The 72,089-nt window shown below is 40.3% G+C and overlaps 1 non-coding gene across 1 annotated transcript; it reads right to left on the bottom strand.

The window, feature by feature from the left end:
• Positions 1-54,543: 54,543 nt before the first annotated feature.
• Positions 54,544-54,616, bottom strand: TRNAK-UUU (transfer RNA lysine (anticodon UUU)). The gene has a single exon. It is a non-coding gene; the product is annotated as a tRNA-Lys (tRNA).
• Between the last annotated feature and the right edge of the window lie 17,473 nt (positions 54,617-72,089).

Genomic DNA, 72,089 nt, shown 5'->3' with positions numbered 1-72,089 from the left:
TCTAATATACTTTTCCGAAGGCTCTCCCCGTATGTAAACAAAATAATAGGTGACTACCAATGTGGCTTTAGAGAGGGAAAATCGACCTCAGACCACATACATACAATTAGACAGATATGCGCAAAGACAAAAGAATTTGGAATAATACATATCACCTTTATATAGATTTTAAATCTGCGTATGATACCATACGAAGGAACGAGCTGATTGAAGCCATGAGGGAATTCAACATCCCACAGAAATTAGTAAATCTAGTAGAAGAGACTCTAAAAAAAGTGCGATGTAGAGTACAAATAAGAAATCAGCTATCTCAAGAATTCGAAACAAAACAAGGATTGCGTCAAGGAGATGCCCTGTCATGTATGCTATTCAATATTGCACTAGAAAAGGCTGTCAGAGAATCAGGCATAGACACTAGAGGAACTATAATAAACAAGTCAGTGCAAATGATGGCATATGCAGATGATGTGGTTATAATAGCTAGAACAACAAGAGCATTGCGTGAAGCTGTAGCTAATCTCCTTACAGCAGCACAAAAAATGGGGCTTGCAGTAAATGCTGCTAAAACAAAATATATGGAAATAACCAAGGTGCATACTAGTACTACACATCTTGAAGTTAACGGGCTCTCCTTCGAGAGAGTACAGGAATTTAAATATCTTGGTGTGTATATAACAGAAAAAGGAGATTCTCTGACAGAGATTCAACACAGAATAAGTATGGCAAATAGAAGTTACTTTGGACTTGGAAAACATATGAAGTCCCGGTATATCAGAAGGAAAACAAAAGTTAAGCTATACAAAACGTTAATAAGACCTATTTTAATGTATGGATGTGAATCATGGATTATAACTAAGAATGCTGAGACAATGATCGGAAGTTTTGAAAGGAAGATCCTGCGCAGGATCTATGGTCCTATATGTGAAAACGGATTTTGGAGAAGATACAATAATGAACTATATCAACTCTACCAAGATATAGATATTGTGAAGGAAATTAAACTAATACGGTTAAGGTGGCTAGGACATATATACCGAATGCCAGATAACTCGATGTGCAAAAATATAACGTTTATGCATATGGAGGGCAGGAGAAAAGTAGGAAGACCACCTTTAAGGTGGGTTGATTCGGTAGAAGAGGACCTAAGTATGCTGGGAGTTAGGAGTTGGAGAAGGAAGGCGCTGGATAGAGATGGATGGCGGAAGATTCTGAAGGAGGCCAAGGCCTGTGATGGGCTGTAGTGCCAGAAAAGAAGAAGAAGAAGATAACGGAGTGCTATATAAGCGCAATACAGGCAGAAAGCTTCTGGTAATTCCCGATAACATGATACATGATGTGCTAACAGAGGTTCATGACTCACCGTACACCGGAGGACACTTAGGTCAAACTAAATGTTTGCAGAAGGTCAATGAAAGATATTACTGGAGAACATCGCGAAATGACGTAATACATTACGTACGCTCGTGCCAGATATGTCAAGAGAAAAACGCACCATCAGGAATGAAACAGGGTTATCTTCACCCTCTTCCGATGGGTAATATTTGTGAATCTTGGAGTTCAGATGTATTCGGACCAATAACGCCATCCAATGGTTACAAGTATATTTTGTTTGCTGTAGATTCACTCTCATCTTGGGTGGTTGCTCAACCTCTCAGAAGCTTATCTGCAAAGAAAATCGCTACCTTCTTTGTCCAGAACATTTTTACAGTATATGGTCCAGTGTCCACTATTCTTACAGACCGTGGTTCTGTTTACCAAGCTGCCTTGGTGGAAAATATCTTGAACGAACTTAAAATCAAACATCTGAATACCAGCGGCTATCACCCTCAGTGTAATGGAAAAGCAGAACGCGTAAATAGGAGCATTGCTAATATGCTCAGTAAATATACCGCTAAACATCAGAAAGACTGGGCGTCTTATCTGAATCTTGCAGTATATGCTTACAACTGTAGTCCCTTGGAAGGATTATCAGGTTTATCTCCCTACGAAATCATGTATGGTCGTAAACCAAATTTTCCACTAGAAATAGGATTGAATTCAAATCCTGTAGACTCATTCTCTGAAAATTTTCGGAAACATGCACGAACCATTCGTGATATAGCTAAAGAACTGCACAGTAAACGGCACCAGAACTCAAAACATCGGTACGACAATAACCGTCAAGAACCATCATTTGTTGTAGGTGACCTTGTTATGGTTTACATGCCTGCAAAACAAAAAGGACTTTCCGACAAGTTACGACGTAAATATGATGGTCCATTTTCAATTACAAATGTCAGAGGAAAGAATGTTTATGATGTGGAACGAGTGAAGGGAAAGAAAACACTACGTGTGAACATTTCTCGCTTAAAGCAATACTGGCCACGATCAGGTCTTTCACAGTAAAGCAAGTTATTTTATGCACCAAGGTTAATCGGGACGCCGATTAAAAACGTATTTAAATATAGTAGACGCATATATTATATAAAAAGGGTTTAGTTTCGAACATGGTTCTTTTGATTACCAGGCAAGTAGTTGCTACTTTTCATCGCATTCAGGAGAAATTCATTTCAAGGGCAATATATATATATTTGTTATTTCGCTTAGGAGAAACAACAGCAGTATCTGGTTTTCAATTATTTTTCCTCCTCTGTTTATAGTGGATATTCTATGGCTATCGCCACACAGGGAAGAAAGAAGGAATGAGCGATCTCAACTGTCTAGACAAACAACATATGCATGCAACTCGATTTCTGACAACTTCCTCGTGCCGTGGCGATAGGCTCTTATCCCAGGCTCCGCGTGTTATCTATCAACCGAGTTGCGGTCTGCTTCTTATCTTATCTCTACAAGAAAAACCTAAACAAGTCGACTTCCCTATCTAATTCTCTTATTAAACTTCCAGAATAAAATAGCACACGATTGTTTCTTAAACTTGTTTTATTCGGTTATAGTAGCCCAAATTACAGATATACATATCTACTATAACATGCCATATGCATTATAGACACAAAAATAAATGTTTTTTTTTCAGTTGCCATAATTAAAAGACTTTCTTAGGAAGGTAGGAAAACAGTTCTATTTTTGTGCCTTACGCTACGCGTATATACGCTTCGCCTTCATAAGACACGAAAGCACGCCAGTTGGCTAATCATCGCGCTTACGCTGTTTTAGCATATTTTTTTTTCTTTCTATCTACCCATTATTGTTACTATTATTTTAACTCTTTTAATATATATTTATCTATGTCTAACGGTTACCTGGGAAAAATCGTAATAGAAGGATTGGAATTAGTAATTACTCCTGCTGGGCCCCAATTTCAATCCATCATTCAAGGAATAGCTTCGCAGCTAAACGTTTCTCCATCGAGAGTTCTTGAACCAGTTAAAGAAGAAACAATTAACAAATATCTTTCAGTGTTATTTAAAACTCAGTCGGCCGACAAATTTTTCACGGATTGCACTGAAATTGCCCGTAATTTTATACGCATTCATATGAAAGCTGGTATTTATAGGAATTTTCCGATTAGCATCGGCGATAAAAGTAACACGGAAGTATTGCAACTTTTGCAACAGTTGGATACCCTCTTAGCTACAGAGGCGCCAAAAGAACGTTCCCCCTTGGAGTAACTACTGCTCTCGGAACTTACTTAAGCATTCATGAAGTAAAAATGTGAAAGGCAATTTTAACAGAGATTATAGATATGTAATAGTTTTATTGCGTCAACAAAGAAAGCGTCGTCTACGTTAGTAGGCCTATCTCTATATTATATTCTTACCTGTAGATAAACAACATTTCTTTTTAGGGGGTACACAAGTTTTATCACGTTTTAATTTAACTTGGTCTTAATGATGCAGTATGGCAATTAATGATGACCATTGGTTATTTCGATTGAGCACAGAAATTTTCGAAATTCTAAGTGTTGGAAATATTAGACTCCGTGTCTGAGCAAGTAGTTTTCTCGGAGCTATTGTTATTTGTAAAGTTTGTCAACGCTTGCGCGGTTACAGTAGAGAGAAAGAACGCCTTTCTTGAGGATTCCCTTTTATGTATTCAAACGTTCATTTTTAGATGTTACCAGCTCTATCACTTGGAATTCCATTTTCATTGTGAGTTTAACGTTTCCTTCCAAACATTGGATTTATATGCTTACTAACATGAGTTCTGATACCGTTCCCATTCACATTGACGAGAGCAGTCAAGATTCTATTTCTAGCCTTTCGACTGTTCTTGTTCATGCTTTTCCTGATGACAGGTCCATCTCGGATGACTCAATGGATAATATATCAATTCTTGTGAATGACGATGAATTTGCCCGGGGCATACTTCCAGAAGTTCCCAATTTACCTTTACATTTGTATTCACCAACCATGATGGATATTCAAGACGCTTTTATGCCAATAGGCCATGATGAGGAAATCGAATTATTAATTTTTACCTTTATGCATATCGATTTCGTACAGGCCTTTGTAACAGTGGAAAATGTGCACATAGATGAGGGCATTGATATCCTGCCCGCAGTCCTACCACGGGACTCTGCGGCTTTTCTTTATGTTGTCCATGACATTATTACATTCCTACGTGAGGGTCTACGTAGACTGGTGACTTCCGAGTCACGGACAACCTGGCTCGAAGAGAGAGCTATAGAGCTACGGAATTACATTGGGTCCATTGTTCAGGTGGCAGGAGATCTATGGACTCTTCATACCTGCCTCGATACTACAAATGGGTCATTGCATTACTGGCCTGTCTACCTTGAAGCTAGGGTAGGCTTATACGAACCGTAGTTCATTTATTGTGTATATACATATGAGTATTTGTGCAGCTACTTATGTTCGCGGTCTTATTCGACCTTGCTAAAGTACTCATATTATCTCTACCTATATATATTTTTTTCTCATTATTATTTTTATTATTTTTTTATTATTATTATATTGTTATTATTATTGGCAAAGTTATTACTGTAGGTGTTCAATCTTTGCCACTGTTGTAATGTCTCGAAACAATATTATCATATATTCTTCTGAGTATTATTATTATTATTATTATTAATAATACTATTAGTTATTGTTGTTTAGTTTTGCAACCGAGTGTCGTTTAACGTTCATTTACAACCCATAGCATTTTCAACATGCTTTCCTTCAACCCTACAATGTCTGGCTATTGTCCAGGTCACAACTTATGTTACGTGTTTTAATTGCTTCGGGTCGAAGCAATAATTCCCAGGGGAGATATATAAGTGTATAGTATGGGCACTTATGCTATCTCTAGTTTCAGATATTCAAGATGCTTTTGGTATACCTAATTTTATTTTTGGATGATGTTTGGACCATACCAACCATTAGGCTCATGCCTGGAGCTTACTGGCGCCAACTACCCAAGGTCATCCTCTATGAAGGAAGCGTCCCCCTTACCTACATGGAGTCTCTACCCGACCAAGATATTGTTGACTATTCTATGATGAACTTCGCTAAAAAGGATAAGGTAAATTACGTGGAAACAAAAATATTTCATTCCTTGGACAAAATGGTAAGTGAATTTCAACACTTATTTAGTGTTCATCTGAATAATACATATGTTGAATTTCCTCCACCTCCTGAGGAGTATTCCAGGGCTAAACGTGGACTTGGACTAAATTTCATTGGAAACTTTGCTAACTGGTGCTGCGGTATTTTGAGTGAGAACCAATTCCATGAACTTTTGGTGAATGAACACACTCTTAACGCTGAAATACATAAGGTCACGTCTAGTCTCAAAAATGAACATCAGAAAGTACACTTATTAAAAACGCAAATTCGTAATTTAATTCAACAGACAAACGACACGCTGATTACTGTTGAAACTCAAGTAAATTTACTAAAAACTAGTTTTGGAAATAAATTGACAGAATTGGCCAAAATCACCAATAGGACGACTCAAAACTTAAATATAATGGCTTTAAGATCTCTATTATTGCATCAGCTCTTGTTAAGCTCTATGATTAATTCCGAGATACGAGAATTAAGAACGTCATGTTTCGCAAACAAAATTCCGTTATATCTAATCAGACCTCAAACATTAAAACGAGACCTGAAACAATTAAAATTCACCTTAGCAGTAAAGGGATATCAGTTAGCTATACCTACTACTAATCTAATGAAATACTATACAGTGCCATTAGCACATTGCTTGTTTTCACCTAAACAAGTAGTAGTCACATTAAAAATTCCGATCACGAAAATAGGTGAAAACCCTATCCTAGAAGAATTTCTTACGGTTCCATTTCGTTGGCTAAATAGCACTTGCAACATTATCCATCCGCCATTATACTCGGCAACAAGTCCAACTTCGGTTCGACTCCTGTCAGGGACCTTTTTGGCCACCTGCGACCCACACAATTCGCCAATGTGTTACTTACCTCGATTCGGTCACGATGCCACTTTAGGTACTTCTTGTGCACAAAAGATCCGCCAAGGAGCGACTATTAGTGAGTTAGCTGGCCATTGCATGTATCAATGTTACGAAGGAAGATACGTAATCGTGACGGAAGTATCGCAGGATCATTACGTAATCACCAACCCACCGCCCAAGATTAAAGGAGAATGCAACGGCAATGACATCATAATCGACACTTACAAAACTGAACCCGGAGCTTTGGAAGTCACTCTGCCATGTAATTGCTCATTGTCAATTACAGACGAAACTCATATTCCTAGAACTTTCCCCTGCTCTAGTGAAACGAGCGACGAGCTGCATAGTTATCATATTCTGCCAGCCTCGTGGGGCAAAATACCGACGATGAAAATAGATGTATTATTTTCTGGTAGTAAGGCAGCCGAGTTTAACCATTTCAACGACTGCCTAGACGCAAAGTGGCCCACAAAAATACCATTTCTAAAGATAACAACTCAAACAGAACCGCCTGAGGAAAATAATGAATTAATTGACGATTTAGACACTGACATCTATAAGGGAAACCTTTCCAAAATTTCGTTTAGTCTAATTTGGAATGTAGCACTCATTCTAATCACAGCATGGTTGATATACAAATATCGCTTATTGGCCACACAATTGCTTTTAAACAAGTCCAAGCCTCAGAAGCACTGGAACCCTCACAGGAAGTATTCCATACAATCATTGATTACTCAATAGTTATAATGATTTTAATATTAGTTCTTGTGTTTTTAATTTGGATAATCAAGAGATATAAGGAAAGTTGTTGCCAACACAAACCTAATCAGAAAGCCCCAACTGCTTCTACAAGTGTACTATTTCATAATGACAAGGTGCAACTGACACCCAAACCCCCCAAAACACCACGACCTCTACCACGTACGTTCACACCAGCGCATAACCCGATACACATGAGCATGACAGCATGACTAGCCGTGCTGACAATCTTAGTACATTCAATTATACCAATTAATGGCTTATCAATGAAAACCTTTGTCACCCCGGGAATTTATGACAGAAATAGATCCCCCTATCTTATATACAACTTCTGTTCCTCTGCTGTACCGTTTACAGTACAATGCAGCCTTTACTGAGATTGTTGATTGGGAAAATTTACCCTTTTCTTTAGGAAATACCACGATTGCTACTGATCCTGCATTACAAGGGTGGAGTTATTTCTTAGCTTCCAAAACTCACATTCGCTCACTTTTCCTGAAAGATCCAGATATCAACAGAATCCAAACCAGAATACGGCAATTCCCTGCCGGTGACTGGATAGATATTAAGGAGCTTGCACTAAACATTCATCCCCAAATGCTAACTATGTTAATTTCCGCTTGTCAGAATAGGAAGATTCATCCTGCTCTGTTACCATTTCACATTCTGTTACAACATATTCAAGCTCTCACCAGTAAATTACGGAATTACGGAATTATAACTATACTCTAGCCATACCTTCTGATAACCTCGGACAGTATTACAACACACCTATACTCGAATGCACTATTGGGCCCACATATGCCCTCATTGCATTGAAAATACCGCTAATCCAACGACGTTCCAGAATTAGGATATTTGATCTAAAACCCCTGCCCTTCCAGCATAACGATCAAATATGTCAAGTGCAAATAGTAAAGGATACAGTTATTTTCGATGAAATCGATCAAACCTATTTCGATCATTTATGTACCTTAACCACAGACACGTTATGCTTCATCTCTCCGATTAGGAATGTAGTTACTAGTTTTTTTTCCAACTCTACTTATACATCTTCCGAAATATCTGGCTGCTATGAGAATGGCAATTCCCATGGTCAAAACATTTGTGACCTCCAATTTGGTACACAACGATCCCCAAACAGCCAACCCCCTGCCCCCTGTGAAAAATACAGAATACATTCCTACCGGGTATTCTCACTAATCTACAATTATATCCTGCATTACTCTGGCAACATAACAAAGACACTTATTGATTTTGTGATTTATTAAGGTGTGTTGGATTCCGAATAATGTTGTACCAGGATTGGGGAGAAAAATTCCCTTCCAGATCCAGACTTCGGAAAATGATTTTGCAATTTTCAGTATCTACAGCAGTTGTGATATTTTGAGAAGTCTTGTATTAATGGTGCCTAATATGTTTGGATGTGTTTCTATGAAGTTTGAACTGCTTAATCTTTTGTTTCCCAAGTCTACCTTTTGGTAATAGTGATTCATGTGGTAGAGAGAGGAGGGAGTGGATATTTGATTTTTTTTACTTAGCGTTGCTTTTCTGCCACGTCTAGCTAATCGCGACAATGAGTAATGACGTGAAATGACATACCATTGATGAAAATACACTCAGAAACAGTGCTGCAACCACAGGGGGGTAGGGGGCATTGTGCCCTCCTCAACCTTGGATGGAAGTCCATTCTAGGCGGGCAAACATTGAAGTAAAAAACCAAGACTAACAGAATCTAAGAATAGCAGGACAAATGGATACTCAAGATGGAATTAGTTTTCACTTGCTTCTTGCATTTCTCTTCCAGACGGCTAAGAACACTTGCAGGGGGCACAGGGGGCCTCGACTTCAAATTTTATACAAATAAAAATACATTTTGTAAAATTTTCTTGATCGCTTTGCTCGCAATGTCTGCTATTCTTAGAGTCAAAGTTCAGAGCCATAGCTATGGGGCAGCGGGAATCCGCCCAGGGAGCCAAATGATTTAAATTTAAAAACAAATGTTAAGGAGAATGCCATGGTGCCCTGTGAAGTTATTTGTGCCAGATTAAATCAAAATTGTTTTCAGTTTGCAAAATTTTGAATCTAAAAATTTTCTTGGTCGCTTCGATCCCAATATGATTCTTTCCTGTAATGCATTCTAAATTACCCGAGAGAGAGAAGTGAGTCCAAATATGTACTTCAGACTGTTGCTGCTACAGTTTTGTCTTAAATGCACGAACAATTCTTTTGAGGAAAAGGAGCGTGCACATTTGAGAGACAATTTGTATCATTTTTACTGTTGATTTGTATTGAGGTGGATGAATTGATTATGTAATGTATTTAAATAATATATATATACTTTGAAAACATACACATATTAGCGTTAACATGTTGCATATGAATTTTCTTATTTTACGTCACTCCATGTTGACTATGTGTAAAATATTTTCTTTCTTGGATATATCATCTTTTTATTTGTGTTAAAAGTCCATTTCTAGCATGATTTGAGGAAAATATCCTGAAAAAACCACTATGACTTGTACTACATTCATTATTTTTAGTATTATAAGCTCTGCTAACCTTTTCTTTACAAGTTTTCCAAAAAAATTTGACAAATTTAGAAGTTTGTAATTGTAAGTTTCTTCATCTGGCTTATACATACATATATGTATGTATGTGTGTGTATGTGTGTATATATAATCTTGTGTAGTAGTAGTTGTGCATTTGTGTTTTATCTTGTGTAGTGGTTGTTATGTGTTTGTGTGTCTTGTGCAGTAGTTGTGCTGTGTAGTGTTTTTGGGTTTGTCTTGTGTAGTAGTTGTAGTGCCTAGTGTGTTTGTGTTTATTTTGTGTAGTAGTTATGCTGTATAATGTGTTTCTGTTTGTCTTGTGTAGTATCGGTGGTGTGTATGTATGTGTCTTGTGTTGTAGTTGTGCTGTCTAGTATGTATGTGTAGTAGTTGTGCTGTCTAGTATGTTGGTTTTGTCTTGCGTAGTAGTTGTGCTGTCTAATTTGTTTGTGTTTGTCTTGTGTAGTAGTTGTGATGTGTTTGTGTTTATATTTTGTTGTAGTTGTGATGTGTTTGTGTGTGTCTTGTGTAGTAGTTGTGCTATCTAATGTGTTTGTGTTCGTCTTGTGTAGTAGTTCCTCCATTCATATTGGGGGTTAGGCGTAGAGCTGACAACTCTGCACTGTAAAAACACATGTCAAGAAACAACAATATAAGGCCATGGATGTTCCCAAGGTAAAATATTCCGGAGGTAAAATAGTCCCCCGTTCGGATCTCCGGGTGGGGACTACTTTGGGAGGTCTCTGGACTAAGGATAAGATCTACGTTAGGAAGAAGGATATTAAATTAGGCACCTGGAATGTTCTGAGCCTTTACCGGCCTGGGGCATTTCAGTGTACAGTTAATGAGATAGTTAAGTATAAATTAGATGTAGTAGCTGTCCAGGAAGTTAGGTGGCCAGGAGAAGGGAATTGTAAAACTAAAAATTATACTTTTTTCTATGGTGGTACTGAAAATCATAATTTTGGAACAGGCTTTTTCATAAATAATAGAATTATCTCGGCTCTTAAAACAGTAGAATTTATTAATGATAGGATATCATATGCAGTTTTACAGGGTAGGTGGTGTAAAATTATTTTAATAAACATACATGCACCAACGGAAGATAAAGATGATAATACTAAAGATGATTTTTATGCAGAGTTAGAACAGGTCTTTGATAAATTTTCTCAGTATGATATGAAAATTCTGTTAGGTGACTGTAATGCACAAATTGGCAAAGAAGAGACATTTAAACCCACGATTGGTAAAGAAAGTCTTCATGAATTAAGTAATGATAATGGTATAAGATTGATTACTTTTGCAACCTCAAAGAATTTAATTGTGAAAAGTACCACTTTTAAACATAAAGATATCCATAAATATACCTGGTCTTCTCCAGATGGTAAAACTCACAATCAGATAGATCATATTCTCATTGATAAGAGAAGGCATACTAGTATAATTGACGTTCGTACACATAGAGGTGCTGACTGTGCTAGTGACCATTATTTAGTAATTGCTAAATTAAGAGAAAGACTCTCAGTGATAAATCATAAGCAACAAAATCTAAAAGTTCTAAAATTTGATACAGGAAAGTTTACTGATGAAAGAATTAAGAAAGATTACCAAATTAAACTGTCAAATAGATTTGATGTTTTGCAGGATTTAAATGATGATGAAAATATAAATGAAACAGACGTAAATAAGAATTGGGAGCACATACGTAATGCAATAGAATCAGCAGCTAAAGAAAGTATAGGATACCATAAACCGAGAAAAAGTAAGCCATGGTTTGATAATGAATGTCATAATCTAATAGAAATAAGAAATCAGGCTAGACTTAGGTGGTTAAATAACTCTGATGATACAAATCTAAACAATTATAATAGAATAAAGCGAGAAGTTAACCGCACGTTTAGAAGCAAAAAAAGAGATTACTTGAAAACCAAAATTAACGAAATTGAAACAAACAGCAAAAATAAAAATATCAGAGATTTATATAAAGGTGTAAATGAATTTAGAAAGGGGTGGCAACCTAAAGTAAACTTGATAAAAGATAAAGACGGTGATTTTCTAGCTGACCCAAGTGATATTCTAAATAGATGGAAGAACTACTTTAATGACCTTTTAAATGTCCATGTAGGAGATAAATCAGAAGTGAATGAAGTACACACAGCAGAACCTTTAGTTCCAGAACCCAACTTGACTGAAGTTAAAGATGCTATTAAAAGGCTAAAGAATAACAAAGCACCTGGCATTGATTTAATACCAGCTGAGTTAATTAAATATGGTGGAAATTCATTAATGTATCAAATTCATAAATTAATCTGTTTAATATGGAATAAAGAAGAAATCCCTCAACAGTGGAAAGAATCCATAATTGTTCCTGTGTTTAAAAAAGGTGATAAAATGAACTGCAATAATTACCGTGGAATTTCTCTACTCTCAACAACATATAAAATATTATCTAACATTCTTTTAACAAGACTAACCCCATATGCTAATGAAATTATAGGTGATTATCAATGTGGATTTAAACGTAACAGATCAACTACAGATCAAATTTTTCACATCAGACAGACACTTGAAAAAAAGTGGGAATATAATCAAAATGTCCATCAGCTATTCATTGATTTCAAAAAAGCATATGATTCAGTCAAAAGAGATAAACTATATAATATATTAGTTGAGTTTGGAATACCTAAGAAGCTTGTTAGTATGATAAAAGTATGCACCAGTGAAACAGAAAGTAAAATTCGAGTGGGTATTAATGTGTCTGACAAATTTACAATTCATGATGGGTTAAAACAAGGAGATGCATTATCTCCATTGCTCTTTAATTTTGCCTTAGAATATGCTGTTAGGAAGGTAAAAGAAACTAAAGAAGGACTAAAATTAAATGGTGTGACTCAGTTGTTAGCATATGCAGATGATGTAGACTTACTGGGCGATGATGTGAATACAATTAAGAATAATGCTAAAATATTTTTCAAAACTGCTAAAGAGATAGGTTTGGAAGTTAACAAAGAGAAAACTAAATATATGCTTACAGGCCGAAACCAAGTGTTAGGTAATAATCAAAATCTAATTATTGATAACAACTCGTTTGAACCAGTTTCCAAATTCAAATACTTAGGAGTAATATTAACAAATGAAAATTATATTAAAGAGGAAATAAAAAGTAGGGTTAATTCAGGAAATGCATGTTACTTCTCTCTTCATAAACTTTTGTCTTCTCGTTTAATATCTAAGAAACTGAAAGTTAAAATATACAAAACAGTAATTTTGCCTGTAGTATTATATGCATGTGAAACTTGGTCCCTTACATTGAAAGAGGAACATAAATTGAGAGTATTTGAAAATAAGATCCTTAGGAAAATATTTGGACCTAAAAGGGATGAGGAGACAGGTGAGTGGAGAAGGTTACATAATTTAGAACTACATAATTTGTATTCATGTCCAGATATTATTAGAATAATTAAATCAAGAAGACTTAGGTGGGCAGGCCATGTGGCACGAATCGGAGAGGAACGAGGAGTTTACAGGATTCTTGTTGGGAAACCTGATGGTAAGAGACCTGTAGGAAGGCCAAGACGAAGATGGAGGGACAACGTTGAGATGGACCTAAGGGAAATCGGTAGGGATGGAAAAGAGTATATAGAACTTGCTCAAAATAGGGAAACATGGAAGGCCTGTGTTGCTGCAGCCATGAACCTTCGGGTTTAAGAAGGCTAGAGAGTTAGTTAGTTAGTTAGTTACTACAGAACACCAATGTGTTAGATCAATTATTAGCGAGAATGTACCTTCTGTCGTACGAAACTGTCCCCTACACTGTCACACTGACTCGATGGTTAATCTACCTGTATTACTAAATGTTTCCACTTATTTAGTACTCTCACCAATGGATGAAGAGATCAACGTGAAATGTGAAAGCATCTTATTTAGCTTCAAGAGGAACTCTCCCTATGGCACATTAGTTGTACAACTTGGTTGTCAATGTACACTCTGCGTCTTTTCTAGGTGTTATCAAGCACAATTTCCTTGCATTTTACCCAATCAGTCGAGAGCACAAATCTCTAATTTTATTCCTATCCACTGGATAAATTATCAATCCACAAACATCACTAACTATGAATGTACAACCAAATTAATTGACAAACCTGCATGCACCATGGTCAGTCATCAGATACAACACTTGAATGGAGACCCAATATCACTAGTCCCTACTCATGCCTGGTTGAGCATTATGACTGGTATAGTCTTCCTTATCATAGCATGGATCCTATACAAGGTCCATTGCAGAAAATCGAAGCCAGTGAAACCTACCTGTGCCGGTGGGCATGAAAACAAATACCATGAGAGCTCCATCTTATGAAGCACCGAAATGTCCCATTTATGAAAGTATTCTAGAATAAACTTCACTTTACTAATGACACAAGTTTCAGAGTATGGACATCTTTATTCTCCAAGATGACCAGGGCCCGGGACAAGTCATCCCTGAGAGGACTTCCTTGACTCTACAAGAATCTTCAACTTGATGGACTCAACTACGGAGCACCACATTCTCCCCTTCGGCTGAGAACATCAACTATGACCTGCGCACTGCATCCAAGAGACCTTCGCGCAAGAACTACCATAAGTGAAGTGAAAAGTGATACCTATCTAAAGGACATTACTAACCAGACAAAAGGCCAATATATTATTGTAATTATATCAAATGTAGCTAGTACTTCAAAGGCCATATCCATGATATCCAAATATAAATATATTCTCAATTTTAATTTTAGCTTTGACTGCCACATACATTATATACAGGGCATGTCAATACTTAGCTTAGATGGGGGCCATCTAAGATAAGGAGGGGCGTTATGTAACGTACAGCTCATTGTGCTGCATAAAAGGGCGTTGCCTCTAAGGAAGTGTAAAAAAAAAAAAAACAGAACTCAAGCAGGAAGTAAGGACTTACGTCGCATACACTTGTCTCATCCTTGACGCGTGTGATAAAGACAAGGCCCTTCCTCCCCCCTTCTTCTTAGTCAAGGGCAAGGTTACCGTAAAGGCGACCAACAGGAAGTTGAGGTGGTTTAGTAAGAATAAACAAGGCCAAGACCTTGGCCCTGACGACAGGCCTCAAGGCATCCTAACCACAAGAAAACCTCCGTCAGGGCCAGCAAGGCCAAATGGACAGATTACGAAAATAGCCACAAGGTTGGGAGCACTAAGAGCTGGGTTGAGGACGAAGACAAGGTCGTATTGTGAATATATACTTCTTGCAAAACGAGGTTCGGGGTCTGTGTCCTGCCGACTTGTGTGACGACGAGAGGCCGCCCTGCCTGACGCCGCTGCTATCTTGGAGGGTAAGACCCATTTTTACTAAGTGGTCTCTCCACTTAGAACTTGCCTATTAGCTATAATCAGGATATGGCCATGAAGCTAGCAATCAGTACTTAGGTACTATAGTGTAGGTCTAAGATAATAAACATATGTCATGACACGAAACAATGCCTTTTTAGTTGAAGAGTTAGTGTTAAGTTCTTAGTTATTAGGAACCCCACGCAATAGCGTTACATAAGAGAGAGATAGAAACATAGGGTTTTCTCTCTCTTCGTCAAGGAGACTCCAAGTTCTTTCACAGGAAGTAGCCAAACAGAAATAGAACATTGTGTGTGTGCCCTACTTGACAAAACCAAGGATAGAGGAACTAGAATTTGACTAGAATTTGAATATAAAATTTTGGGAGCGTCAGCACTTAGGCTATTTTGCTCCCGTCACAGTATACGGGGGCCAGCCCCTTACCTCTACAAATAACAACTCTAACGTTGCATAACTAAAAAATTTAAAATGTTCTGACTTCTGTTAAAAGCTGAGGCTGTAAAGGGGCACTCAGCACACATAAGGACAAAAGAACAGGACAATACAAACAAAATTATACTGGCTATGGGGCCAGTCGCCAGAGCCTCGTTAGTCTTCAGTCCAGGGTGTACTAACGTGGAAGTGAGGTTGACATTTGGGTGTACTATCTGGAAGGTCACCCCTTACACCCCGGATAGAGGAACTATCCATGTACAACATTCAGGAGCTGAGGTCACTGCTGGCATGCGTGACCTTGATACAGGACACACGACCGGATGGATGAGCTAAGGCTCTGTCCTCTAGAGGTTGTGGACTTATGTAATTTAGGCTACTGGAACTCTCAAAGGTTACTTAAAGGTTAGGGCAAGTATCGGACACCGCACCCACCAGGGTATAAAAGACCCCCCAAATAAGGAAAGGGAGTCAGTCCACCAGAGTTGCTGCCGGAGGCTATCAACGTATCTTCTGTCAATCAGTAAGGTAAACAATATTTGATTAATACTTAGAATGGCGCCTTAGGAACTCCAACTACAGTCTTTGGGACTTAGAGTATTCTCTAAAATAAGAAAGGAGGACTTAGACATATATCATCCTCCCACTTTGAATCATATTCAACCTAGTATGTAAGAACATAACTTGTATAATAGGCTCTACCATTATACCTCTGAGCTATGTAATAAAGGGTAAACATTTGACTAAAAACGTGTATTCTCTGAAAGACACCTTCCCGTAACGCCAAGACCCCCTCTGACGTTACAATACAACCACCAAAAAAAATACAAATATAATGACCATTAGGGAAATGTAAAATAACGAGGCAATTAAATCCATTAACACAATGAAAAAGGAACAAATCAAACTTAAACTAAACTTAAAACTAAAGAGTATAAAGTAATATATACATTATGTACACAGCGGAAGGGGAATGGAATTACGGCTCATATAATCCCACTAGAGCTTCCAAGAATGAAGGCACATAATGGAGTAGCCCAGCCTCAGAATCATAAAAGGTATGTAAGGTCCACAAATCACCAGCAATTCCTATTAAAGAAAGAACAAAATATCTTAGTTCACGGGCTCGCTCGTCGAGCCAAGTGAGTCTTAATTGTTGAGTAGTTAACCTATGTAATCCTACTCGCAAAAAGGTGATAATGTCATGAACAACATACAAATATGCCGCGGAATCACGTGGAAGTACCGCGGGCAAAACATTGAGACCTTCCTCAACATAGGGGTTGTCACCACCGACAAATGCTCCCGGGAAATCCACATTGAGAAAAACGAATATCAGTAATTCAATTTCTTCTTCATCCGGGTTTGAAGGCATGAAAGCATCTTGAATATCAACTCCTCGTGGTACGTAGAAATGTAGAGATAGCGATGGGACTTCCGGCAGAAAGTCACGCTCAAAGTCCTCTGTAGAAATGAAATTAATAATATCATCCTCATAATCTTCTTCTGATATTGACAGGCAAGAGGAGATGAAAGGAATCGTTGTGAGACTAGAAATTGAGTCTACACTTGCATCGTCCATGTCTGAGTGAACTGGAGAACCATTCATTTTAGTACGCAAATAAATTTAATGTTTGTCAGGAGGCACTAAATTCACAATCAAAGGTGAAGTCTAGCTGGTAACTTTCATAGCATTTTAAAATAAAATATTTAATGTGCCCCAAGGACTGCTCCAGGAAATTGTCCTTTTCTTCAGCTTCTCCTGAGCATTTATCCACAAATTTAATAAATAATAAAATTTCTGCATACACTACTTGTTCACACACTGAATTTCGGATATTTCCGACACTAGGAATCTCAAAGACTTCCGTGGTCAAACTGTATAACCAATGAATTTGAATATAAAATTTTGGGTGCGTCAGCACTAAGGCTATTTTGCACCCGTCACACTTTACGGGGTCCAGCCCCTTATCTTTACACATAACAACTCTAACGTTGCTTAATTAAAATCATAAAAGATTAAAATGATCTGACTTTCGTTAAAAGCTGAGGCTGCAAAGAACACTCAGCACAAGTAAGGACAAAACACAGGACAACACAAACAAAATTATACTGGCAATGGGGCCAGTCGCCAGAGCTTCGTTAGTCTTGAGTCCAGGGTGTACTAACGTGGAAGTGAGGCTAAAATTTGGGTGTACTACGTGTAAGGTCACCCCTTACACCCCTGTATAACCTATGGTCAACATAAATGGCCATATCTGGCGAAGGGTATGCAGGGTACAAACATATATATGTAACACCATTTGATGGTCCTCAATGTACCACTATAACTATATGCAAAGGAAACGTTACTTTTACTAAAAATCATTAAACAATTAGAATTGCATCTCTATAACCATTAATCAATCTTTCCTGAAGTGGGGACTTCTGAAGGCGCCTTTGGTATTAAAAACTCATTTAGTTGTTGCAACAATTGTAATACTTCCAAATTATCTTTATCGCCGAAATCAAGCGAAAAATTCCTGTAAATTCCTGCTTTCATATGAATTCGAATAAAATTTCTGGCAATTTCTGTACAATCGGAAAAGAATTTTTCGGCCGACTGTGTTTTGAACAAAACAGCTAGATACTTGTTTATTTGTTCCATTTTCAGAGGTCCTAAAACTCTGGAGCACGGAACATTCAATTGAGAAGCTATTCCCTGGACGATGGATTGGAATTTAGGTCCTGCAGGCTTGATTGATTGATTGATTGATTTAAAATTTATGGGTGCGTCGGCACTTAAGGCTATTTCGCATCCTTCTGTGTATACGGGGAAATGTCCCCTTATCTAAAATTCTGACAGAGATTTAAAAAAAAGGTGAAGATAGCCCCTTGGGAAAAAATAAAGGTGCAAGGTTGTAAAGAGACCTGCACGAGACAAACACCACACATTAAAAAGTCAGAACAAACTAAAAACCTCCTTACAGATGGTGGAAGAGTCCAGCTCTTCGCAAAAAACTAAAAACACGTGATAAAATGCTGCTGTCATCACCCAAGAGGGATGACAAACAGCCGGAAAGGTTAAAAGTCTGCCGGAGGTAAGCAAGATCGACACATTCAACGAGAATGTGTCGAATGCTTAATAAAACATTACAAGCACGACACAACGGAGGGTCCAGCCCTTGCAGTAGGTGACCATGCGTGAGAGGGCTGTGTCCTATACGCAGACAGGTAAGAATAACGTCTTCTCGCCGAGAGGGACGAGACGAGGAACGCCAAGCACATATGGTGGGCTTAACAGAGTGAAGCTTGTTCCCCGTTTCCACATCCCACTCGGTCTGCCAAGTGTCAAGAAGGCGAGAACGGAACACATTCTGCAGGTCGCTAGCTGGCAAAAGGTGGACGAGAACGTCGCCATCTGCATCAGCAGACTTGGCGGCAGCATCAGCTGCTTCGTTCCCCTGGATACACACGTGGCTAGGGACCCAACAGAAGTGTACATCTGTGCTGGCAGATAAGGACACAAGCCGTCTGAATATGCTTTGCGCTACCGGATGCCGGGAATACGGCGAATCCAGAGACTCCAACACGCTGGTCGAATCGCAGCACACAAGGACTTTCTTCAGCCCATTCACGTCTGCAAAGTCCAGTGCCTTTAGAATGGCGTACAACTCTACCGTAAAGATGGAACAGGCAGGATGTAGCGAGAAACTGGAACTTTGAGAGTCTAGGACGAAGGCGCAACCAACTGATTCGACTGTCTTGGACCCATCCGTGTAAAACACATTAAAATTGGGGTGCTTCGCACGAAGTTCTAAAAACCGTTGCTGGTATACAACCATTGGTGTTTCTGCCTTTGGAAGGGCAGTCAGGGAAAAATCGATGGAAGGTCCAGGAAACTCCCAGGTAGGGAGAGGCGGAATGAATGGAGAGACGCCAGGAAGATCACTGTCAACACCAAGTGCTGACAGGATCACGACTGCACGTACACCAAATGGTCTAGTGGCACTAGGTTGGAGCCGATACCTTGCCAGTCTACTCTCGTCGGAGATGGTGTCAAATGAAGGATGTGAAGGCATCGAGCGAAGATGGAGGAAGTAGTTCACTACCAGCCGCTGTCTTCGCAGAGACAGCGACGGCTCAGATGCCTCTACGTACAAACTAGCGACTGGACTCGTACGAAACGCACCAGAGCACAAACGTATACCAGCATGGTGGACGGTGTCTAGGATGCGAAGTCTAGATGGGCGGGCAGAAGAATACACAACACATCCATAATCAAGCTTCGACCTGATCAGTGCACTGTACAGGCGAAGCAGTACCGTCCTATCAGCACCCCAGGAAGTATGAGATAAAACACGTAGAAGGTTGAGAACTCGAAGACAAGAGAACTTTAACTGGCGAAGGTGAGGTAGCCATGTTAATTTCTTATCGAAAATGAGGCCCAGGAAGCGGACCTCATTCACGAAGCACAGGGGAGATTTCCCCATGTACAGGTCAGGATCGAAATGACATGTACGTTGACGACAAAAGTGAACACACACGGATTTCTCGGATGAGAAGGTGAAACCTGTTTGGGAGAACCACTCAACGAAACGGTTTATAGTCAGTTGGAGTTGACGAGAAGCTGACGCGAGATACCGTGAGCGACAAAAGGTCGTGAGGTCGTCTACATACAGAAGACCATGTACAGGGGCAACAATGCTTGCCATAACACTGTTCACTGCTATGGCAAACAGTCACACTTAATACGCTGCCCTGTGGGACACCGTTCTCTTGTTCGTGAAGATCCAAAAAGGAGTTCCCAACACGTACGCGGAAAAAACGATCAGATAAAAGGTTTTTAATAAAGTACGCCATATGGCGACGGACGCCCCAAGAATTTTGAATTTGAATTTAAAATTCTGGGAGCGTCAGCACTTAGGCTATTTTGCTCCCGTTACATTATACGGGGACCAGCCCCTTACCATTATAAATAACAACTCTAACGTTGCATAACTAAAACTCTTACAATGTTCTGACTTCTATTAAAAGCTGAGGATGTAAACGGGCACTCAGCACACACAAGAACAAAAAACAGGACAACACACACAAAATTATACTGGCCATAGTGCCAGTCGCCAGAGCCTCGTTAGTCATTAGTCCAGGGTGCACTACGTGGAAGTGAGGTTGACTTTTGGGCGCCTACGTGGAATGTATCCCTTACACCCCGGACGCCCCAAGAATGGAGCTATTTTAGGATGCCGAAACGCCACGTTGTGTCATATGCTTTTTGGAGGTAAAAGAAAACTGCAACTAAATGTTCTCTTGTTGAGGAATGCATCCTGAATGTGAGTTTCCAGCTGAACCAGATGGTCCAGTGTGGAACGGTTGGAGCGAAGACCACATTGAAAATTACTTATCAAGCAGTTTTCCTCCAAAAACCAGGTGAGACGCTTGTTGATCATGCGTTCCATCAACTTGCACACACAGCTAGTTAAAGCAATAGGCCTGTAACTCGAGGCTGCGGTGCGTTGTTTACCTGGTTTCAGGATAGGAACAATAATAGCTTCTTTCCAGGAAGTGGGGAAAGAGTCCTCCAACCAAAGCCTGTTGAATACCGCCATAAGGAAATTTCTTGCTCCAATGTGCAGATGACGAAGCAACTCGTAGTGGATCTTGTCCACTCCAGGAGCTGTATTCTTAGAATCTCGAAGTGCCTGATCGAACTCCCGTTCAGTGAATGGAGAGTTGTATGGCTCGGTGTTATGACTTCGAAAAACTAGAGGGCGTCGTTCCTGACGGTCCTTTTCACGGCGGAAACGTGGTTCATAATTTACAGAGCAAGACGCACCAGAAAACTGCGTGGCCAAGATATTAGCTATGTCTCCGGAATCTGTGTAGAACGTCCCGTCGTGCTCAAGAGCGCTCAGAGGAGAAATGCACCCCCCCCCTATGCGACGTACTTTAGTCCAAACGGCTTTCGACGAAGCCTGCTTCGTCAGAGAAGACACGTATTGGACCCAGCACGCCTTCTTACTGGCTCGAATGAGCTGACGGGCACGGGCACGTTTAATGCGGAACTGCTCGAGGCTTGCGGCAGTGTGGTTACTATTAAATCGATCGAGAGCATGATTGCGGTCCTTGATGGCTGCACCGATCTCCGCAGTCCACCAGGGGACTGGGCGTCGCCTCGCAGGTCCACTGGGATGTGGAATGGAGGTGCGTGCAGCATCATGCACTCTTGACACAAAGACATCTAAGGCGTCGATTGGTGGTAAAGTCGACGCAAGATCGACTTCAAGGTCCACTGCACGCTCGAAGGCTTCCCAGTCGGCCCGACTGAGATTCCAGTGAGGGTGTTGTTCACGTGATTCCTGAAGATCTTCGAAGGTAAGAATGAGAGGGAAGTGATCACACCCACAGAGATCAGGATGAACGCTCCAAGATGTGGTAGGAGCAAGGCTGGGACTGCAAAAGGGCAAGTCCAACGCAGAGTATGTGCCTGCGGAAGGACTGAAATATGTGGGAGTCCCATCATTCAGCAACGTTAAACCTGATGCCTCACGGAATTGATCTACAATTTGACCCCGGAGCTCTGTACGAACGGAGCCCACAAACGATGGTAGGAATTAAAATCGCCCAAAAGAACTACAGGAGACGGAAGTTGTTCGAATGTACAATGGAGGTCCTCAAGAGACAATCGCTCCTCCCTTGTGATGTAGACACAGCACCCAGATATTGGCTGTGGTAGATGGACCCGCACGGCGACAGCTTGGAGGGGGGTGGTGAGAAAGATTGGTGTTGAGTGGATGGTATCTCGAACACCGATTGCAACACCACCGTGAGCACGACGACCCTCAGGAAGCTTGTCGGTGCGGTAAATCGTGTGTCCGTTTAGAATCACTGATTCATTTGGACGAAAATGGGTCTTTTGGAGACATATAATGGCAGGGTCAAATTCAGATATTAAGATTTGCAGTTCCTCAAGATGAGTATGGAAACCGTTAAGGTTCCATTGGAGACAATAAGCCATAGCTGGAGGAATTATAGTTACCTTTTGAGGCGTACTTTCTTTCTAGGCCCTGTCACCTTGATAAATTCTTCATCCGCGGCTTCGTCCTGTATCATGTCCTCGGGTAAGGACACAGAGAGCGAAGGGGATGAAGAAGGGGGAGTGGGGGCGGGTGCTTTTAGCGCCTGCCTGGCAGCTTTCAGCTGCGCTTTAAGTCGCAGGGTGGTCGATGCCGCCCTGACTGGCGAGCTACTGGACTTCAGAAAATATTATTTTGTGTGAACCTGCTTGAACTTCTTTTCAGTGGAGCAAGGAGTGGTTGCTGGTTTCCTCGAAGCAGGGCGAGCTACTACGGGAAGCGTTGTCGTTTGGGTTGACACGTCGCTGGTTTGTACACCTACTCTGCGACGGGTAAGAGCAGCTGCGGCAACTGTAGCGAATGGCACAGGTAAAGTGGTGCGTATACTTTCGCGGAGACGTTGTTTGGCTTCACCCGCAGAGATTTTCTCTGTGACGACCAACTCTCTGATTTTCTTCACGATGCCAGACTGGGTGCTCGCCTTGGCAGTTAATGCATTTGGGACCCGAAGAACAAGGTTCGGTCCCATGATCAGGCAAACTACACTTACCACAAAGGGCGGTAGTGGCCTTGCAATAAGGCTGAGTGTGCCCAAGTGCTTGCATTTGAAACACCGCATCGGGTTAGGAATGTACGAACGGACTTTGGGTCTCAAATATCCGGCCCGTACCTTGTCTTGGAGAGTGGTCGTTTGAAACGTCACTATGAGTGAATCAATTGGTACTAGTTCTCCGGACTTACGAGTGTTTATTCGCTGCACTGCGGTCACATGTTGGTCTGAGAGTGCTTTAAGAATCTCTTCCTCCTCAGCATTTAGCAGATCCCAGTGGCGAATCACACCTCTACTACTGTTAAGTTGACTGTGAGGTTCAACATTAACAGGGAAGTCGCCAAAAGATCTTAGCTTTAAAAGGTTGATGGTCTGGCGATCTGTGCTGGTCTGGATCAGTAGACTCCCGTTTCGCAGCTTTTTTATTTCTGGTACATCTGAACCAGCGGCGTAGTCTAGCTGTTTCTTGATCAGAAATGGTGACAAGTCCTTTAATGTAGCAGCTCCATGTTTCTTGGTTGTTGCAGATTCTTCGTTACTGTCGGTCTTCTGCACTATACTAATCACAAGGTAACGTGGCACGTTACTTGTCTTTTCCAATAATTGAAGCGGGCTCGAAGGCCGCGCTCGTTTTGGGGGTTTCACCCCGTTTGAGTTGTTTTTTGTACTCGTATACAAAATAATTTTATATAGGAGGGTCCATAAATTGTCGCCTCGACATGCCCTCTATGCCGAGGAAGGCCTACCCCCAAAAATGGAGGCTACTCGAGGACCAAACCGAAATCCCCGAGGCCACGTTCGCGACTGCACCTACCCCTGCAGCCAACACTGTCCCATCGGCACGTGCAACTCACACCTTGGGATAGGGTTTTTTTTTTATCGAGGTTGTCTCCTCTAGCAGGACCCTTAGTTATAGGGAGGTCAAACATATGGACATGAATGACGTGATGGAATGGTGAAAGACGTGAAATATGGATATGAATAATGGGTGAAATGACGAGATGAAAATTGACCTCCCTACTAAGCCTCCTCGCCCCGTCAAGGCAGTCCTACATGGAGGGGGGTGTCCTGCAGGCGTTATTACTAAAGCCAATCCTTCGATGGTAACTTTTCCTAAATAACCGTTAGACATAGAATTTAAGAAAGAAAAGAAAATACGCAATTCGTTCCACTTGACCTTAATTTAATGAACTACGGAAATGAAAATACAAATTAAACTACAAGGGTAAGTAGCAAGAAAAAAATCGTGTATAAAGCAATATAAGCCTTCAGATTATCGAAGCGAATTAAGCGGATACATAGTTTACATTTGTATTTGTGTTTTATTTGCTGATTACGAGTATTGTGAAGCTTGCGTATATTACACGCGCATAAAAACTAATTTCTTACGTGACCAATTTGAATGGAATATCATACGGCAACTAGAAAAGAGAATAGAGAAAAAAATATATAAAAACTTTGTTACATATTGCGTAGTGGCAGAAATACGACTGCTCATAGTTATTTTATTATGCTACTTGATGTGCGTTATATAAAAAGAAGCAAATTTTATGCAGCTCGTTTCAGCACAGAAAGTCGCTACGGTGAGGATTGTTTACCGGAAGCGAGATAACAGCGTGACCGTGAATCGCTCGCAGTTTGACGAAACGAGGGGGGGAAGAAATTATTGCTGATTACGCACTACGGAAAAGGAAAGGAAGACGACTGGAGTTATTTGATGTTCTTGTTTGTCAGGACTAAGTTTCGTCTTTTCCTCCTGCCAATCGTATGCGTTGCGATAACCCAACAAGTGTAAAAAGAGAAGAAAAAAAGGAATACATCTACATATAGTCTTAAGAAACCTATACATTTCGTCTATGAGTTAGAACTACAATTGCACATTGATTGATTGCCAGTATAAAATAACAAGCTTTGACTACCACTTGGATGGTACCTGCCTGGTAATCAAAACACTTGATTTGAGTCGCGATTGTTCTTCAGTATTTAAATCAATTTTTTCATACTAAAATATAAACTAGATCATTCTAACATAATATTACTTATAATCGGCGTCCCGATTAACTGTGGTGCATAAAACAAACTTTCTCTACTCTGGTTGCTGTGCTGGGCGTGTACAGTACCGTTTTAAACGAGATATGATTACCCGCAATGTTTTCTTGCCTTTTACTCTTTCTACATCGTAAACATTTTTTCCTCTAACATTTACAATATGGTAAGGGCCATCATATTTGCGTCTCAACTTATCTAAAAGCCCTTTCTGCCTGGCAGGCATATATACCATAACTAAGTCACCTTTCGCCTATGAAGGTTCTGTTCGTTTACTGTCGTAGCGGTTTTTAGCAGTGTGATGCCGTTTATCATGCAATTCCTTGACTAAAACCTGTATGGAGAGTGCGTGTGTGCGATATTCCTCAGTAAATGGGTCTGTTGGATTTGAATTTAATCCAGCCTCGAGGGAAATCGTCGGTTTTCTTCCGAACATAATTTCTTATGGACTTAGCCCAATGCCGTCAAGTGCACTAAAATTTGAGGCATAGATGATGAGGTTGAGATAAGATACCCAGTCTTTCTGATGACGTGCAACATACTTGCTCAAAATATTAGCAAAACTACGGTTCACCCATTCCGCCTTGCCATTGCATTCAGGGTGGTACCCACTTGTATTTAGGTGCTTGATTTTGAGTTCGCTCAAAATATTTTCCACCAAAGTTGATTTGTACACTGATGCATTATCGGTAGGAATAGTAGAAACCGGACCAAAGATAGTAAAAATTTTCTGGTCGAAAAATGAAGCTACATTCTTTGCCGTTAAGCTCCTAAGGGGCTGAGCCACTACCCACGAAGAGAGCATATCGACAGCGAATATAATGTACTTGTATCCATTACTAGGTGTTATTGGTCCAAAACATCCGAACTCCAGGATTCGCATATATTCCAGACAGGTAGCGGGTGTATTTTTCTCCTGGCAAATCTGGCATGAGCGTACATAATCTATTATTACATCCTTACGTGCTGTTTTCCAATAATACCTATCATTTACTTTTTGTAAGCATTTTGTTTGACCTACGTGACCTCCTGTGTATGGGGAGTCATGTAGGTTTGATAACACGTCATTTACCATATTATCAGGGATGACTAGCAGTTTTATATTGCCCTTGCGCCTATATAGTACGCCGTTTCCTAGTTCAAAATATCGAACGGAAAGATGGGTAGGATCAGTTTCCTTTAACTCGATTAGCTTTTTTACGTTAAGGTCTTGCAATTGACGTATTCTTATTTCAATTGCTCGATCATTCACCACTTTATCGACCTGTTGATCGATAATACCTACTATATCACCGTGGTCGATAAAATCTCGCTCTTCTTCTGTTAGTGGGTTTGTAGCACTGCGACCGAGGATATCCGGAACGCAATTAAGACGTCCTGGACGGTGTCTTATTGCGAACTTAAATTCAGAAAGCCTTATGCTCCAGCGAGCCAAACGATTGGTGAGATCCTTCGCTGTTCGTAACCAACAAGCTCCTGCACTATCTACTACTGCTGTGAAGAAAGTGTCTGTCAAGTATTGACGAAAGTGAAGCACTGAGAATACAAGACAGTATACTTCCTTTTCGCAAATACTATAGTTAACCTGGGGTCCCGTGAATAACCGTGAACAAAATGATACTGGTTGGGTGATGGTTTTCCTTTCATTTTGTGGGTCCGTTATCACGTGACACAACATTGACCCGAATCCAAGGTGTGAGGAGTCGCAATGAAGCTCTATAGGCAACGCCGGGTCAAAATGTCGCAACACGGGGGCTGACGAAAGTCGTTCTTTCAACTGATTAAATGCCGCCATTTGTTTTTCTCCTATTTGAAAAGATACGCCTTTCTTCGTAAGATCAGTGAGTGGTTTAGCAATTAATAAAAAGCCTTCTATAAACCTACGAAAAACATTTGCACAGCCAATAAATGATCTAACCTGTTTTAGATTCGTTGGGACTGGAATATTCCTGATAGCTTCCTTCTTTTGATCGGTGGCGACTGCATTTCGTCCTATCACATGACCAAGAATTTCCGTTTCTCCAAAGGCAAAATGGCATTTACTAGGCTTATCCTTTAAGTTAGAACGCTCTAAAGCTAGAAACATTTTTTCTAATCTCTCTAAATGTTCTGACCAGGTGGTACTAAATACTATTATGTCATCCAAAAAAACACACAAACTATTCCACTTCAAACCTGCAAAAACTTTATCTACACATCTCTGAAAAGCTGCAGGGGCGTTAGCCAAGCCAAAAGGTAGCCTAGTATATTCAAAGGTTCCTAAAGGGGTAACCAGTGCCGTTTTGTGCCTATCTTTTTCTGCAATCTTCAACTGATGGTACGCTGAGAAAAGATCAAGCGTAGAAATGTATTTTACACCACTCAGGTAATGAATTATATCCGATATTACTGGTAGACAGTAATTTGGAACCTTCATCTATGCATTAATTCCGCGAAAGTCAACAACCATGCGGCAAGAACCGTCTTCTTTCGCTACAAGGATAATAGGTGCCCATATTCAGATTCCGATTCCTGTATAATACCTAAAGAAAGCAATTTCTTTTATTCCGATTCTATAAATTCCCGTTGTTTTGGAGACACACTATATGGCGTGCGCCTGACTGGAATATCATCCGTAAGCGGAATAGTGACTTCATAAGCATTAGCTACACCTAATTGTTCAGGAGATGATACAAAGCAATGTTTAAATTTCTCTAATAATGTCAGTAACTCACGTTTTTGTACCTCTGTGATATCTGATGAAATATCTAAGTCCGTTTCTACATTAAAGTCTTTATCTTCAAACTTAAAAGAACTTTTCAGATTTTCGTCTTTTATCGCGTCAACATATTGAAGCCGCGAATCGTTTTGAATGAAAGAAGTAGACGGAGAAAATATTTCCTCCGGTTTGCACAAAGTTCCAATTACAAAATTTGGCGGAAAAGTAACCTGAAAATGATTCATGTTAATAATAGGTATACAAGATGTGGTGTGCGAATTTATGAGAAGCCTAGGAACTAAACAGCGATATTGGTCATAAAGTCCATTGTTTACTTCAAGAAGTAAATCTTTGTTAGGGGGGACTGACGAAGAAAAACTTATAGTTAATTCTGTGTATTCTTAAGGTTTTAGTAATGCAGAACAATTTAAACTGTACCGTTTAGATGGCATAATTCTACATGTATATACATTCCACTAGTTATGCCGCCACTACAAGTACGAGTGTTAGAATGTTCTCAGGAACATTTCTTTCAACATGTAACCCTCATACCGATAAGTTATGTTACTTACCACGTTATGGACACGATGCTGTAATAGGCACCGGTTGCCCACAGAAAATTAGAGAGGGAGCTACCATAGAACAATTAGCTAAAGTCTTGATTGATTGATTGATTCAATTAAAATTTGTGGGTGCGTCGGCACTTAAGGCCATTTCGCACCCTTCTATGTATACGGGGAAATGTCCCCTTATCTAAAATTCTGACTTAAAATTTAAAAAAGGGGTGTAGATAGCCCCTTGGAAAAAACTAAAAGTGCAAGGTTGTAAAGAGACCTGCACGAGACAAACACGACACATTAAAAAGTCAGAAAAAACAAACTAAAAACCTCCTTACAGACGGTGGAAGAGTCCAGCTCTTTGCAAAAACCTAAAAACATGGGATAAAATACTGCTGTCATCACCCAAGAGGGATGACAAACAGCCGGAAAGGTTAAAAGTCTGCCGGAGGTAAGCAAGATCGACACATTCAACGAGAATGTGTCGGATGCTTAACATAACATTACAAGCACGACACAACGGAGGGTTCAGCCCTTGGAGCAGGTGGCCATGCGTTAGACGGCTGTGTCCTATACGCATGCGGGCAAGAATAACTTCTTCTCGCCGAGAGGGACGGGATGAGGAACGCCAAGCACCTATGGTGGGATTAATAGCGTGAAGCTTGTTCCCCGTTTCCACACCCCACTCGGCCTGCCAAGTGTCAAGAAGGCGACAACGGAACACGTTCTGCAGGTCGCTAGCAGGCAAAAGGTGGACGAGAACATCGCCATCTGCATCAGCAGACTTGGCGGCAGCATCAGCTGCTTCGTTCCCCTGGATGCCCACGTGGCTAGGGACCCAACAGAAGTGTACATCCGCACTGGCTGATAAGGACACAAGCCGTCTGAATATGCGTTGCGCTACCGGATGCCAGGAATACGGCGAATCCAGGGTCTGCAACACGCTGGTCGAATCACTGCACACAAGGACTTTCTTCAGACGATTGACGTCTGCAAAGTCCAGTGCCTTTAGAATGGCGTATAACTCTGCCGTAAACGAGTAACTGGAACTTTGAGAGTCTAGGACGAAGGCGCAACCAACTGATTCCACTGTCTTGGACCCATCCGTGTAAAACACATTAAAATTGGGGTGCTTCGCACGAAGTTCTAAAAACCGTTGCTGGTATACAACCATTCGTGTTTCTGCTTTTGGAAGAGCAGTATGAGAAAAATCGATGGAAGGTCCAGGAAACTCCCAGGTAGGGAGAGGCGGAATGAGTGGAGAGCCGCCAGGAAAATCACTGTCAACACCAAGTGCTGACAGGATCTCGTCTGCACGAACACCAAATGGTCTAGTGACACTAGAATGGAGCCGATACCTTTCCAGCCTATTCATGTATGAGATGGTGTGAAATGAGGGATGTAAAGGCATCGAGCGAAGATGGAGGAAGTAGTTCACTACCAGCCGCTGTCTTCGCAGAGACAGCGACGGCTCAGATGCCTCTACGTACAAACTGGCGATAGGGCTGGTCCGAAAAGCACCAGAGCACACACGTATACCAGCATGGTGGACGGTGTCTAGGATGCGAAGTCTAGATGGGCGGGCAGAAGAATACACAACACATCCATAATCAAGCTTCGACCTGATGAGTGCACGATACAATCGAAGCAGTACCGTCCTATCAGCACCCCAGGAAGTATGGGATAAAACACGTAAAAGGTTGAGAACTCGAAGACAAGAGAACTTTAACTGGCGAAGGTGAGGTAGCCATGTTAATTTCTTATCGAAAATGAGGCCCAGGAAGCGGACCTCATTCACGAAGCACAGGGGAGATTTCCCCATGTACAGGTCAGGATCGAAATGACATGTACGTTGACGACAAAAGTGAACACACACGAATTTCTCGGATGAGAAGGTGAAACCTGTTTGGGAGGACCACTCAACCAAACGGTTTATCGTCAGTTGGAGTTGACGAGAAGCTGACGCGAGATTCCGTGAGCGACAAAAGATCGTGAGGTCGTCTACATACAGAAGACCATGTACAGGGACAACAATGCTCGCCATAACACTGTTCACTGCTATGGCAAACAAAGTCACACTTAATACGCTGCCCTGTGGGACACCGTTCTCTTGTTCTTGAAGATCCGAAAAGGAGTTCCCAACACGTACCCGGAATAAACGATCAGATAAAAAGTTTTTAATAAAGTACGCCATATGGCCACGGACGCCCCAAGAATGGAGCTGCTTTAGGATGCCAAAACGCCACGTTGTGTCATATGCTTTTTGGAGGTCAAAGAAAACTGCAACTAAATGTTCCTTGTTGAGGAATGCATCCTGAATATGTGTTTCCAGCTGAACCAGATGGTCCAGTGTGGAACGGTTGGAGCGAAAACCACATTGAAAATTACTTATCAAGCAGTTTTCCTCCAAAAACCAGGTGAGACGCTTGTTGATCATGCGTTCCATCAACTTGCACACACAGCTAGTTAAGGCAATAGGCCTGTAACTCGAGGCTGCGGTGCGCTGTTTACCTGGTTTCAGGATGGGAACAATAATAGCTTCTTTCCAGGAAGTGGGGAAAGAGTCCTCCAACCAAAGCCTGTTGAATACCGCCAAAAGGAAATGTTTGGCAGAAATAGGCAGATGACGAAGCATCTCATAGTGGATCTTGTCCACTCCAGGAGCTGTGTTCTTAGAATCTCGAAGTGCCTGATCGAACTCCCGTTCAGTGAATGGAGAGTTGTATGGCTCGGTGTTATGACTTCGAAAAACGAGAGGGCGTCGTTCCTGACGTTCCTTCTCACGGCGGAAACGTGGTTCATAATTTACAGAGCTAGACGCACCAGAAAACTGCGTGGCCAAGATATTAGCTATGTCTCCGGAATCTGTGTACAACGTCCCATCGTGCTCCAGAGCGCTCAGAGTAGATGCACCCCCCTGGATGCGACGTACTTTGGTCCAAACGGCTTTCGACGAATTTGAATTTGAATTTGAATTTAAAATTTTGGGAGCGTCAGCACTTAGGCTATTTTGCTCCCGTCACAATATACGGGGACCAGCCCCTTACCGTTACAAATAGCAACTCTATCGTTGCAGAACTAAAATCATAAAATATTAAAATGTTCTGACTTTCTTTAAAAGCTGAGGCTGTAAAGGGGCACTCAGCACACATAAGGACAAAAGAACAGGACAATACAAACAAAATTATACTGGTCATCGGGCCAGTCGCCAGAGCCTCGTTAGTCATTAGTCCAGGGTGTACTACGTGGAAGTGAGGTTGACTTTTGGGCGCCTACGTGGAAGGTACCCCTTATACCCCGGCTTTCGACGAAGCCTGCTTCGTCAGAGAAGACACGTATTGGACCCAGCACGCCTTCTTACTGGCTCGAATGAGCTGACGGGCACGGGCACGCTTAATGCGGAACTGCTCGAGGTTTGCGGCAGTGTGGTTACTATTAAATCGATCGAGAGCATGATTGCGGTCCTTGATGGCTGCACCGATCTCCGCAGTCCACCAGGGGACTGGGCGTCGCCTCGCAGGTCCACTGGGATGTGGAATGGAGGTGCGTGCAGCATCATGCACTCCTGACACAAAGACATCTAAGGCGTCGATTGGTGGTAAAGTCCACGCAAGATCGACTTCAAGGTCCACTGCACGCTCGAAGGCTTCCCAGTCGGCCCGACTGAGATTCCAGTGAGGGTGTTGTTCACGTGATTGCTGAAGATGTTCGAAGGTAAGAATGAGAGGGAAGTGATCACTCCCACAGAGATCAGGATGAACGCTCCAAGATGTGGTAGGAGTAAGGCTGGGACTGCAGAAGGACAAGTCCAACGCAGAATATGTGCCAGAGGAAGGGCTGAAATATGTGGGAGTCCCATCATTCAGGAACGTTAAATCTGATGCCTCACGGAATTGATCTACAATTTGACCCCGGGGTTCTGTACGAACGGAGCCCACAAACTATGGTAGGAATTAAAATCGCCCAAAAGAACTACAGGAGACGAAAGTTGCTCGAATATAGAAAGGAGGTCCTCAAAAGAGAATCGCTCCTCCCTTGTGATGTAGACACAGCACACAGATATTGGCTGTGGTAGATGGACCCGCACGGCGACAGCTTGGAGGGGGGTGGTGAGAAAGATTGGCGTTGAGTGGATGTTATCTCGAACACCGATTGCAACACCACCGTGTGCACGACGACCCTCAGGAAGCTTGTCGGTGCGGTAAAGCGTGTATCCGTTGAGAATCACTGATTCATTTGGGCGAAAATGTGTCTCTTGGGGACATATGATGGCAGGGTCAAATTCAGATATTAAGATTTGCAGTTCCTCGAGATGCATACGGAAACCGTTAAGGTTCCATTGGAGACAATAAGCCATAGCGGGAGGTATTATAGTTACCTTTTGAGGCGTACTCTGTTTCTAGGCCCTGTCACCTTGATAAATGCTTCATCCGCGGCTTCGTCCTGTATCATGTCCTCGGGTAAGGACACAGAGGGCGAAGGGGATGAAGAAGCGGGAGTGGGGGCGGGTGCTTTGAGCGCCCGCCGGGCAGCTTTCAGCTGCGCCTTAAGTTTCAGGGTGGTGGCCGCCACCCTCACTGGAGAGCTACTGGACTTGAGAAAGTAATCCTTGCTATGCACCTGCTTGAACTTCTTCTCTGTGGAGCGAGGAGTGGTTGCTGTTTTCCTCGAAGCAGGGCGGGCTACTACGGGAAGTGTTGTAGTTTGAGTGGACACGTCGCTGGTTTGTACACCTATACTTCGACGGGTAAGAGCAGCTGCAGCAACTGTAGCGAATGGCACAGGTAAAGTGGTGCGTATGCTTTCACGGAGACGTTGTTTTGCCTCGCCAGCAGAGATTTTCTCTGTGACGACCAACTCTCTGATTTTCTTCTCTTGTTGGAAAGAGGGGCAGTCACGATGCCAGACTGGGTGCTCGCCTTGGCAGTTAATGCATTTGGGACCTGAAGAACAAGGTTCGGTCCCATGATCAGGCAGACTACACTTACCACAAAGGGCGGTAGTGGCCTTGCAGGAAGGCTGAGTGTGCCCAAAGTGCTGGCATTTGAAACATCGCATCGGGTTAGGGATGTATGGCCGGACTTTAAGTCTCAAATATCCAGCCCGTACAATATCTGGGAGAGTGGTCGTTTGGAATGTTAGTATAATCGAAGCAGTTGGCACAAGTTCTCCGGATTTTCGCGTCTTGATTCGCTGCACTGCGGTGACATGTTGGTCTGAGAGTGCTTCAAGGATCTCTTCCTCCTCAGCATTTAGCAGATCCCAGTGGTGAATCACACCTTTACTACTGTTAAGTTGACGATGGGGTTCAACATTAACAGTGAAGTGGCCCAAAGATCGTAACTTCAAAAGGTTGTTGGTCTGGCGATCTGTGCTGGTCTGGATAAGTAGACTCCCGTTTCGCAGCTTCTTTATTTCTGGAACATCGGAACCAGCGGCGTAGTCTAGCTGTTTCTTGATAAGGAATGGTGACAAGTCCTTCAATGTAGCAGCTCCGAGTTTCTTTGTTGTTGCAGAAACATCCTTACTATCGGTCTTCTCATCAATACTGATAACAAGGTAACGTGGCACGTTACTTGTCTTTTCCACTACTTGGAGCGGGCTCGAAGGCCGCGCTCGTTTTGGGGGTTTCCCCCCGTTTGAGTTGTTTTTTGTACACATATACAAAATAAATTTATATAGGAGGGTCCATAAATTGTCGCCTCGACATGCCCTCTATGCCGAGGAAGGCCTACCCCCAAAAATGGAGGCTACTCGAGGACCAAACCGAAATCCCCGAGGCCACGTTCGCGACTGCACCTACCCCTGCAGCCAACACTGTCCCATCGGCACGTGCAACTCACACCTTGGGATAGTTTTTTTTATCGAGGTTGTCTCCTCTAGCAGGACCCTTAGTTATAGGGAGGTCAAAGATGTGGAGATGAATGACTTGATGGAATGGTGAAAACATGAGATATGGATGTGAAGAATGAGTGAAATGATGAGATGAAAATGGCCTCGCTTTCTTAGTTATAGGGAGGTCAAAGATATGGAGATGAATGACGTGATGGAATGGTGAAAATGTGAGATATGGATGTGAAGAATGGGTGAAATTATATGAAAATGGCCTCCCTACTAAGCCCCTCGCCCCGTCAAGGCAGTCCTACATGGAGTGCGGAGGAACGGGACCCTTGGTTGTAGGAGGTCAAAGATATGGAGATGAATGACGTGATGGAATGGTGAAAACGTGAGATATGGAGGTGAAGAATGGGTGAAATGGTGAGATGAAAATCGCCTCACTATCTTAGTTATAGCGAGGTCAAAGATCTGGAGATGAATGACGTGATGGAATGGTGAAAACGTGAGATATGGATGTGGATAATGGGTGAAATGGTGAGATGAAAATGGCCTCCCTACTAAGCCCCCTCGCCCCGTCAAGGCAGTCCTTCATAGAGGGGGCGTTTACGGAAGAGGACAAACAAGATTCAGGGAAGAAGAGGGATCGTCCATAGTTGGATCTCCACAGCCTGCAGGATGCGGTAGAGAAGTGAACATCTTGGAAAGGAATCGGGCTGTAGACAGTAAGATGATCTGGGAAGTTAATGTACTTGTATTTTATGCTTTTTTCACTGCCCTATCATGTGACTTGTATTTTTTTTAATGGGAAGTTTCCTGAGGTAGTGTAAGCATTATGTACTCCTGTGCAGCCAACTGATTAACACCTTGACCTTTGGTGCAAACGGTCCCTGGTTCAATAGCCAGTGGGACCCTGCATCACGAGTACAATTCGGGAATTACTTGAAAAGAAAAAGAGGTGGGCTTCGATTAGAAAACAGCAGGCCCTGGCTCTTACATGGCAATTTCCCCACCGAGTTTAGTTCTCAGTATCTGTACTGTCAAATAGAAAGTCAAGTCGAATTAACTTCACTTGGAATTTGAATTTGAATTTAAAATTTTGGGTGCGTCAGCACTAAGACTATTTTGAACGCGTCACATTATACGGGGTCCAGCCCCTTATCGTTAAACATAACAACTCTAACGTTGCATAACTAAAATCATAAAATATTAAAATCTTCTGACTTTCGTTAAAAGCTGAGGATGTAAAGGAGCACACAGCACAAATAAGAACAAAACACAGGACAACACAAACAAAATTATACTGGCCATAATGCCACATCGCCAGAGCCTCGTTAGTCTTTAGTCCAGGGTGCACTACGTGGAATTGAGGTTGATTTTGGGCGCCTACGTGGAAGGTACCCCTTACACCCCTAACTTCACTTGGAGTCTGTAGGACTACAGTAGAATATAAATCCATTTTGGGGACAGTGAATCTCACATTTCTTCTTTATTTGCAGAGTGCCTTCGTATCATTCTAAAGAATGAAGGGATCTGAACCAGTTGTTTCTGCAAATAATTGCTGGGGTGATGTAAACTACTCATCATTCATCCTCTTGATGAGACCACTCGTCATTGACATGACGAGTTATCGCTTGGCAATGCGAAAGGTACAAATTTACACTAGGAATTAGACTACAGAAAAGACTGGTCACTCGTTGGGTTTTGTGAACCGTTGAACCTGTATCATGGCTGGGTGAAGGATAATTACCTGTCTATCTGAAGTCTTTAGCTGAATCAAAAATAAGCGAAGTCCTCTGTAAGCTTCTCTCCTATGCTGACCAAAGCGTCCTTCCACTTCTGACCTCCTGCCTTGCTGACCACCTTCTCTCGCTCAACTCAATCCCAAAAGTCCATCTAACCTCAGCTTGTCTCCCCTCTATATTCTCTGGCCATCGAGCTCTTCCTCGATGCCGAATCGTCGAATCGTGTGATTATAGTAATTGCTACCATGCAAACCGCTGACTCTAAAACCAGAAGTATTACCTGTTTCCTGAATGCTCAGGAGGTTTGCATGGCACAACACAATGCATAGTAAACATGCCTAAGAGGCTTGAGACAGCTGAGAAAAACAAGTGAATGCCCTGGTCAACATGAAGCGTTCAGAGAGACTTAATAAAATAAACATACAATCCTAGGGATTGATACGCCTTCAGTATTTCCCCATGATACCTAAGAACCGAGGAGCGGAGAAGAGGGGCAAGAAGAGGAAGACAGGAGAAGGTAAGAACAACAACACCAGAAGAAAGAGGCGGAGAAGAGGATGCAGACAGAGTCAGGTTTTGATGTTCAATGTCTTGAGGATGAGAAGAAAGAGGGTAAGGAAAAAGAGGAGAATTCCAGCATGGAGGAGAAAGAAGAGGATTCCAGCATGGAGGAGTTGAAAGCAGATGCAAGGACCAGTATGGAGGAGAAAGAAGAGGATAACATGGCGGAGGAGAAGAAAGAAAACATCAAAGAGGAGGAAGAAGAAAACGAGAAGGCAGATAATGAGAGAAGGGAAGAGGACCACCCACCAGTACAACGGGAAAGAAAAGACACGATAGTGACCATCTTGGAGAAAATGCAAGGCGTCTATTTTTGATCCAGCATTTGGTATTTATGCAATTGATGGTTTCCATGAAATTTCTACGTTTCATTGTTATTAGCTACGGCAGAAGTTAGAATGATATTGCATTGTTTATTTTTTTAATCTGACTTTCAGTGTGCACTATTAGGTTGCCACTTTTTCTGTGTGTTTGGTTCATGGATCTAACTCAATGCTTATCTACTTTTCAGACCAAGTGGAATTGCCCGTGCTCCAGTCAGACGAAGCAAGTATTGCTTCTGTTTTAATAACACAATAGCAATATTTCTTAATGGTATCAAGTAAGGAGGGTGTAAATTAATCAGGAATCTACTGGCGTTGGCTGATATAGACATATTGCTGAATAAGTTTATTGTTAACCCATTCCGGTCCAGTCTTTTCAGTCCGAAACCATGTTTTTCTCGTTCGTGCTCATGCGGCCCACTGGTTTCAGTGTGCAACCGACAGTGGATTCTGATTAGTAGAGTCCTCTAGCGTTAAAATGGAGCACTATTTGCAGAAATTTCTGTTAAGGAGGAAGGGTAACTGCCATTTCAGCTTAGCGGTGCATGGTTTGGAGAAGCTTTCTGTACGTGCTTGTGTAACGTTACTGATATTATAAATTCTACATTTTCAAGAGTATTTCTTGAAAATAAAAGGTAATGAATGTTTTGTGATGCGTATATAGTGTTTGGACGTGTTTTCTTTCATGAATTCCTAAGAACTTCGGAACTGAATCTCTATCATAATGGGACCCCTGTTAGATCCCAGCCCATGCACATGTGGTAATACGAAATTTGAATGAAGGCATTATTTGCAAGCACCATACTGGGAAGTTTGAAAGTTATTTGATGTCTAACCGCCCAAGACATACATTTGAATTTGATTTTAAAATTGTCGGAGCGTCAGCACTTAGGCTATTTTGCTCCCGTCACATTATACGGGGGCCAGCCCCTTATCAATACAAATAACAACTCTAACGTTGCATAATTAAAAATCTTAAAATGTTCTGACTTCTGTTAAAAGCTGAGGCTGTAAACGGGCACTCAGCACACATAAGGACAATACAAACAAAATTATACTGGCCATGGGGCCAGTCGCCAGAACCTCGTTAGTCTTTAGTCCAGGGTGTACTAACGTGGAAGTGAGGTTGACATTTGGGTGTACTACGTGAAAGGTCACCCCTTACACCCCCCCCCCCCCAGACATGCATATAAGTCAGACGAAACAGATACCCCTTTGGTTCCGCCGATTTCTTGCTAGAGTGATAATTGTTCAAAATTTAGTGTGACTTCTCCGGTGGCGTTGCTGATTTCCACTTTTATGTTTTCTCCACTGCCCTCGAAGGTGAAGTAAAGTTCTCCTATAATGTTTATAGATCTGAATCTCTCTTCTCGTGTGGGGAATCTGTTCTTGTAAGTGTCGAAGATCGCATCTGATTTGTACACGGATGCTGGGTACTCATCGCTATTTAGGACAATGTAATTTTTTTCATGTTTCAAAATCAATTCAGTGTCGGTGAAAGTACCTCGAATAACGACATCCATGTTGTTATCAATGTTGTAGCGGCTTTCTGGTTCCATCTTGTGTTTTTTTATGTGTATCTCTAGTAGACTGCAATGCTTAGTGATTTTGTTGGATATATATATATATATATATATATATATATATATATATATATATATACAGGGTGTTTCTAAAGGTCGTTTACAAAGCTTGGGGGGTGATTCCTCACACGAAAACAAGCAAAAAGTCTAAGTTCCATTTTTACGACTGAGGCTTCTTTTCCGAGATAGGAGCCTCGCAAAAGGTGACAAAGTGAACGTCACACCTGACTGGGACGAATACTATAACAGATAGAGAGGCGGTTCCAAGGGAATCATAAAGGAATCGTATGTGCTCAGTCCGGAAGTCACTATGAAAAGTTCACTGCACGCATGCGCAATGGAGTCCTCAAAGGAATTGGGGATTTCCAGCAAGAACAATACATGAAAAGGGTATGTAACGCAGCAAGAAGGACCGTGACAATGAGAAATGCGTTCAAGACAACATATCCCGACCTCAAACATCAAAACATGAGCACCGAACACAAAATCCGAGAAGTTGAGCACGGTTGCATACCCCAGTTACACGCGCGGAATGAACGAATCATGTCATGTGGCATACGAGAGACACATTACTCCACCAGGAGGAGGGAAAGAAAAACACAATATCCATGATTGCGACAACGTGTATTTTTACACGCGACAACTACGTAATATCCCCCCCACACACACACAACAAACAACAAATGCTACAATGTCTTATGCACAGACAGTCCGTGTCACTGTACACCAACTGAAGATGTCACAAAGGGGGTGGGGAGCAATACCAAAAGTGTTCGCACGCGATGATTGTGACGTAAAAGAGACCAGTTTTGGAAGCGCTGCACAGGCAAGTCTGGCTCTCGTAGGCTACGTTGACCTTCATGACTGCTGTTCCCGCGAGAGGAGCTCGAAGGGTTGGTTCTCTTCAGCAGTCGTTCCAGTCCGGTTGCAGGTGCTGGGATATGATCAGCAGTTCGCTCTAGGTTGTCATACGCATTGAAGAGTACTAGTATGTTGTATTGAAAGAAGTTGACGTGGTGGAGTGGGCAAGTCAAGTATCACAACAATTGGTCTGTGGTGTTCGTACGCTGATACGGCCAATTTGTTCAGTGTGCCAGTGTTAAACAAAAACAATACTTTGCAGTTCCAGCTCCCTATTACACAGATGGCTGCGTATACGACCCAGCAGCTAGCAGACATGCATCTCATGTATGGGGAGGCACGTGGCAATAGCCGTGAGGCAAGGCAGTAGTTGTATTTGTGGTGGGATAAACCCGAGAAAGTATGAACCCCCCTCTGGCAGATTTGCTATACTTAAAACAAGCTCAACATGCCCATACGAGCTTTTTGCTCAAGTGTGGAACCCTTGCATAATCCTAGATTTTTGTAAAAATGCCCTCATGGATTCCATGAGAAAGTATGACCCCTCTCAGATTGATTTGTCTACACTTACAGAAGGCACTTCTGTGAGATTGTTGTCCATAATCCTGTCAAAAATATGCCCCTCCTCATATTTTTTTGACCACACCTGAAACTATGCCAAACGTATTAACACACACCCACACCCACCCACACATATTCACTTCCGGTCCACTTCCGGTCCACTTCCGGTTTGACTACTTCCGGTCTACTTGTGGCCACCAGGCTCAACTTATATATCTAATATTAAAATAATGTAATTATTCTAGAATTGCTCCGTGACTCTCTCATTTCTTACATCATAAACATATGATTTTTCGCCTATGAGAATAACACTACATATGGTGTCATCAGGTAATGCCTCATGAAATTCACAGATAATTTTAATGTTTGTCCTGTCATTCACCACAACTTGTTTCCTTTTTGAAGCATTGATGACAAACATGGGTCTCCGTGCTTTGAATTCATCTGGTGTGTAATACATGTCAGTATTGCCTGTAGTGACCCTTTTGAAAGCCGAAAAAGCCTCATATAATTTGAGGAAATCATTTTTGGACATGTCTAAATTGTAATTTTCTCTAGGGAATACCTCATTTCTGCCATTTTTAAGATATATGTTCTTGATGTTGCAGTTATCAAATTTACTTGAATTTTTTTCCTGATTATTGTGTCTTCCAGTCTGAAACAGCACCACTACAAAATCCGGCATGTCATATTGTATGCTGGAGAATGAATTTGTGGCATCAAACTCATAATAGGTACCAGATGCGGGCTTCTGTACGCATTGATATGTATAAAATTGCAGAGGAACCTGTGGATTTTTTAGGATATCAGCTTTGTATTTAAGAGCATAGCTGGCTTCATATTCAACAACCGGGATTCTTAGCTCCATAGTCTGAATAATGCATTTGCCTGCATCAGGTAGGGTATTAGGCAGAGCTTCTCCTGTAGGGTTTATTGCACTGTACCTCTTCAAAGCATTATTATCATTGGCAGCTCTTCTAAATGTAATTCTTAAACCACCCTTCCACATAATTTCTTTGTAATCTGAGAAGAATCCTGGCAACAGGCGCATCGGGAACAGCACTGTGTGATTTTTAGATAATATTTTCTCACCAGCTTCAAATCCACCGATTCTGTAGTAAGAAGCCTCGGTTTTGGATAATTTTAGTGTGGCCAAAGCCGTGGAGGTAATGCCGGGATAATCCACTCTGTTTATAACAACACCATGCTTTCTGATCTCAATTTCAGAGAACAGATGCGGCACAAAATTATCCACCAATCTTATATTTGAATTTGCCGGATAATCTGTTCCATCGAGCTTTACAACATCAAATTTGATGTATAGATCTGCTCTGTGAGGGTGTATAAAGCCGTCCCCTACATCAAGATCAACCTCGATTTCTGTGTTGGGTTGATTTAAATTTGCAAATGTCCTCCTGTTTGGAGGGAATGATTGTAGCTCATAACTCTCAATATTTTCCATTGTATGTATTTTTATTTAAATGTTAATCTCTATGATTGCAGTTGTTGTGGCTCCAGCAAAATCAACTAATTCTTCTTTTTCATTAGTAACCATCAATTCAATATAATCTATTCTGTTATGACACACAGGAAAATATAATGTTGGGGATGGATTGTAGAAGATGGGCTCCATGAATTCGGAATTAGGTTTGAATGTTGCAATGATGCCTGTTTGTTTGTGAGTGCCTATGCCATTTGATTTGGTGATCATACCCTCGGCCACATTACAGTGAATATTCAGAGTCTCTATGGCTAAGAATTTGGGTATATTCATAGCAGTGTGTTTGATTGCTGGTTCAAGTTTTGTGTTGTTCTCAAATCCTAACAGCTCTCCTATAGTACCCAGATCCACTGTTTCTGTGGCAGATACAATCTCTACTCTGTGAGTGACAGAATTTTCACTTAACACTATACCTCTGGGTAACTGAGCATTTAGAGTGGATAGATTATACTGCCCTGGAGTAATGACAATTTTTTGATCCCCTACTGCAATTTTGTTGTTGTGGTGCGTAATATTAGGTATCAAGTACATGCCGTAAAATGCTCTGAGAGCTATTGTTTTGGGATACACTATGTCATCATGCAATTTGAGTTTCAATATTGAATTTTGGCTGGTGAGATGGAATACCCCCATGATGTTTCAAATACCACAAGGCTTTTTGTAAATTTTCAATTGATGGTTTATTTATTTGAGACATATATCTGAGAACAGATAAACACAAATGTCCACAATTAACATCTTTGAAGTTTTGAATACGGGCATTATTGTAATAAAGATTAGCTGAATTTAGATATTTTATTAAATTTTCAGGTGGAACACCTCCAAATGAATCAAACACAAATGCCTCATCGTTTAAATATTTAAGATAACAGATCCAGTGAGTGCCCTGATTTTTGTACTCATCCAAATTAACAATGCCACACTCTTTGTTGAGTGGTTGTTCCGGTAAAGAATCAGACATGTACACACCTCTAAAATGTTTGATGCCCAGTGGCTTGATTAAAGCTTCAATATCTTGGTTTGTAAGCGGCTCTTGTTTTTTTTAAACTTATTCATGACTCTCTTAACACCTTCGCCTTTCTTCTCCATGGCCAGGTTATGGCGCTTCTGCTCATCTAATTCTGCCCTATTTTTCTTGGCATCTATTACTGTTTTTGCTATGGCAGCTGATCCCCCAGCCAAGCTCCCAACAGCCCCGAGAGCAGCTAAGATGGCCGGGATGGTAAATATGAATCCCCCCACATGTGATTTTTTTCTTGATTGCTGTAATTTTTTTAATTGGGGGGTGCTAAGCAACAATTTCATACCATGTCCCTTTGCAAGACAAGAGCTTTTTTCTTGCGCTGCTTTTTGGTTAAAAGACTGTCAATAGTTTTAAGAGATTTGAGACCTGCATAAGGTATTTGATACATAACACCCTTGGCCTTCATTGTATGTTTATTATATACATGTTCACAACCCCCACCCCAGTTTTTGTTTGGTGCTCATAGCTATGGTGGTTCCCAATGCTGCTATTTTTTCACTTAAAGAAGCATCTTTGCTTACAAATCTACCAAATGCAGCCTCTTCTAATTTCTTGTCTGCAACATGTCGCTTGTCAAGATCAGAATGTGTGTTGTATGCTATGTCATGGTCTCTACAAGCAGCATCTAGGGGATTTACACCAGGGTCCCCTCTGTTTAATCTATGGTCCAGTTTTGTGCCTGGACCACAATACTGATAGCCTGGAATGTGTAGTTCAAATGGCAGCTTGTTTATAATGTCATTAACCAGGCCCCGACCCTCAGAAATATTCCAAAATTTAGGTGGTAGAGTATTAATAATTTTTATGAGATATCCAATCCCCTTAGGGTCATTCACTATAAAATTAGACAATTTTGTGCTTATCATGTCCATAATTCCAACCTTTTCATTGTAAAAATTGTGGTTCCCTGCATTTTCCTCCCCAGCTATCACCAATAACCTATCTACAAGTTTCCTGACATCATCAACCCACACAAATTCTTTAGGCAGGGTGTTGTATTGTTTGATTCCACTGCCAGTCTTGATCTGTGACCATATGGGCTTGATTAAATTGTTGTATTTTGCTCCACTGCTAGACTTGACTCTTTTTTGTGTGGGATCATTGTTCTGGTATAGAGCATCTGATTTTATTAATATTTCTTTGTAATAATCATAATCTTGATCTGTATAGCTGCCAGGCCTTTTCCTAGTCATCAGTTCCCACAACCCAGGTGTGCCGGGGTACTTAACAAAAGCACCTTTTTCTCCGAGACGAGATTCTGAATAAACAATCAGATCATCCCCCATAAAAGTTACTCTGAAATTGCCAATTCTATGTATGATACTGCCATCAAGCTCGGTGTCAGCATATAAGCCAAACACCTCATCTTTGTTGTCTTTAGGTGTGGTTAAATATTTTTGTGCAAGAAGACCCAATTCAATAGGATCCTGAGTAGCTTCAATTCCTCGAGGAGCAACAGGACTAGGTGTATGAATACTGGAAAGTGGGGTGAATGGATAATCTAATATGTTCCTTGCAGCTACAGGTACAAGCTCTGTGATCAAATTTTGATTCTGCTCTGTAACAGTTTTGATATTCTTACCTAAATTATTAATAGCATCAATTACAGGCTGTTCTGTTTGTTTGTGTTTTTCATAAATTCCACGGTTCTCTGATTTCCATCCCTTAAATCTTTTTACAAGATAATCTCTTAATTTAAGATCATCGATGATTGGTCGTTTCATGGTTGTTTATTTATGTCTCAACGTCTAGAAAATCGTTGATTTTACTTCTGTATTTGCCACTATTGGGTGTTCTTGTCATATCAATTGTGACAAACCCATAACTGTCCTGGCTCCAGCACTTGCTGCAAAACTTAGAAAAATCATTGTAGCTCAAGTCCCCACCTACATATTCATCATGTATGTGTTTGAGGTTGGTATGATCTTGATGAAACACACATATAAAATTGCTGTTGTCTCGGATCAGCTGCTTCGGAATTTTAGAAAAAGTCTGTGCCAGGTAAAAGCAATCAATGTTTTTGTGCCGGCCCTGTGTAAAGAAATTTCTAACCTTGTTTTGATTATCCAATATAATGTCATCAAACACAACAACAGAATTATCGAGACATTCATGAAGAGGCTTAACATCTGGTTCAAAAGTGGCAATATCCAGTCCATCATATAGCTTCATCAGCTGCTGATATTTTAATTGTTCCAAGCTCTTAGAAAAAACATACAAGTGCCTGTTTTTCCAGTCTAACCAGTTGGGTGCCAATAAAAAATTATCAACCATTAGTGTAGTTTTACCACAAGCTGATGGCCCAACAATAAGACACCTAATATTATCAGGCAGCAATTTTCCATTTCTCTTATTCTGCTGTTCAGGTTCTGGCAGCCTTTTTATAACATCCCAGGTGTTCATATTATCACTTTGTCTGCATCGATCCAGCTGTTTTCCGGATGACCCAGCCATTTGACAAGTAACTTGTTGCCTTTTCTGCGGATGATTTTTTCTATGAGATATGTGTCAGGCTGTTTAGTTTTGCTGAGCTCTTGTTCATAGAACCTGCCTTTGAGAATTTCTCCTCGGTGATCTTTTATTATATATGTGTTAAGGGTCCCGGGTTTAATTTGAACCACTGTAAATAATTCAGTGCTCCAGTTTCTCGTAAAGCCTCTCTTGAATAAGTGCTTATATTTGCTGATTCTTACTTGATCGCCCACCCTGTATTTGGCTTTTCTTGTTGTTGGCTGGTATCTAGGATAATAAACAGTGCTGATCAATTTTTGCTCATCAGATGAAGTTACTTCAGAGGGTTTCATGTTGATTGTGGAATGGACCGAGTTGTTATATTTATGTAGAAGTTCTGGAAGAATATTAATCCATTTATAATTACCTTGGAGGGTAAATTGTTTATACATAAGATTTTTTAAGGTTCTGTTGAATCTCTCTACAATTGAGGCTTTGAGATCACTGTAACTCGAGTAATGTTTTATTGCCTGGCTTTTAATAAATTGTTGAAACACTGAATTATAAAATTCTTTGCCATTATCTGTTTGCAAATAGCGCGGTGATCTTCCTGAATGATTGATGATTGTCCTGAGGGCTTCTGTAACACATTTTCCAGTCTTGGATTTGAGTGGCAGAGCCCAGGCAAATTTTGAAAATGTGTCTATGACAGTGAGTAGATACTTGTAGCCCTTGTTGATTTTGTCTAAGTTTTTCAACTGCCCACTTGCCAACTCAATCAAGTCGCTTTGCCATAAATCATCTATGCCCTTTGTGACTACTGGCAGTCTCTTAAAATTATGTCTGGCTTGTCTGTGTAATTCATCAACAATAATTTGTCTAGACATAATATGAAAACAAGAATATTGCAACTATAGGGTATTCAGCAGCTGATACTACAGGATTTTCTAAATATAATTTGTCTCCTATTTGTATATTAAATTCCAAAGTGCCATCATCTTCAGTATAGGCTGTTTCTAATGTATTGGGGTCTGTAAAATCCTCTAACTCTACACTGGTGATTTTTGGTTTGTTATCAGCATTTGTTATCGATAAGGTGGGGTAGTGGTGTGCCTGTGGCTGATGCCAATATTTGATCTTGATTGGTCTCAATGTGCCTCCAACAAAAAACTGGTAATAAAATTGTGCAGGGGACAGCATATATATTTTGCCACCTGGTGTAAATGGTGAATCATATTCTTTGTTGGGGATGCTGTACAATTCAAGAATTACTGTATGTTTTGGATTCTCGATTATGCCTGTTATTTCCTTTTCTGCTGTGAGCAATCTGCTTGTTACAGATTCAAGGTGCTCATTGATGGTCCTAACAACATCATCATGGCCTGGCTTGATTTTTATGTCCACAGCAAGTCTCTTGTATTGTTGAACAATTTCTTGAAGCTGGGTGGCAAAAACAGACAGAGCATTTGCTTGATTGGATTCCATGGTCCCTAGCTGTTGCTTGATATTAGCTACAATTTGCTGTAAATTTTCAACAACTGCCAATTTTGAATTTTGAGCAGTAAGATCATGGACCTGTCTTCTGATATCCTCAAACAGGGCATGCAGTTCATTAATATGTTGATTAGTTGGAAGAGTGGCAACTGTCTGAGTGAGATTTTTGATCTCTGTCTGGATATTCTTGATATCTTCTGATTTCAATATCCTATTCACTGCCCTCTTAATATTTTTAAGTTCCTGCGATGTGGGAAGATTTGATACTGTATTTTGCAAAAATTCAAGTGCCAATTTTACATTGTTTAATTCAGAAGCATCAGCCACATTTTGCATAGCATTTTGGAGCAGGGTTATATCTGCCTGAGAGGGTGTGGATTGTTGTAAAATTTCAAGCTTTGTTTGGATATCATCGATCAAGTGATGAAAATGAGATAGCTCAGATTCAGTGTTGAGGTTTTCAAGCTTTGTGATCTGTTGCTGGACACTGACAAGTGTATCTACAATCCCAGGCAATCTGGATTCTAGTACATTTGCCAAATCATTTTGCACTGCTGCTATTGTACCTTCAAGATGGGTTATGGAACTTTGATTTTTTCCAAAATCTTCATATGTTTCAAGTTGCAGCTTGATGTTTGCAACACTCCGAGTTATTGCATTCAAAGCATCAGAAGATGGCAAGTTGTTCATAAAATTTTCAAGTGTCTCAATTTTTTCTTTAACCTCGGCTATGGCATTGTTCAAGGGGTCCAGATTAGGTATCTGGAGTGACTGAATCTGTTCCTTTAGAGTGGAAATCACTAGATCAAAATCCTCTTGTGATTTTATGCTTTTGACAATTGTTTGGAGCTGTGTCTGGACATTATTTATCTGCTCTTCCAATTGCTGTTTCAATTGCTCGGAGTTGTTAGCCTGGGTCTTAAATTTGGCTTGAAGAGCTGCTACAGCTTCTTCTAAACTTTGAAAATTATGTAATGTGGCCAAATCAGTATATTTCTGAAGCAGCACTTTGAGTTCAGAATCAATTTTAAGAAGAGGGTCCATGCATTGTGATTGTAAATTTGTAATTTCTAATTGAAGACTGGCATTGAGTGTGGTCTGTAAAGCTTGTAAATCACTTCTTAATTTCTTGACTCTGACATCAAGCATCAGAATCTCATCACTGTGATCTTCATGCCTTGTATGGCCAAATATATCATTAGGCATTTTTATTTTAATGGTTATTTATTATAGAGTATCTGATTCTTAATTCTATAAAAAAGGGTATAAGCTTGTCATATGATCCAGGGACCTCAATATATAAGCAGTCACCAGCAGAAACAGTATATACAGTGCCAGAAATCATGTTTGAGTGCTTCATTCTATAAATATTTCTCCCTACTGAAATCTTGACATCACCCTCAGGGGTTGTAATAAATTGCAATTGACCACCTACAGGTAATTGGTAATGATTTAAATTATTGTTAAATATGTACAATGTTTTGCCTGTTTCATCATCAACATCTGTAAGTATGCTGTTCAGATGAATAATTAACAAGCCACTCAGTTTAGACAGCATATCAGGAGAGGATTGTGGTGTTGGCAGCTCCATAATAGCCTGTTTTTTGAACCCAAATAAGTTCATAGGCATGTTTGTTTATTTCAAATCATGCTCTGTAATTGGGCATTGATCCCCATTTTTCAAATCACAATGCCCCCATGGTAGAGTATGTATGCCACATGATAAAATGCATCTCTTATCATCATGTGGGTCCAGGGCCACTTTTCTTACAATATTTGAAGTCAACAAGTGATCCACACTCTGAATTCTGGATTCTGATGTTTTGATTGAATTCTGGGATTTGAGGCAATTTTCATAATCTTCAAATTGAAGATCTTTTTCAACAGTTACTTTGCCAATGCCCTTGGCCTTTTTGGCAACAGCGCCACTACATGTTTCAAAGGTGTACATCTTGGCACTTAACCCAGCAAATTTTACAATAACATCACCACATGTCTCATCTTTTAACTTCCCAGGCACCTTTTTGTTGTGGGGTTGAATTATTGTATGTTCACTGGTATCAAAGTATTGAAACAATTCAGGCTGTGACATATCTTGATAAACATCTTCTGTTTGAATATCAAGAATAAAACTATCCGTGTCCATGTACAATAATTTTACACGATCACCATAAAAAGGTTTCAACACATCATAATACAATGTTAACATATGTAATTTGGACGATTCCAATATTGCAGCCCCTTCATAAATAGGTTTATCAAACTTGATCTTTGTTTTCTTCATGTTGAAAAGTGCCATGTGCTCATCATAAATTCTTCTATAATTGAAATTAGGCTTTGCAACCAATTTTTTGCTCAGACTGGGGTCAGTAATTATTTTAACATCGGTATGTTTTCTGACATTTTCAATAGTTTTGCCATACACAGAATTAACCATCAATTTAAACAAGCCCTTATCAAATTGGCTCTTTGCAGATGTTCGAAGCTCCGTGTTTGTATCAATGTATGGTTTCAACCATCTTGAGTGCCTGAACCTTAAGACTTTTCCAACTTTGGTCACTTGAACACCATGTTTCATCAGGAACTGGAGGTTTTTGTAATATGTAACATATCCCTGTTTCGGCTCTAGAGTCATCATGAGCTTCTTCTGTTTAGAGCCAGGTGAGCACTGAACCTCGGAAATTGGGGACAGATCAGAAAATTTATTGTGTAAATGATCTGGAATTATCAGATCAACCTCTAAGAAGAGGCCATAGTCACTGTCATCAAAATCCTTAAGATCTTCAATATTGAAATCTTCAACCCACTCAAGCCCTGCATATGGCAGTTTTTGCATCATGGCATGACCATAGAGGCTGTTTGCATCCACATACAGTATATAATTTGATGGCCGTGCTGGATCATAATCAGAAATATATTTGTTATTTGCTCTGGCATATCTCTGAGAACATTGCACCATGCCTCCTCTTATACATTGCTCCATAAACAGATACATATCTTGATCGTGGATCAGATCCAATTGCATTTTAGTGTTCAAAAACGTTGCGGCCCATGCTAGGCCCGGGGCACTGTAGAAATATATTGGGTCCAGTTTATAATTTTGCATGGAAGATTTTCTGAATGCCTGTATTATATCAGCTAAGAGGGTGACATCAAGTTTCAAATATGCCATGTGATAATCACCAAATGTCTTGCATTTTAAATTGTTCCACATCAACTGGGCATGGTGATAATCTTCATCTGTGATTCCAGATCCTCTGATTCTGCTGTAAAACTCTTCTTGTGGTGGCAGGGAACACTCATCAAATTTAGAAAAATCTGTAACATAGTCATATGGATATACACCCTTCCGCCTAATTAATTTCAGGTCCTGATTTGGAAACGATGCACGTGTGATTTTGAATTGATCATCAGGTAATTGATTTGCCAGTGTAGGCAGGCCAGCAGGTAAAAATCTGTAAGAATCAAGAAATCTTATGTGAATAGGAACACCATTAACTTTAATTATCTTGCTAATAGATATATATTTCTCATCATTTTCAGCTAAAATATTTAAATTCTGCTTGTCAAACCCCTCGTATCTGATCAGATGATGGAAATCATAATTGGATGCTCCGTGGCAAAATATGGGGACAAATTTTGGTCTCTTGATCTGAATATTGCAGCTTTTACACAGGGCCATTAAGAATTTACCATCTGTATGAGAATGGTGATGAACCTTGATATTTGTATCTGAAAATTCACAATCACATACCGGGCATTTTTCTGCATTGTTGAAATCTTCAATCTGTTTCTCTGTTAAAGGCAACATAGGCTTTGATATTAATAAGATGTTAGATGCTATGTCACGGCACTCATTTTCTATTCTATGTGCAAATATTTTGATGGCATTTGGTCCCATGTATAAGTATGGCTCACTAGCTACGCCATCCCGTATAACTGTATAACAAAAGCTGGAAGGTTCATGTTGCTGATATGGTGTACTTGAAGATTCCTCGGGATCTGGATTGCAGGATGCAAAAGGTTTGAGGTTCGATTCAAAATCACAGACAATATATACTGGGTGTTCCAAGAAGGCTTCAAACTTTTTGAATCTGCAATTTTCACTTGGATTAGGCATCACCATATGAACAGGTTTATGGTTGCCACAGTATTTCAGATGCTCAATTAACTTGTTTTTAGCAATTTCTGCATTCTCTTCCCGAACCCCCTTCATCATTTTTCTACCATCAAATTCAGTTAAACATCTTCTGCACAACTTGAATATTTTTTTATATTTGTCTAGTTGTGTTCTCACTAAAGCTTCAAGATTATGTATCAGAGTATAATGGTGTGTATCATCCCCTTCAATTAAGAGCAGATCAATTGGAATAGCAGATTCATCATCAATTGTACTGATTCTGAGAGGTGCTATCGGGCAATTGCCAGTAGAACAAATAAATACATTAATAGATAATTGCTTGCCATTGATGTGCCTGGCCTTTTTTTCAAATTTATCAATATTCTGAACAGACATTGGATATTCTAAACCCTCCATTGCATCGTCAAAAAGATGTTCATGCTGTTTGTAATAACTTATTCTCTCTGGATGCCTTGAAACTGGAAACAAAGCAGCTAATATACACCACAAAAAGCATTTCTGGTCGGTATTTTCAATATTAACCACGGCTCTTCTGTTTTTAATATTGGCAGGTAATGGCAGATATGTAGAACCTTGTAATGGGCTGAATTCAGAAATATTAACATATAACTTGTGTGGAGAACCGCATAGGCTCCATCCTGACTCTTTTCCTGCAAATTCAGAGTGTTTAGTGTTCAGTTGATTTATCAAGCTGCTTATTATTTTGTCTGAATTTGCATTTGAATATACCGGTACAGTTTCTGTTATGTGGGGCTGTGTAAATTTTGTGCCATTTGGTTTCTTATATTGTGCAAACAATTTAAGGGACAGTTTATAAGAGCCATTTTGTGCATTAAGAATTGCCTGCAGATCAGAATTTTTACTGTTCAAAAAATTCTTAATGCCACATCTTGGCTCTGATACAAACCGGTGATCTCTTAATTGGCCATTAAAACTGCTACGGATGGGTTCATAGCGTGGCTGCTTTGCTGCTCTGGCATTAACAGGTGCTTCGTGCTTCCTTTTCAGACCAGATGTAGATGGTTGTGTTGATGACTGTGCAGAGCAAGTATCTCTATGTTTATATGTGAAATATTCCATGCTATATTTTCTATGGCATTTGGGGCAAATTTTTGTGGGAGTTTTGTATTTGTCTGGGTTACAAATTTTTTGGTGCTTGGCCCAATTGGGGCTGGATATATTTTTATTGCATTGATTACAATGTTTTTGATTCGGCATTTTTGTTGTTGTTTATTATATACAATTTCTTGGGATTCAGATCAAAACTTTATGCTGGATAAAAATATCAGTTGGGTTCAACACTGTGCTGTGTGTGTGTGTACGTGTGTATGTGTGTATACACTTAATATTTTTGGCTTTGGTATTTATATACAATTTCTTGGGATTCAGATCAAAACTTTATGCTGGATAAAAATATCAGTTGGGTTCAACACTGTGCTGTGTGTGTGTGTGTGTACGTGTGTATGTGTGTATACACTTAATATTTTTGGCTTTGGTATTTATATACAATTTCTTGGGATTCAGATCAAAACTTTATGCTGGATAAAAATATCAGTTGGGTTCAACACTGTGCTGTGTGTGTGTGTGTGTACGTGTGTATGTGTGTATACACTTAATATTTTTGGCTTTGGTATTTATATACAATTTCTTGGGATTCAGATCAAAACTTTATGCAGGATAAAAAAAAAAGAAATAGGCCACAACTTGGCCACAAGTAGACCGGAAGTAGTCAAACCGGAAGTAGACCGGAAGTGGACCGGAAGTGAATATGTGTGGGTGGGTGTGGGTGGGTGTGGGTGTGTATTAATACGTTTGGCATAGTTTCAGGTGTGGTCAAAAAAAATATGAGGAGGGGCATATTTTTGACAGGATTATGGACAACAATCTCACAGAAGTGCCTTCTGTAAGTGTAGACAAATCAATCTGAGAGGGGTCATACTTTCTCATGGAATCCATGAGGGCATTTTTACAAAAATCTAGGATTATGCAAGGGTTCCACACTTGAGCAAAAAGCTCGTATGGGCATGTTGAGCTTGTTTTAAGTATAGCAAATCTGCCAGAGGGGGGTTCATACTTTCTCGGGTTTATCCCACCACAAATACAACTACTCAAGGCGTCTTTATGGAGAACGCTTTCCACATAGACGTTTACCATCTCACACCTTATTTCAGGTAGTGGACAGTCGACTGCGTTAAACAGGGTCAGTGTTACCACAGCGGCAAGAAGTTGGAAGACCTCGAAGTGTTCGCACACATCAGTTTGCAGAAGATGTGTTAACAGCGGTCGCAGAACATCCTGGCACCAGTACGCGAGTGTTCGCTCGGGCACGAAACACGTCTCATGTGAATGTTTGGCGAGTGTTGTCAGAGGAAGGAACGCACCATTTTAAACTGCAGAAAGTACAAGAACTGTTACCTCGTGACTTTCGCCCTCGTATGGAGTTTTGCCAATGGCTGTTGCATCAGTTGGACACAAACCCTCACTTCGGGGCCAACGTATTGTGGACAGATGAAGCCATTTTCACCAGGATGGATGTCTTCAATAGTAGAAACAGTCATGTATGGGACTTTGACAACCCACATGCACTTTGTGTGGCCCATCACCAGCACAGGTTTTCAGTGAATGTGTGGTGCGGGATAGTACATGATAATTTAATTGGACCATACATTCTCCCTGTTCGCCTGAATGGTCGCACGTATCATGCATTTCTTAGTGAGGTTCTGCCTGAACAGTTGGGAGACCGTACCTTTGGCACTGCAGCAAGAAATGTGGTACCAACACGATGGTGCACCAGCTCATTTCGATTGTAATGTACGACATTTCCTGCATGACGTGTTTCGCAATAGGTTCATTGGTAGGAATGAGCCTGTGCCTTGGGCACCGAGGTCGCCAGATCTCAACCCTCTCGATTTTTTCTTCTGGGGAGAAATGAAAACCCTCGTATACGACACACCTGTCACATCAGCTGAGGACCTCGTTGCTCGCATCAACATCGCCGCCACGACGGTAGCAGATACACCTGGCTTGTTTGCTCGTACTCGACAATCCATGATTCGTCGCTGTCATCTCTGCGTAGAAGTAAACGGCAGACATTTTGAAAACCGTCTGTGATTATTGCCCTCGGCAAATCTCAGTGAGAACACTTTTGGTATTGCTCCCCACCCCCTTTGTGTGGTGAAATTGACATCTTCAGTTGGTGTACAGTGACACGGACTGTCTGTGCGTACGATATTGTAGCATTTGTTGTTTGTTGTGTGTGTGTGTGTGGGGGGGATATTACGTAGTTGTCGCGTGTAAAAATACACGTTGTCGCAATCATCTGATATTGTGTTTTTCTTTCCCTCCTCCTGGTGGAGTAATGTGTCTCTAGTATGCCACATGACATGATTCGTTCATTCCTCGCGTGTAACTGGGGTATGCAACCGTGCTCAACTTCTCGGATTTTGTGTTCGGTGCTCATGTTTTGATGTTTGAGGTCGGGATGTGTTGTCTTGAACGCATTTCTCATTGTCACGGTCCTTCTTGCTGCGTTACATACCCTTTTCATGTATTGTTCTTGCTGGAAATCCCCAATTCCTTTGAGGACTCCATTGCGCATGCGTGCAGTGAACTTTTCAGTGACTTCCGGACTGAGCACATACGATTCCTTTATGATTCCCTTGGAACCGCCTCTCTATCTGTTATAGTATTCGTCCCAGTCAGGTGTGACGTTCACTTTGTCACCTTTTGCGAGGCTCCTATCTCGGAAACGAAGCCTCAGTCGTAAAAATGGAACTTAGACTTTTTGCTTGTTTTCGTGTGAGGAATCACCTCCCAACCGTTGTAAACGACCTTTAGAAACACCCTGTATATATATATATATTATATATATTATATATATATATATATATATATATATTTCAAAATAGGCGCAAAGTACTACAAAAAGCAAGCTTTACCAGTTACACAGCCAATATTTCCTAATTCAAGTAACTACATGTACCAGAAGCACTTGCACCCCAACACTAACTAGACAGAATTACAAAAGCAGATTCTGCTATGTAAATAGCCTTTTGCAAAAGTCCGATGACAAAAGTTTAAAAATTGTAACAGCCCAGACAGGGACTCGAACCCTGGACCAATAGGTTAAAAGCCTAATGCTATACCAACTAAGCTATCCGGGCACGCGCTCTACACGTGAAAAGTTGGTTATGTTAAGAAATATCCAAGGGATCAATAGCATACAAGTGTTATGTGTATGAAAGGAAAATATAAGGTGTCATCTCCGGAAATTTGGACAATTCTTTTTATTATTATTATTCTAAATTGCAAACGGAGTCCTCTCTGGCAGTGATCACCCTATACTCCCCTTAGGTAGATTTTGTTTCAGGGCCTACAACTTATGTCAGAGCATGCCATATGTAATTCCTAAGAACTTTGCAACTGAATAGTGATCATAATGGGACCCCTGTTGGATCCCTGCCTGTGCACATGTGGTACTAAGAACTTTGAATAAGGGCATTCTTTGCCAACACCATACTGGGAAAGTTGAAGGTTAGTTGATGTCTAACCGTCCCAGACATATACAAATACCCATCCGTCTCCGCTAAAGTGATAAATCCCAGGCGTAAGCCCATGGGATAGAACATGACCCTTGTTCCCAAGCATAGGATATGGCGTCATCAGCACACATATGGCTTAACTTACTTTTATTTCCTTTTTGTGGTTTTGCCCTCCATTCCGCCACTATCCCCCCTCCTTTTTGAGACCCGTGGGCGAGCACTGCACAGAGCAAGGAACCTCCCACTTGCTGATAATCTGACTTTAAAACGTCATGCTCGAAGCTTTTGACTTCAGTCTGTTACCCTCATCGACACCCTCACCAGAGACGATCGCTGAGATTCTTCGGTGGTAACAGCCTCTTCTTACGAAGGTAAGAATAATCTTCTGTAACTCTCTAATATTTAGTATGGTAACTAACTAACTTCTATATTTCAAGTATGGTACACTTTCTGCCCATACACTACCACCCATACAAACACCAGCAATTACACTAACACACACACCCAGAAGTAGCTAGGATGATAACAAGTAAATTCATTGGTATGGTGACACACCTTCATTGGTAGTAGAACTATGTTTGTATCAAAGGAACTAATGTCAGAAGGGCCATATTTGTACGCCTGCCCTTATATCATTGTTTACACAGTACAATGTGAAGGATTCATATCCGTTAGCATAGCATCTTAAAATGTAATCAACCCAAAAGCCCCCAGAGGTCAATGTAATCATATTGTAAGCATTACTAAGCCTTAAAAGCTTGTAGATCATGATTCTCGTACCACATCTTATTCTTTGTTTGTTTTGTTGCTTATTAAACTATAAAATCCAACGTCTTGCTTTATCTGTTACCCCCCATGATTTCCAATAATATACGAGTCCACAGTGACTACTGTTAGCCTAGGGGTTTACTTTAAAACGAAGACTTAAGAAGACTTGGAGCAGTCGTGCGTATGAAGGCACTCCTGCCCCCACAGTAGAAAGAGACGTCTAGGATTATACTATTCAATGTAAGTATTCCCCACACACATACACAAACACTCCCATCTCTTTTGGAATACCTCTCGCAATTACACTTCCTCCCCACTCAGGAAGTTACTAGCTTTATACTTTATGCACTAAGGTAGGCAAGGCTAGTCCGTAGGCATATCAGAGGAAGGTATGTCTCCTACTCTTCCCGTGAACTCCGTATATGGATAAGCTAGGTAGAGTAGAGTGACCGGCCGACGATCCCCACCACACAGGTACGCAACTGTGTGCCTCTGTCTCACCCTAGGACGTGACAGATTTAATGGTGGAGGTGCGGGGCACCTCTTCAAACTGCTATTGAAATTTAACGGGCACCTCTTCAAATTGCTATCGAAACTCTGGCGGGGCACCTCTTCAAATTGCTATCGAAACTCTGGCGGGGCACCTCTTCAAACTGTTATTGACACTATCAGGGGCAACTTTTCAAACTGCTATCGAAATTCAAATCTGTGTTTAGAGATTAATATATATATATATATGTCGTCACCTGTTTCATAGGCCACACCCTATATAGGACAATACCCTACACACTGGTTTTGTTACTTTGTACCCTTACACCTATAAGTTCCACGTTACTAAGTACATGATTTCTTTTTATTACTATGTATTTCCTTTAATATCCTAACCTGTAGTTGTGTAAGCAATGCATGTTACTATGTGTGTTAGTAAATGGAAGATTTGCGTAGGAGTGAAAGATTAAGGTTACAAGCTAGACGGCAAGCGCGAATTCCCTGCCTTAGACCGGAATGTAGAGACCCCCTTGACGATCAATTTGGTGACCATTTACATTTAGAACCTATCAAGGAAGAAGATCCTACGGTTTTCTATAATTCGGAAGAAGTTGCAAGTCCAGAAACTAAAATGCCTAATGATACAGAGGATTCTAACCCTTCCGCAGGGTGTAGGAACAGTAGAGTTCCCTCAGTACATCCAGATACCTTTTCTGGAGGACGAGGCGAAAACATCAAACAATTCTTGCAGACTTATGAACGCGTAGCGTCTATATTAGGTTGGTCAGAACAGGATAAGTACTATGCCAAGTTCGAAACGACCCCGATGACCCCTCCGAGAAAAAGAAATTAGTGAATCCTATAGCATACGCAAGTAGGACCCTAACAGGACATGAGCACAATTATTCAATTGCCGAAAAGGAAGCTCTTGCAGTAGTATTTGGTGTCACACATTTCCATTCCTATTTAGCGGATTTTCCTTTCACTGTAGTGACTGACTCGCATGCCCTTTGTTGGCTAAAGAAATGCAAGTCTCTCGTAGGGCGTTTGGCAAGATGGAGTCTGAGATTGCAAACTTATTTGTACACTGTAGTCCATAAGTCAGGCAAACTTCATTTCGCCCCAGACTGCCTTAGCCGGATACCCAGTAAGGCATTGTCTGAGAAAGAAAGAGAAGACATCGAAGAAGGAGCTATAGTTGCCTTTACCCAGGTAACTCCTTCCCCACCACCTAGAGCTACAAATGGCTATAACGTTCAAGAAAAGCAGGAAAGAGATCCACTTTTAAGAAGCATTATTGAATTAAAGCAGAAAGATCCCAACGAATTAAGTGTTAGGCATTATGAGATAGAAAATGGCATTTTATACCGACGTTTCGGCAACAGAAGCATGTTAGTAATCCCAGAAGAGTTAAAGCTTACTGTACTTAAAGAAATGCACGATAATCCACTTTCAGGAGGACATCTTGGGATCACCAAGACTCATGGAAAAGTATGTGAAAGATTTTATTGGACTAACATGAAAAAGGAAATAGAGGCATATGTAAAGGGATGTCCCCTTTGCCAAGAAAGAAATAGGAATACAGGTAAACCACAAGGATTTTTGAAGCCCATACCCGTAGGTGAGCCTTTTGCAAGAGTAGGGACAGATATAATGGGCCCTCTTCCGTTATCCAAAGGATATAGGTACATTATTACTGCCACATGTTATTTAACAAATTGGGTAGAAGCCAGATGTTTAAGGAACCCCACAGCTAAGACTGTAGCAAAGTTTTTGTTAGAGGAAGTTATTTGTAGACACGGATGTACCCGTGAATTACTTTCGGATCGAGGATCAGTATACATGGCGACAATTACTAAGGAATTGCTTGAACTTATGAAAATAAGGCAGATAAATACTACTGCATATCACCCTCAAACTAATGGGAAAACCGAGCGATTTAACCAATCCCTTGCTACTCTGCTAAGTAAATACGTTGACAAACATCAGAAAGACTGGAGTGATTATGTGAAACTTGGAGTATGCGCATACAATTGTTCGAGGGTTGATCACATCGGCCATTCGCCATTTGAGTTCGTGTACGGCCGGCTACCAGTGTTCCCTCTTGAAACGTTAGGAATTGAACCCCTGCGCTCCAATACTCCAAATCCTCACACCATTCAATTCAAAGAACATTTAGAAGATATTAGGGATATTGCAAGAAAGCAACATAGTAAAAGACAAGCATATGACAAGAAACGATATGATGCAAAACGAACTGAGGTAAAGTTTAAAGAAAATGATTTAGTGATGTTATATCAACCTGCTCACAAATTAGGGTTAATTGAAAAACTGAGAAGGAAATGGAATGGTCCATGGAGAATTATAAAATATTTGGGAAACAACGTGTTTCAAATTAAGAAGGAAGAAGGTCAAAAAGAGCAAAGAGTAAACGTTAACCGTTTGAAACACTATTACCCTCCTAACCAGTGGTAAAAGATAGGAAGTTACACAGTAAGAAAAACAAAAGGGAATATTTTGTTTTGGAAGTACGGAAATATATCGATTACATTCGCTTTCCCGCCGAGAACGTAAAAGAACCAATCCTTATTTTCCTTTTAAGGAACGGAAGTAGAATCTCTTTAAAGAGGCCTGCATCCCAACAATGATAGGAACAATACAAAAGAAAAATTGCATGAGTCAGAAAAGTCTCCTAAGTTCCTTTTGGTATTTTATATCTAGAGTTGAATAAAATAAAGGACTTCCAGGTATTACCTGCTAAAGTTTCCTTGCCATTGAACTTAGATTAATGAACTTTAAGTAGTCTCAACACCCGGCAACGAAGGTTTGAATCTTGTCAGGTTAAAGCTGCTACGTTTCCTTTTTTTTTTTACTCTCCTCTCGACATATGACGTTATTATAACTCTCTTTTTCATCACCCTCTTATTCCTTTTAAATAAAAGGAGAATACTCAGGAATCCTGTTTACGGGTATATAATTACAAACTACCTCATTTCCTCCCTATTTCATGAAATCTATTTCACGTTTGTGTGTGTGTGAGTAACGAGGACTGATCACCTCATTACTATTCATCCATCATTATCATATTTCTTTCTTTTAGACGTTTGACAACGATGCCTATTACCCTTTAGTAGACCAGGAAACGGACGTTCCGCTATTAAGCAGAGACACTTTTTGACCCATATCGTGGTAAGTTGTTTCAAATAAACACAAACCCGAAGGCAAATATCTTGTTCCCCAAGTTGAGGATTTAAATTCTTTATCGTCAAGTGTGTCCTTCCCCAATTGCCCATGGCGGCCCGCGAGAACGCGCAAATACCTTTGACCCCTTTGCAGAGAATTGAAGTACCTCAAGTAGTAATCGAATGGATTTATTTACTAGTAAACGAAATGATGTCAGAAGCTTTTTCCGACCTAACCATACCACAAATTGCGGGAATATTAGGAGAAAAGTCAGTCCCCTTTCTAATACAAGTTTTAGGAAATCATTACCTGGTAAGCACTATTTTTCCGCCTAAAGTGACCCCCCAAAAATGGTTTGAATGGGTTCGTCAGGAAGTAAAGGGAAGATTTGTTCATCATTTAAAGATTTGGAGACAAGAATATAATTTTAATTGGAAGCTAAGACTTATGGCAGACAGCGAAGGTTGCGTCCATATCGCACCAATAACCCCCCAATAAAAAAAAAAAAGGGAAACCAACTAAAATGCATGGTTACATATAAGCTCACTAACTAACGCAGGACCCTAATATAAGTGTCGTAGGTGCACTAGTTTTTGTTTTGTTTCTTTGCAGTATTAATATAGCCAGCCGGCCAATTCAACTTGTAGTTGCTTCTCTTTCTACCTGCCAATATGGAGTTGCGTCTCCAAGGACAGTACGAGTATGTACCACTCCATGTGAGAAACGGAAGAGTAGATTTTAGAGCCTTCCTATACTGCTTTACACACCCACTCTACACCACGGTGGATATATTGATGAGGAACGTTGAAATACGTGCCTTGGAGCCGGAAATTAACAACGCCTTGGAAAATCTAAGTGTGAAAGATTTCCAAATTTATCTTAAGAATGTGATTCAGCAAATGTATTATTTAATTTCCAATTATGGACCGCCACCTCTCATGCAGCTTGTGCAGGTAGGCTATGGAAAAGTAACCCCTTGGAGATAGTACCTAGAACTCTCGTGGAATGACCAATATGCAGAGAGCCTATAAACAAGGCCACATTTTCTATCCGCAACGCAAACCACACAGTTATATTGCATCAAACAGAAAGGTGAGAAAAGCAAAACCTATGTTTTGGAAGCGTGAAAAGAACTTGCTTTTCAGCCCTGCAAAGTTGCACATGCTACATAGATAATATTGTTTAAATCATTATTTTCTTTTACTTTGCCAAAATTTTTATTGTTAGAAATCAACAAGCGATTACACCATTTGCGCCAAAGTTGAAAATAATCAAGAATATTACTTTCAAAAATTCAGATGTAACAATGCTCTATGGGTGGTTGGTTGAGGAGCCTTTTTAACAACACGGCTTATAGGGTGGCAACAATATTGATAGTACACATAGTTGTACTCTTCTTTTCTTTCATTCATTCTTCAAGACAGTTATTTTTCTTCTCTTTTATTTTCATTCGGTGTATTGCGAAATCTTGATTACTGCGAATACATATAAGTGCAATTAAAAACCAGTTTTTTTTGTTTTACTATTGAGTATAAATGGTCACAACCCCTGAGAGGTTTTACCTACTTACTCCTTTGTTACTTTCCCTTGGTAAGTATACCATCATAATTAATACCACAATAATGTTGCAGTCATGCATGTAATATGAGCGGGGACCGGTTTTAATCCCCACTCAGGGTAAATAAATATACTTCATATAGTAACCGTATAAAAAATTATGAAACCCGGATGGGACATTATACCAAATTTCTATATTTTCCACCCTTTCGAGAATAATTGGCACCTTTGGGTAACTAGGATAATAATTTTTTTTGGTGAAGAAGAGGCTAAGGTAGCCAGGAGTTACACGGAAGAATTGTGCATAGCGCACCTCTACTTCCATCGTCGAATACATATGTGGATATATATATATATCTACATATTTCTATTATGATATTATGAATACTAGGTTATATTTGGTTGGAAGGATCTGTTGCCTTTTTGCGTGAGAAACGCGTAACCAACATAGGTCTTACTTAGACTTTTTTTCATGGGATAATTTTTTTTTAACCTTTATTGCACAGATCCCCGGGGTTGGGCGTCATAAGTACAAAGAGGGATAGGGTTGGAGGTGTGAGATCCGTTACTCTTCATGCCCTTTCGAAGAGTCACTGATCCCACACATCACTCCTCATAATGAAGGCGACTATGCCTTAACGTCATGTTCTTTTGTTTTAGGATTCCCCATATAATTCTTCGTTCATCCTGAAGAAACAGGTAAGCATCCACGAATAAGTTTTTTTTAATTATCACTTGTGCTTCACAGACATTCCATTTTGGTATATATATATATATCATTTTTCTTTTCTCTCGTCTCATTTTGTTTTATGTTAACTCTATGGACTTATGGACCCTAATTATAAACGAGGCCCCTAATAGAGATATAAACTCTTTTCATCTACACGGTTATTTACCTCCCCATTGCACAATCAGTTTCTTTGACGAAGTATTTTTCTTCAATAGATTAATTTTATGTGAGAAGGCATATTTGTTAGGATTATGTGGCCATTCCAATGACCCCCAAATCCCTCAATGCGAGGTTAGACATTTGAAGGCTGGCCCACATACACTTCATATCTATATTCTAAGGGACATACATCTTAAACATCTCCATACCTTGTTTAATAAGTTAGTAATATTTCAAAGCCGATGGCTCTGTGGAGCTCATTCTCGTTTAGCCTTTGGCAGAACTTTAGACGAACACATAAGAGTCACCGATTTTTATGAAATCTGTATACTCTACCAAACTCCCTGTCCTGTTCACTCCGGACATTAAGGTAATCCATAACAGTACCTGCCCAATTAAAATCCAGGTGAATCATTTTGTAGCTTAACTTCTGTATTTTATCAGGACTTAGTCCTAGATTATCATACAGCACATTGTTGTACAAATTGTGTCAGAAGTAATATTGCTTCTCCCTTAATTAAATTGTTACCACTACCTTCCTCGCACTTGGAAGCATTATGGCACGCATCGAATCCCACGACCATTGAATAGTGTTACCACCTTGTTACCACTTTAGTGACCAACATTAAATGGTGTGTTATCTTTTATAGCACCTCTTTGTTGTGAAACTAATGCTACAGTGTTCACCAAGTAAAATGTTCTCTTGTTACCACTTTGACACCTTTTGTCCTTAATGCTTGGGCATATATAACACTTCCCCTTTTTATTGTTACCACAAGATATTGTTATAACTTTACACGACCCTGAGATTAAATCAACTTTGACACGACTCCCTTCTAACTTTATTTCAATTATGGTAATAATTAACGATTGGATCAAAACCCATTTTGACACCCTTTTTACCATACCCCGTCTTAATAAAAGTATACAGGACCAAATTGTCCAGGTGGACTCCCCTGTTAGATTACAACAGTTTTTGGAGGCTAATTTAGCCCAACCAGTACGAACTCCTGCTTGTAAGGAATTATTTCTTAAACGAGTGGCTACCACACTCCGACGTTTTATCTACACCTGCATGGCCAACTATGGCCTAGAGTGGACCTTTGAGTGTGTATATCACCCCTCTGACAACAGTCTAGGATTATTTGCATATTAGGAAAATGGAACCCTCTGAAGAAAGCAGTTTAACTCCTAATGAAATCGTTAAACAATTTGCTGCTGAACAACTAAATGAAGCTTCAACTGAAGGTGATCCTTCTTCCCCATCTTCAGAGACCTTACCTTTCTTGCCACAAACTACTTCTAGTCCACTTACGTCTGTTGAAGAAGACGTTGTTAATGAATTAGTCGCATTACATGATACCTTGCCTTCAGATAATGATCATCTAAGTTTAGAGGATCAGGCACAACCTTCTACATCCGTGCCTGGACCTAGCCAGTCTATAATATCGGAAATTCTTTTTCTTCAACCACGTCCTGTAGAGAGTTTCTCGCTTTCATACTCTCCAACAAGCCGAGTAAGCTCAGAGGATGAGGCAGCATTCCTCTCAGTACCTCCTTCTAGTCCTGCCTCAAGGAGTGTAGGATCAGCATCGACCCTAGTACGACCCTCTACAGTGGAGAGCGACACCTCCCAAAGTTTTAGAACAGGGTTTACTTCTCTATCTAACCGTACAAGAAGTACCGAAGGATTAGATTGTTCATCTGCGGATGAAGCGCCTGTGCCTTATCGTGAGGATCCAATATGTGATCCAGCCATTAACGAAGTAACTCTTCACTTCATGACACATGATTTTCTAGATGCTTTTATTACCCCAGAAAACCCTCATATACTCTCAGGAATAAATATTTTCGATAGAGTAGCCCCAGGTCATAGACATGACCCAAACTATGTGTTAACCACCGTCCCCTTTTATATACGAGAAGGATTAAGGCTAAGACCAAACCTTGAAGAACGGCATGCCTGGCTACATCAATGCGCCACGCAGCTACAAACATTTGTCCATGGCAATGTTTTAAATTTCGGCGACCGTTGGACTTTCCACTGTCTTTGGAATAGCCAAGATGGTCAAATTTACTACTTCGGCAATCCCTCTAGGCAAATAACAGGAAAGAACGAGTTGTAATGTTTTCCTCGTTCCTGTCCTTAAACAACGATTTTTTTTATATAAATTCTTTGGCATTTGCACTTGGCAAGGTAGAGTGATGATCGTCATTTCTCTAGGAGAAATGAGACTATCCCTACTGCCTGACATTCAAAGTCACGATAATTATGATTATTATAATTCCCCTAACGCTTGCATTTTTATGGGTACATCCCTGTTTCATATTAATCGTCGATAGGTGATATTATCAGTAAATTGTTACACTGATATGACATTCAGAAGACACAAGTAAATAATCTTCAAAATCGCATTTTGGTTTTTGTATAGCATATATAAGGAAGAACGATTCTAATATCTCTTTAAGTTACAGATTGAGCCTTAATGATGACTCCTTCCATGTTCTTGTTGCTGATTGTAACCATTGCAACCCAGGCAACGGCGTTGTAAGATCCAGAAAAACCTGCCATCAAGTTGATTAGTGGTGGATACTGGAAACCTTTAGGTAATGTAGTGGTATATGAGGCCTCCGTGCCATTGGTCTATGAGGAAATGTTAACCAAGCCACCCTTGGTGGACCCACTTCTGATGGATATGGTCACAGCCGAAAACAACAATATGTGTAAGGAGCACGATTCTCTTTTCTGTTATATTGATGAGCTAAATGATAAGATGCAAAATGTACTTTATCAACACGTCAATCAATCTCTGTGTGATTTTCCCACCAGTGAATATTTTTCTGATCAAGTGACACGTAACAAAAGAAGCCCCCTACCTTTTGTAGGAACCTTTTTCAAATTGTGTTGTGGAATAGCTGTCACTTCTGATCTTGACAATAGTGTTACAACAACGCGTAAATTAAAGGAAGCAGTTTTGCGGATAACTCAGTCACTAAAGCACCACAATGCTGACATCCACGTGTTACAGTCCAACATTGCCAGTATAGCATCACAAGTTAATGAGTCGTTAGCTTATGTAGAAGACAAAATTGATAGACTAGCCTTATTTGAGAAACGCCAATTTGATTCCTTATTAAACAAATCAGAAGTTTTGGAATATCAAACTCTTACAGAACAACTAAGATCTCTTATTCTTTACAAACTATTCTTGAATATAATGGTAGAACAGGAATATAGAGATTTACAAACTGCCTGTTTTCAAAATAAAATTCCTATGGTCTTAATCAAACCCACCATTTTGAGACAAGATTTATTAACCATTACATCCAAAATAGCAGGAGAAAATTTTAAGTTGGCCTTACCCATTAATCAATTAACCAAGTATTACTCTCTTCCCATTTCCCACTGCATGTTTTCTGATACCCAAGTAGCCATCCATATCAAGGTTCCCATCGTTAAACGAGGAGACCCTATTATCCTAGAAGAATTTCAGACGGTCCCCTTTCGATGGAATGACTCCACATGTACTTTGGTTCACTCCACCAGTTATGCAGCCATAACTCAAACTTCAGTTAGAATATTATCAGGAAGTTTCTTATCCACTTGTGACCCCCATATTGACAAGCTGTGTTATCTTCCCCGCTACGGACATGATGCTGTATTAGGCACAGGATGTCCACTTAAAATAAGACAAGGAGCAACGATTGAAGAATTAGCTAAATTTTGTACTTTCTCATGCATCTCTGGTAATCCAATAATCATTACCGAAATAAATCCAGATAGGTATGTTATTACAAACCCACCGGATTCAATAAATGTTACTTGTAACGGACAAATGCGACAAATGCAAACTCATGGTAAACAGCCAGGAGCTGCAGAAATTGACCTCCCCTGTCAATGCTCTGTAGAAGTGAACAATGAAATTTCAATTCCAACCACTTTTCCTTGTTCAGCTAATGCTAAAGATAACTTCCAAATTTCTACCATATTACCTGCAAGTTGGTCTCACATCCCTACCTTAAAAATTACAGATATGCAGAGAAAACAAGAGAGATTAGTTTTTAAATCATACGATGATTGCTTAGATAAAAATTGGACTAGGAAAATACCATATATAAAAATATCTCCAGTAAAAGAGACTAAAATGGAAGAAGAACGAGTCATGCGAATGGAAGAGATAAATGAAGTTCTATCAGATGTAGGTGATTCGTTAGTACCCTCCGCTTCTACCCCCACCACATTGTATGTTTGGAATATCGCTTTAACCATAACCACCTTATGGTTACTCTACAAAATGCAGCACACCTCACGCACTATCCAAAACATTGGAATCCCTTTTGGCACAATGGCTGTAGGCAAAGTAGACGCACATGCGTGCGAACCAACCTTAATTGAAACGGTAGCCGTTTACTCTGGAGCTATCGTCATTATAGTCGTAGCCATTTTCGCTCTTTATTTAAGTTGGATAGTATTTATCAGGAGATTATGCTGGAAATGTAGACAGTCTACCGAAACTCAGTCACCACCTACGATTCCACCAGCCCCAAGTCTAAGACTTATTAACCTAGCAGAAGCCGAATCATTTACCACCAACTCCACCCGACCATCTCCCAGCATGAGACATATGAAAAAGAGTAACGGTGAAACCGTCATCTCACCAAGAGCCCAGGATACTTTACTGGCATGACTAGTATATCTTGTGTTTCTTCTCCTCAGTACCAATGCAAATTCTTTGGATATACCCTCATACGTTATATCAGGCTTACACACAGAACAAACAGATTTGCCAATCTACTATGAGACTTCTTTACCTTTATTATATGAGTTCACTTACGAGGTATTTAAATTAGAAGACACTTATCAGTGGCAATCCCTAACTTCTCTTATACACAATGATACATTCTCAACAGATTCTATATTGTTGGGATGGCAATATTTCAGAGCAGAAAAAGTACACGTTAAAACTCTGTTTGTAGAGAAACATAGTTATGACAATATCAAAGAACGTATTTATGAATCCCCTGCTAAGGATTGGATTTCTTTAAATAGCTCCAATCTCAATGATATGCATTCCTTGAACTTGCTACTACATTCCTGTCAGACAAAACTTGCACACCCATCTGTGAAACACTTCAGCCAAATGCGGAATGACCTAACTATTCTTCAACATAGGATAAGTAATTTCAGTTATTCTCTTGTGGTTAAACTAGAAAATTTGGGTCAATATTATAATTTACCTATTTTGGAATGTGTGATTTCCAAAGAGAAGGCATTAATCGCACTTAAAGTACCTTTAATGAGACACAATGTTCAATTGAAGAGTTGGAACGTCTCTCCTGTTTATTTTCGTAGGAAAAATCAAATCTGTAATGTAAAGTCTATTCAAGAACCCCTGTACCAGGTTACCCTGGACATATCCTTGAAAATATTGTATGACCCACATTGTGACTTGAGTAAAGATAATCTATGCTTTGTAACACCAAGAAAGGTCAGTCTCTCTAACATTGACCGATGTTTCTTAGCCCATATAATAAATCATGTTATGGAAATTCGCCAACATTGTTTGATAGAATGCTCTTTATATACTCCTACAACACCCATATACGCTTATAATGTTTCGACCTATGCCTTTATCGGATTGGACTCCGAGTATGAAGCCATTTCAATAAAATGCAAAGATATTGTTGTGAGATTTCACCCATCTTATAATGATGGAGTTTTGCTTATTAATGTGGGATGTCAATGTGAATTGCAATTGAATGATAGTCATCGTCTGCAACCCACTTTTCCTTGTATATTGCCACATGTTGAAAAAGCGACGCTGTCTCGTCTAATACCAATACAATGGATAAACAATAATGCTTTACTCAGGAACAGCATAAGGAAACTCCCTTACCCATGTAAGAATGATTGCACAATGGATGCACCCCTAAGCGACAGCAAGTCGCCTGTGAATAACCAGATAATTTGGTTAATCTGCTTAACTATGGCCATCAGTGCCATCCTCTTATGGTTAATATGCAAAAAGTGGCTAATTTCACCTTTTTTGCTTTATGATGACGTAATGCCCACAGGGTCACAAACGTTCATTAAACAAAGGTCTACTAGAACCTTGGATGAACCGTCACCTTCCAGACCCTTACCAGGCATTCCGCCTAATGTAGCCACAGCTGATCGTTCAAGTATAGCGACAGCTGAAGTATATGAAGTTCCCAGACAGGTGGAACTAAACTACATAACAATTGTCTAACTATTTCACATTGTCTTCCTATCGATCACACGATACTTGTAGTTTTCTTTTTATATATTTTAGAAACTCCCACACGCCGGACTGCGTGGCTTGAGAATTGAGAGCTGAGAGTTACTAGGAGAGTCATCAGCAAATGTAGAAATCAACGAATGGGAAAAGTCATCAGCAAATGAAGACATCGATGAGTGAAAAAGAAGACACTGTCCCAAGGAAACTAAAAGAACCCCAGGAACTCTAAAGAAAACTCTCAAAAAGGAACTTTCAGTGTGACTAAGAACATTTGCATTTTTTTTTTTGTTTTTCATCACAGTTGTTTGTGCAAAGTCCTATACTTGTTTTGTGTAACTTAAGGTAAACGATGAAACAATGCTAAGGACACATGTATTTAAACGTGTCACACTAGTTTGTAAGTACTAGTTTGTAAGTTAGCTAGGGAACATTACGCTTTTTTTTTTATATTACACATATTACATACTACACTTAAACTATATCAACTAACATAAAATTGGAGTAGGAATACTTAGTACTCCATGGTATATACGTACAAAAACTATATATCTATATCGACAGGTTATAAATACGCACTTAATTTACCTGCAGTAACTTACCTCGTCAACGTTATAAATTCCTAGGATCACGTCTCAATTAATTTTAAGTTTATTCATTTTTATTATTCCATTTTTGGTTTATTTTATTTTTTTTAGCTTTTACTTTTTGTTCATTCTTGCTTGATTTCTTACATTTATTTACAAGAGACATAACCCTAGAAATTTCTGACATGGACGACTGTATAAATCGTATGGCGGAATGTTTTAAACCCCTATATAGAAAGATGAGAAAAGAACATAACCTGTATACCTTGGAGAAAAACATAAATCAACGCAGAAGCGTGGACATAGTTAACCAACACAAATTCTATGAAATTACTCATGATACTCAGCTTTTTCTAACAGACCGGTACCAAGCATTCAATAATACGTTTCAATTACCACCGGAACATACGATCCCATATTCCCTTCGTTACCATCTCTCGTTCTATGTTCTTGAGATAGTACGTTCTTTGGGTATGGAATCCTTTCGTATCAAACACTGTCCTCTTATGGACCATATTGCTAGAATTTTATTTAAAGCTTTTGACATTGGCTCTTATGTCTATGAAAGAGACTTTACAGTGTTATGTCTTCTGATCTTTCCATATCCATACTTACATGTTAAGTTTCAGTGTTACCAGTGCAAAAGCTCCTCATGTAAACGAAATGAATTTCCGGATGATAAAGGAAATATTGTACTCTCTCTTGATCCCAAGTGTCTTAAGGCATACACAGAGGAGGATCTTAAGAAATTGTCATTTTTAGATGATTTTCAGAGTAGATATGTTAAACAATTATTCGATAGACATTCCTTACCCCGGAACATATCTTGTGAAAATTTAATATCACCATGGTAAAAGTATTGAGTTAACAGGTAAATTACTAATGGTACTTAACCCAAACCAAAAGGGTCAACAAGGCAGACCCTTGACACTTCTTACCCTCTAGGGCTGTTACCCCGAGTACAAACACTTATTTGGGAAAATAAGTAAATTTTAAGGAGGAGGAGATTGTCACCTCCGGAAATTTGGACAATTCTTTTTTTTATTATTATTCTAAATTCCAAACGGAGTCCTCTCTGGCAGTGATCACCCTATACTCCCCTTAGGTAGATTTTGTTTCAGGGCCTACAACTTATGTCAGAGCATGCCATATGTAATTCCTAAGAACTTTGCAACTGAATAGTGATCATAATGGGACCCCTGTTGGATCCCTGCCTGTGCACATGTGGTACTAAGAACTTTGAATAAGGGCATTCTTTGCCAACACCATACTGGGAAAGTTGAAGGTTAGTTGATGTCTAACCGTCCCAGACATATACAAATACCCATCCGTCTCCGCTAAAGTGATAAATCCCAGGCGTAAGCCCATGGGATAGAACATGACCCTTGTTCCCAAGCATAGGATATGGCGTCATCAGCACACATATGGCTTAACTTACTTTTATTTCCTTTTTGTGGTTTTGCCCTCCATTCCGCCACTATCCCCCCTCCTTTTTGAGACCCGTGGGCGAGCACTGCACAGAGCAAGGAACCTCCCACTTGCTGATAATCTGACTTTAAAACGTCATGCTCGAAGCTTTTGACTTCAGTCTGTTACCCTCATCGACACCCTCACCAGAGACGATCGCTGAGATTCTTCGGTGGTAACAGCCTCTTCTTACGAAGGTAAGAATAATCTTCTGTAACTCTCTAATATTTAGTATGGTAACTAACTAACTTCTATATTTCAAGTATGGTACACTTTCTGCCCATACACTACCACCCATACAAACACCAGCAATTACACTAACACACACACCCAGAAGTAGCTAGGATGATAACAAGTAAATTCATTGGTATGGTGACACACCTTCATTGGTAGTAGAACTATGTTTGTATCAAAGGAACTAATGTCAGAAGGGCCATATTTGTACGCCTGCCCTTATATCATTGTTTACACAGTACAATGTGAAGGATTCATATCCGTTAGCATAGCATCTTAAAATGTAATCAACCCAAAAGCCCCCAGAGGTCAATGTAATCATATTGTAAGCATTACTAAGCCTTAAAAGCTTGTAGATCATGATTCTCGTACCACATCTTATTCTTATTCTTTGTTTGTTTTGTTGCTTATTAAACTATAAAATCCAACGTCTTGCTTTATCTGTTACCCCCCATGATTTCCAATAATATACGAGTCCACAGTGACTACTGTTAGCCTAGGGGTTTACTTTAAAACGAAGACTTATGAAGACTTGGAGCAGTCGTGCGTATGAAGGCACTCCTGCCCCCACAGTAGAAAGAGACGTCTAGGATTATACTATTCAATGTAAGTATTCCCCACACACATACACAAACACTCCCATCTCTTTTGGAATACCTCTCGCAATTACACTTCCTCCCCACTCAGGAAGTTACTAGCTTTATACTTTATGCACTAAGGTAGGCAAGGCTAGTCCGTAGGCATATCAGAGGAAGGTATGTCTCCTACTCTTCCCGTGAACTCCGTATATGGATAAGCTAGGTAGAGTAGAGTGACCGGCCGACGATCCCCACCACACAGGTACGCAACTGTGTGCCTCTGTCTCACCCTAGGACGTGACAAAGGTTGACATTACTATTCATTAGAAGACACGGTTCACAAAATCCCCTGAACAAGTGTGGAACAAACGTTTTGCGCGGAGCAAAGAAAGATGCCAGACCCTAACCCAGGGGGGGGGGAGAATTTTCCCACCAGTCGCTCGCACGGCGGATGGGGTGAGCCTCCATTGTTAGTTCTCTCGGTCTTTGCTAAAAGGTTTTTTTTTCCTCTCATCTATAGGGCATTACGCCCTGCCTCTTATGATTTTTGAATGGTGCTTAAATTTGTAGTGGTTAGCACGTGTGGCCAATATTTTATTTTGGAAAGTTGCACGTGCCCCGGGATAGTCGAGACTTCAGTGAAAAAACATCTATAATTGTTTACCGAATATAGATAGTTTTACTGGAAAGAGACATGCCACATATCTCACATTCTATAAATAGGAAGAAATAAGTTATGTATCCGGGAGGGCTACGAAGCGACTGCAAGACTGAATAGCAAAGTTAGCGGGTAAAATGAAAGCTGGATTTTTTATAAGGTACTTTATGATGCTTGGGGGTATATAGACGCTCCCTCTTGTAATCTGATACCAAATTGTTACTTTGGAGTGTGGAGTGAAGAACGTTGTATCCAAAGATGACATCTTTACCTATCAGTATTGTAAGTATTGTAAGCATATTTTCAAGTACCTTTTTAGTAACTCAATTCCACTTTTTATAAAAGAAACAAATTGTTTCTACACACGAAATTTTTATTTTCACAAACTAATCTACTACAAAGTATGTAATACATCAAGTTTTTTCAAT

The sequence above is a fragment of the Lepisma saccharinum genome (assembly GCF_977018435.1).
Source record: "Lepisma saccharinum chromosome 12 unlocalized genomic scaffold, izLepSacc3.1 SUPER_12_unloc_1, whole genome shotgun sequence".
Lineage (NCBI taxonomy): Eukaryota > Metazoa > Arthropoda > Insecta > Zygentoma > Lepismatidae > Lepisma > Lepisma saccharinum.
Note: the sequence above shows the minus strand (reverse complement) of the source record. Positions and strands in the feature narration are given on the sequence as shown.